This window comes from Hemitrygon akajei, chromosome 7, assembly GCF_048418815.1.
Source record: "Hemitrygon akajei chromosome 7, sHemAka1.3, whole genome shotgun sequence".
NCBI classification, from domain to species: domain Eukaryota; kingdom Metazoa; phylum Chordata; class Chondrichthyes; order Myliobatiformes; family Dasyatidae; genus Hemitrygon; species Hemitrygon akajei.
Window position 1 is genome coordinate 17,861,165 of NC_133130.1, and position 72,089 is coordinate 17,933,253.

Genomic DNA, 72,089 nt, shown 5'->3' on the forward strand with positions numbered 1-72,089 from the left:
AAAGCGCTGAAGAAATGCACATACTAGATGAAGTAAAATCTACTTCAAAAAGGACCAGATTGGAACACACTAGCAAATACATTCGATCTCAAATGGACCTGAAGGTTCGTTCTTCCTCTCCATACTTATTTGCTAACATTCCATTTCATGAGGAGTCAAAGAGAAGCCCAATTGCATTGCATCCATCTGAGGAAGATAATTCATGCTTGCAACTTTGCGATGAAATCGAGAACGAAAGGGCTGACGACAAATACTTCTCAACGCCAAACTTACCAAATTTGGTGAGAGAAGAGGCAAAGGCTGAATTCAGAACAGCAAAGTTTGACTTGTTCAACATAGAGAGTAATCAGTTCCCATACTACTTTAGAACTTGCTTAGGCAGCGTAGAAATGTAAGGCAGGAAGGCAGTAGGCTTCCACCTCGAGTCGCTGGATGGTAAAGTTGTCGTCTGCCTCCCTCCACTCTTGGAGTGCAATGAAATTTTGAATAACCGCACCGAGATCCCGATGCCAAGCGCAGAGCTACACCAGCCGCATCTCCACCACATTGCCAAGCACATCCCAGAACTGGATCCAAAAGCCGAAATACCCCTGCTACTCGGAAGAGACGTTCTCAGGATGCACAAGGTCAGGCAGCAGGTCAATGGACCACACGACACCCCCTTTGCCCAACGCCTGGATCTGGGCTGGGTGGTGATAGGAGAGGTGTGTCTTGGCAATGTACACAAACCGACAGTTAACACACTCAAGACCAACGTGCTAGAGAGTGGGCGTCATTCAATTTTTCAACCCTGCACAAGCTTCATGTGTATCAAGGAAACACAACAAGGCTTTAACAAGAGTAGTAAAGTAACCGAGAAGACACTGGGACAGTCAGTCTTCGCTCAAACTGAGCATGATAATAAACTTGCTCCACCAGCAGAAAAAACTCAAACGAGCGAGATATTTGAGCTGATCGAACCTGAAAGAGACTTGGAAATTTGGCCGCAAATACAAACAGGAGTCACCTACCTGGAAGAAACAATACGTACCACCGAACGCTTTCAGCGGTTCTCCACTTTGAATTCCTTAGCGAGAGGATTTGCGTTCCTCATTCACATGGCCAGATCCCACAAACACTCAACTCGAAATAGTAAATGCAAGGGATGGCACAAATGTGATTTACCTCACACTGCGGACGAATTGGCCCAGGCAAAGGACGTCATCCTTAAAGCAACTCAAAGAGCAGCTTTTGCAAGGGAATTTTCAGCTCTCCAAGCTAATAAACCAATACTAAAAGACAGCCCTTTGAGGAAACTCAACCTGAAGAACGATTTCATTTGCATTGGAGGCCGGTTAATACACTCTTACCTTTCAGCTGCAGAAAAGAGCCCAGTAATCCTGCCCAAAGACAGCCATGTGTCCTTACTGCTTACTCGCCATCACCATGAACAGGTAAGGCATCAGGGCCGTCACCTGACGGAAGGAGCAATCAGGGCAGCGGGACTGTGGATCTTGGGAGGCAAAACACTGATCAATGCAGTATTCCACAGATGTGTAACCTGCAGGAAACTGTGAGGGAAGCTGGAAGTTCAACGTATGGCGGACCTCCCACCAGAACGCCTCAATGCCTGCCCTCCTTTTACATATGTGGGGCTCAATGTATTTGGTCCTTGGACTATCATCACTAGACATAGCAGAGGAGGACAAGCAGAGAGCAAACAGTGGGCCATCATGTTCAGCTGCATGAGTTCAAGAGCGGTGTACATTGAGGTAATCGAACCTTTGGATACATCCAGCAGCATTAACGCTCTCAGGCGCTTCTTTGCACTAAGAGGCCCTGCAAAACAGTTAAAGTCAGATTGCGGCACGAACTTTGTTGGAGCATCCAAGGAGCTTGGGATGGACAAGATACCTCAGTGAGCAGGGATGCAACTGGGAATTCAACACACCACACACCTCTCACATGGGAGGCTCATGGGAGCGGATGATTGGTATCGCCAGAAGAATTCTTGATTCAATGTTTCTGCAGCAACGCACCCGACTGACCCACGAAGTACTGTGCACACTAATGGCAGAGGTCACAGCCATTATAAATGCACGACCACTCCTACCTGTGTCTTCTGACCCGGAAAACCCCTTCATACTCTTGCCATCAATGCTCCTTACGCAGAAGGCAGGAGCTCCCCCTCTACCAGGGGACTTCTCAGACAAGGACTTGTACACAAAGCAATGGAGACAGGTTCAGGCTCTGGCAAATCAGTTCTGGTCCCGTTGGAGACATGAATATCTACCTTTGTTGCAACACAGACAAAAGTGAACAGAACCTTGCAAGAATCTTCAAGTTGGAGATTTAGTCCTGCTCAGGAACAAGCAGATCGCCTGCAACTGCTGGCCAATGGCCAGAATCACTGCCACATTCTCTGGGAGGGATGGACATGTCAGGAAGGTTGAGTTGAAAACTTCTGACCAAGGCGATGTGAAAACTTACCAAAGGCCAGTTGCAGAAGTCATTCTACTTCTACATAAAGACTGATCTAGAGACTGAAGTTTTGTATTATGTTCATAGTGACCTTACAAAGGTCAGGTGGGGAGTGTGTTGCCCTCAAGGCATTTGTTTAGCTTTATTACATTTTCGCTTTAGTAATTCATTTGTAATTATTTTCTAGTTAAAGTTAAGGTTGTTGAAAGTAAATCCATTGTCTCTGATGTATCGCAGCATGCGATGACGTCACACCCGGTTTCGCCGCGTCTTGTGGGAAAATACTGGTTTGGAGAAACGGGAAGGAGGGGGCTTGTGTAGGCAGGATCAGCGCAAGAAAAGTTTTCATTCTACGCACTAAGAAACATCATAGAAGCAACGCCGTAAGTTCATAAGGTAATCGATATGTTGAAGTAAAAATATTAATGCTGATTCGGTTAAAAGTAATGATGGTTGATAAAGTTTATTTTCTTGTGCTATTGAAAGAGTTGCTGGATAGTTTGTGTTGAAGTGTATTTAAAGCCAGTTGATGGCGTAGATAGATTCTGACTGTATGTTGTACGTTAATGTAATATAGTTTGTTGTAGTTTTACTTTTACAAGTATTTATGATGTAAATGTGATGCTAAGAAGGAAACAAATACAGTGTATATTTGGTATTGTTTTATCAACAGTTTTCACCATACGTTATTGTGGAAGAGTGAACAGTAAACGGTTAATCTTACTGCAATCGTCCCTCATTGACTACAGTTTACCTTGGTGTTTAATTCAGAGTTCCTACACCTGAATGAGAACACTACAACCGGTAAAACCGGTAAAAACTGGTATAAACTGGTAAAAACAAACTGCATCCTATCAGAGTGACTATAACTTTGTCTATTTGCCCCAGTTTCTTTAGGCTCTCAAATATGATGTTGCTTTGGATGTTTTGCTCATTAAAGATGACATATACATTCAAGTTACTATTTTGAACAAAAAAAAGCAACTTACCTGATATGCAAGTTACTTGAGCAAGTTATTTGAAATAAAATAGTCATAAATGACAGCAAACAATATTTGTGGCCAACCTGTGAATATGCAGCTCTATTAACATCTCTTCTAATAGGATTACCCTTCACTTCAGCACATAATCTTTTCTTCTTGGGGCTTGGAACAGGTGAATCTGTTAAAGTATCTTTATGAAGGCCTATTTTTCCTTCATTTATTTTTATATGTTCACATAGTTGGTCTCTTTCTTCTGTCTGTTTTATCTTACAAATGTCTGCAAAGAAACAAAGACACCATTTCTTTAGTACGCTGTTTATTCATAACTTCACTGTACTTCAGTCACCCAATTCAAATGCTGAAAAAAGTGAGCTGCATTAATCCTGTTGGCATTATGTATTTTATCTGATTTAAAAATGCAAGCAAAATACATAATCTGGTCAATACATCACTACTGCTTATGGGATCTTGTGGCAAATTTGCCGTTAGGTTTACTACACCAGATTTCAAAAATACACCACCAGCCATGTGATTTCTGAGATTGTGAAATGCAACATTTTAAAAAAGTCTCCATTCTTTATTGTGGTAGATCATTATTTATTATTATTATTATTTATTGACGTACATTGCAGAGTACACCCACCTGGCCCTTTGAGCCACTGCACAACAGTCCCCCAATTTAATCCTAGCTTAATCACAGGACAATTTACATTGACCAATTAACCTACCAATCAGTACGTCTTTGGAATGTGGGAGGAAACTGGGGCACCTGGAGGAAACCTTTACAGTCATGGGGACTCCTTTACAGTCATAAACTCCTTGCAGGCAGCAACGGGAATTGAACCCGGGTTGCTGGTACTGTGAAGTGTTGTGCTATCCATTAAGCTGCTGTGCCACCCCATCCTGCAGCTGGAGCCAGACTAGAATCATGACTACAAGGTTTAATGACTATAAACTATAAACTTAAGACATTGATAACAACCAACTTACTGAAAGTGGAGATTTAAAACAAAGTGTTGAATGGCATAAAGGTTTTGCAAATTATTGGTGACCAAAACTGTATACAGTAGTCCAAATGCGGCCTCACCAATGACTTTTATGACAAGATAAGGTTCTAACTTGCTATCCCATCTATTGACGGCCAGTGTTCCAAATGCTCTTTTCACTACACTATCCATGTGTATGTAGCATCGCTTTCAACAAACAATGCTCTTGTAACATTACTAATGCCTCCACAATCTCTACCCCTATCTCTTTCAGAACCCTAGGGTGCAGTTCATCTGGTCTCGGTGACTCATGCACCGTTAGGTCTTTCAATTTTTTGAGCACCTTCTCCCTTGTATTAGTAACTGCACTCACTTCTCTTCCCTCAAACCAAAACCTGGCACATTGCTAGTGTCTTCCACAGTGAAGATTGATGCAAAATACTCACTTAATTCATCTGCCATCTCCTTGTCCCCCATTATTATTTCTTTGGCCTCATTTTCTAGTGGCCCTGTATCCATTCTGATCTCCCTTACATTTTTTACATGCTTGAGAAAGCTTTTTCGTTGCACCTTGATATTGTTTGCTAGCTTGCTCTCATATTTCATCTTCTCCCTCCTAATGATTCTTTCTGTTGCTTTCTGTAAGTTTTTAAAAGCTTCCCAATCCTGCTAGTTTTTGCTTTGTTGTATGCCCTCTCTCTTTTGCTTTTAGCTTTATCAACCACAGTTATACTATTTTGCCATTTGAGTATTTCTTTGTTTTTGGAATACATCTATCCTGCACCTTCCTCATTTTCCCAGAAACTCAAGTCATTGCTACTCTGCTGCCATCCCTGCCAGCATCTCCATCCAATTTCTCCTTCCCAATCAAATTTCAACTTGAACTCAGTCATATTGTGATCACTGTCTCCTAAGGTTTCCTTTACCTTAAGCTCCCTAACTGCCTTCGGTTCATTACATAACACCCAATCCAGTATAGCTGATTCCTTAGTAGGCTTAACTATAAGCTGCTCTAAAAAGTCATCTTGTAGGCATTCAACAAATATTTTGTCCAACTCTTCCAGTCAATCATGGATTTAGCACTAAAATCTCCTGAAATTGTTTTAAATGATTGATATAATGGCACCAGTAACCAACGTGTCCAGTGGCAACATCCTGAAGGCAGCTCACAAAACTATTTCTATGTCTTCTTTTACCTGAACTGTGATCAAACACAACCTCCAATTTCCATTTTTATGATGCAGTCCTTGGAGAGGGATCAGGAGTGGAAAGGGTGAGCAATTTCAAGTTCCTGAGTGTCAACATCTCTTAATATCTATCCTGGACCCACCATATTGATGCAGTTACAAAGAAGGCAAGACAATGGCTCTATTTCATTAGGAGTTGATATGTCACCAAAAACACTTGTAAATTTCTACAGATGTACTGTGAAGATAATTCAAACTGACTGCATCAACATCTGGTATGGGGAGGGCGGCACTGCACAGGATTGAAATAAACTTCAGAAAGTGTATCCTCAGTCAGTTCAACATGGGCATCAGCTTCCCCAACATTCAGCACATCTTCAATGAGCGATGCCTCAAATTCCAAGATTTAAAAAGCAGAGCTTTGAACCAGTTTATACTGGTAAAAACTGGATTATATTGCGTAAAATCACTTTATACTGGTTAAAACCAGTTGAAACTGGTAAAAACCAGTTTAAACAGGTTTATACTGGTAAAAACTGGTTAAAGCTGGTTTAAACCAGTGTAAACTGGTTTATACTGGTTAAAACCGGTTTATACTGGTAGAAACTGGTTAAAACCAGTTTAAACCGGTTTATGCCGATAAAAACTGGTTAAAACAGATTTAAACCACTTTATACTGGTAATAACCGGTTTATACTGGTTAAAACCGGTTTATACTGATAAAAACTGTTTAAAACCAGTTTAAGCAGATTTATACTGGTAAAAACTGGTTTATACTGGTAAAACAAGTGAAAACAGGTATAAACTGGTTTACACTGGTTAAAACCATTTCAGTTTATAGTGGTAAAAAACCCGTTTTTACCGGTTAAAACTGTTTTAAACCGGTTTATACTGGTTAAAACTGGTTAAACCGGCTATACTGGTAAAAACCGGTTTATGCTGGTTAAAACCGGTTTATACTGGTAAACTGGTTTAAACTGGTTTAAACCATTTTATACATTAAAACCTGTTAAAACTAGTTTATACTGGTAAAAACTGGTTAAAACCGGTTTAAACCAGTTTATACTGTTAAAATCCAGTTAATATAGGTTTAAACTGGTTTATACTGGTACTGGTTAGAACCGGTTTATACTGGTAAAACTGGTTTATCCTAGTCAAAAACTGTTTAATACAGTTTTAACCGGTTTATACTGGTTAAAACCTGTTTATACCGGTAAAAACTGGTTAAACCCAGTTGAAACCAGTTTATACTGGTTAAAACAGGTTTGTACTGGTGAAAAGTCATTAAGACTGGTTTATACTGGTAAAACCGGTTAAAACTGGTTTATACTAGTAAAAACTGGTTAAAACTGGTTTATACAGATTTATACTGGTAAAAACTGGTAAGGAACTGGTTAAAGTTGGTTTGTACTGTTTAAAACTGGTTTGTACTGGTTAAAACGTTAAAACCGGTTTATACTGGTAAAAGCTGGTTTAAACCAGTTTTTGTCAGTTTTAACTGGTATAAACCAGTTTTAAACATTTTAAATCATTTTAACCAGTATAAACAAGGATAAATCAGTTTTAACCATTATAAACCAGTATAAACCATTTTTAACCATTTTTAACCAGTATAAGCCAGTATAAACCAGTTTCTACCAGCGTAAACCAGTTTTAACAAGTTTAAACCAGTTATAACCAGTATAAACCAGTTTTAATCAGAATAAACCAGTTTAAAACATTTTAATCATTATAAACCAGTTTTAACCGGATTAATCCAGTTTTAACCAGTATAAACCAGTTTTAACCATTTTAAACCATTTTCAAGCAGTATAAACCATTATAAACCAGTTTTAACCAGTATAAACCAGTTTTAACCAGTTTTGACCAGTATACACCAATATAAACCAGTTTTAACTATTTTTATCCATTCTAAACCATTTTAACCAGTTTTAACCGGTATAAACCAGTTTTGAGCAGTATAAACCAGTATAAACCTGTTTTAACCAGTTAAAACATCAAGTATTTCTGAGAGCGCGAAGCGCAGAAACAAATATTTCTGTGATGATTGTACGCTCTGGTATCAATTGTTTGGTGACAATAAAGTATATGGTATGGTATCTCTGTCCCCTTCCGGAAGGAAAAAAGAAATGTACTGAGATTCTTTTTTACTTGAACGTCTCTCTCTTTCTCTCTCCTTCCAAAGAACAGATAGGCAGTCATCGCAGGTTTATTCTAATACTTAATCATAGCCATTGTGGTTTTGTAACTCCAAAACATGCAGTAAAACTAATGGAAAGAAAAGCACAGAGCTGGATATAACTCATGTCCTCTTCATTTGTACTTGTAGTGAGGTACACAAATATGATGTTGTGATGTAATGACATATGCCATTCATGTATCATGTATTCATGTATGCCGAAGCCCAGTTGTGTACGTCCTATCTCTATTACTGGGCTTCGACCCTCTCTTCCCCCCCATTCCTGATGAAGGGTCTTGGCCCGAAACGTTGGCTACTCTTTTCTCACGGATGCTGCCTGACCTGCTGAGTTCTTCCAGCGTTGTGTACGTATTCTTTGATCCACAGCATCTGCAGTTGTATTTTTGTGTCTTAATCAAATAGTATGTTTACAAAAGTACTGAAATATTACTGAAATAATGCTCAACAACTCTGATTATGATTGTTGAGTAGATTGACTTTAATATCAATATATTTACCACTAATAAATTCATTAAACATAGGCATCATCAAATGCTATGGTTAATACCTTGTCTGTTATCTTTAATGACATCAAAGGGAAGAGGGTTGGTCAGGGGGTAACGGTAGTTGAGCACACAGACGATGCTCAAACTGCCGAGTTCCTCCTCCAGATCTTTTTATTGGTCATGAAGGAACTAAATTATTGGAGAAAACATCTAACTAGAATGAGTCAAAAACAGTGGAAGTCGACAAACCAAATGTCTTTGCTCATCACGTGCGGTGAAAGCAATAGGGGCCACCATTTTGTGACACTGTTTGAAAGTACAGAAGGGACAAGCGGGGTCAGTGATGGGAGTAGACCAGTGGTGAGGGTAGGAGTGTCAGGTTTGGCTCAAAGGAGGCTTCGGCTCGAAGGAGGTGTTGGCTCTGGGTAAGTTTCTGTTATTAAAGTGTTTTTTTTTCTCTTATTCTACCTATTGTAGTAAATGGCTGTTGTGTGTTCTTCATGCTGGATATTGGAGTCCTAGGTGACCCAGAGTCTCCCAGGGAACTACATCTGCATGAACTGCATCCAGCTGCAGCTCCTTGAAGACCATGTTAGGGATCTGGAGCAGCAGCTGGATGACCTTTGGCTTATATGGGAGAGTGAGGAGATAATCAATCAGAGTAACAGGGGAGTAGTCACCCTTAAGTTGTAGGAGGCGAGTAGCTGGATGACTGTCAGGAGAAATGGAAATGTGAATAAGCAGTTAGTGCAGACCACCCCTGTGGCCATTCCCCGCAATAATAAGTAGGCCAGTTTGGATACTGTTGTGGGGGATGACCTCCCAGGGGAATGCCACAGAGACAGGGTTACTGGCACTAAGCATGGGTCCATGGTAGAGAAGGGAGAGAGGGAGAAGAGGGAGTGGTAGTGATAAGGGACTCAATAGTCAGCGGAACAGATAGGAGATTCTGTGGATGTGAACAGGACACCCAAGTAGTATAAAAACACAAAATGCTGGTAGAACTCAGCAGGCCAGACAGCATCTATGGGAGGAGGTAGTGACGACGTTTCGCCCCAAAACGTTGTCACTACCTCCTCCCATAGATGCTGTCCGGCCTGCTGAGTTCTGCCAGCATTTTGTGTTTTTATTTATTTCCAGCATCTTCAGATGCACTTGTGTTCACCTGAATGGTATGTTGCCTCCCAGGTGCCAGGGTCAGGGATATCGTGGATTGAGTCTACAGCGTTTTAGATGGGGAGAGAGAGCAGTCAGATCTCTTGGGACATATGGTACCAATGACATAGGAAGGAAAAGCAAAGAGGTCCAGAAAAGAGAATTTCGAGAGCTCGGCAGAAACCTGAGAAGCAGGCCTTCCTTCCCGGGCAGTAACTTCTGGATTGCTACCTGTGCCACACACCAGTGGGGGGTAGAAACAAGATGATCTGGCAGATTAATGTCTGACTGAAAAGCTGATGTGGGGGAAGGCCTTCAGGTCTTCGATCTTTGGGATCTTTTCTGGAGAAGGTATGACCTGTTCAAAAGTGACGGGCTGCACCTAAACCCAAGGGGACCAATATTCTCATTGATAGGTTTGTTAGAGCTGTTGGGTGGGGTTTAAACCAGTTTGGCAGATGGGTGGCAACTGGAGTGAAGGGACTCAGGATTCGAAGGATGGCAAAAACACAAAGATCGCATGCAGTCAGACTGTCAGGAAGGGCAGGCAGATGATAGGACATAACTGCAGCTAGCAGGGTGAGTACCAGTGCATTAGGAATGCAGAATCAAAAAGAGGAGCAAATACAAATACAGTACTCGAAGTGTTATATCTCAATGCACAGAGTTTAAGAAATAAAACTGATAATCTTGTTGCACTAGTGCAGATTGCTAAGTATGATGTTGTGGCCATCACTGAATCGTGACTGAAGGATGGTTGTAGTTGGGAGCTGAATGTCTAAGGTTATACATTATAACATTATAATCAAGGCGGCTGGACCAGATGGAGTTTCCCCACGATTACTGAGGGCCTGTGCGACTGAGCTGGGAGAACCACTACAGCGCATCTTCAACATGAGCCTGGAGCAGAGAAGAGTACCCAGACAGTGGAAAACATCCTGTATTGTCCCGGTACCGAAGAAACCACAACCAAAGGAGTTGAATGACTTCAGGCCTGTTGCCTTGACGTCGCACGTGATGAAGACCATGGAGCGGCTGATAATACAGAATCTGAGGCCACAAACCAGGCTCGCCCAGGATCCTCTTCAGTTTGCGTATAAGGAGAAGGTGGGAGTGGAGGATGCTATCACGTATTTGCTGCACAAATCACTCTCTCACCTAGATGGGGTCAGTTGTGCTGTGAGGATTACATTCCTTGACTTCTCTAGTGCCTTTAACACCATCCAGCCCAAGATCTTAAGGCACAAACTAACGGAGATGGGAGTAGACTCTCACATGGTGGATTGGATAGTGGACTACTTGACAGATAGACCTCAGTATGTGCGGTTGGGAGACTGTAGGTCTGACACAGTGGTCAGCAGTACAGGAGCGCCGCAGGGAACCGTACTCTCTCCGGTCCTGTTCACCCTGTACACATCAGACTTCCAATATAACTCGGAGTCCTGCCATGTGCAGAAGTTCGCTGATGACACGGCCATAGTGGGGTGTGTCAGGAATGGACAGGAGGAGGAGTATAGGAAACTGATACAGGACTTTGTGATATGGTGCAACTCAAACTACCTGCGTCTCAATATCACCAAGACCAAGGAGATGGTGGTGGACTTTAGGAGATCTAGGCCTCATATGGAGCCAGTGATCATTAATGGAGAATGTGTGGAGCAGGTTAAGACCTACAAGTATCTGGGAGTACATTTAGACGAGAAGCTAGACTGGACTGCCAACACAGATGCCTTGTGCAGGAAGGCACAGAGTCGACTGTACTTCCTTAGAAGGTTGGCGTCATTCAATGTCTGTAGTGAGATGCTGAAGATGTTCTATAGGTCAGTTGTGGAGAGCGCCCTCTTCTTTGTGGTGGCGTGTTGGGGAGGAAGCATTAAGAAGAGGGATGCCTCACGTCTTAATAAGCTGGTAAGGAAGGCGGGCTCTGTAGTGGGCAAAGTACTGGAGAGTTTAACATCGGTAGCTGAGCGAAGGGCGCTGAGTAGGCTACAGTCAATTATGGAAAACTCTGAACATCCTCTACATAGCACCATCCAGAGACAGAGAAGCAGTTTCAGCGACAGGTTACTATCGATGCAATGCTCCTCAGACAGGATGAAGAGGTCAATACTCCCCAATGCCATTAGGCTTTACAATTCAACTGCCAGGACTTAAGAACTTTTTAAAAGCTATTATTAATGCTTTTTTGAGATAGTGATTTAGATGCATATCATATTTTTTACTGAGTTAAGTATTGTATGTAATTAGTTTTGCTACAACAAGTGTATGGGACATTGGAAAAAAAGTTGAATTTCCCCATGGGGATGAATAAAGTATCTATCTATCTATCTATCTATCTATCTATTGGAGGAATAGGAAGGTGGGCAGAGGAGATGGCATGGTTCTGCTGATAAAGAATGACATCAGATCTGTAGAAAGATATGAGATAGGATTGGAGGATGTTGAATCTTTTTGGGTTAAGTTAAGAAACTGCAAGGGTAAAAAAACCCTGATGGCAGTTATATATAGGCCATGCAACAGTAGCTGGGATGTGGACCACAGATTACAACAGGATATAGAAAAGAGGAGTCAAAAGGGTCATGTTATAATAGTCATGGGATATTTCAACATACAAGTCAATTGGGAAAATCAGGTCAGTAATGGATCTCAAGAGAGTGAGTTTGTTGAATGCCGAAGAGATGGCTTTTTAGGGCAGTTTGTCGTTGAGCCTACTAGGGGATCAGCTATACCAGATTGGATGTTATGTAATGAACCAGAGGCGATTAGGGCGTTTAAGGTAAAAGAACCATTATGAGGCAGTGTTGGTGGTGAGGAAGGCAAATGCAATGTTATCATTCATTTCAAGTGTTCTAGAATACAATACAGTGATGTGATGCTGAGGCTTTATAAGGCACTGGTGAGGCCTCACCTTTGAGTATTGTGAACAGTTTTGCACTCCTTATCTAAGAAAAGATGTGCTGACATTGGAGAGGGTTCAGAGGAGGTTCACAAGGATGATTCCAGGAATGAAAGGTTTATCTTAAAAGGAACATTTGATAGCTCCGGGTCTGTACTCACTAGATTTTAGAAGGATGAGGGGGGATCTTATGGAAACCTTTCAAATGTTGTCAGAGTAAATGTGTAAAGGATGTTTCCCTTGGTAGGGGAGTCTAGGACAAGAGGGCACAACCTCAGGATAGAGGGGCATCCTTTTAAAACAGAGATGGTGAACTTGTGGAATTTGTTACTACAGGCAGCTGTAGAGGCCGGGTCATGCTGTATTTAAGGTTCTTGATTGGACACAGCATTAATGATCATAGAGAGAAGGCCAGGGAATTGTGATGAAGAGGGGAAAAAAGGATCAGCCATGATTGAATGATGGAGCAGACTCGATGGACTAAATGGCCTATTTCTGCTCCCATAGTCTAATGGTCTTATGGTCTATTCCACATTTTGTGAACCATCTCTGAACTGATTTTGGTGAATCAAAGCATTTAGTCCCCTACTGATGTTCTGCTGAACTAAAAACAATTTCCAAATGAGAAGTTGTGTGATGCTCTTTGGTTAAGATATGCATATTTATGAATAGGGCAGTCAGGGCAGTAAGTTGATGATGCCTTGGACTAGAGCTAATGAAAAGCTGACACACGTTAGCCAGATCGACCAGAGCCAACAAGATCAGAAAATAACATTTTGAGCTGATGAGGATTGAAGGGCTTCAGATGCAAAGCAGTAAGAACTCTAGACGCTAACTATTGCAAGGAAGGTCTCCATGACAGGGCAGGGCTGGAAGAAGGAGGATCAATCGTTTTGCCAATGGGAGATCCGTTATTTCAATGGTAGAAGTTGGAGTGGTTTGAGTGAGAAGATCATAAGATGTACATAGGAGCAGAATTAAGCCATTCAGACCCATTGTGTCTGCTCAACTATTCCATCTAGACAGATTTATTATCCCTCTCAACCCCGTACTGGTGCCTTCTCCCTGTAACCTTTGATGCCTTTCCTCATCAACAGTCTATCAACCTCTGCTTTAAATATACCCAATGACACACAGCCATCTGTGGGAACAAATTTCACAGATTCAGCAGTCTCTGGCTGAAGAAATTCCTCTGTTCTAAAGGGTCGTCCTATTCTGAGGTTATCCCCTCTGGTCCTAGAATCTCCCACTATTAGAAACATCATCTCCACGTCTACTCTGTCTATGTTTTTCAATATTCAATAGGTTTCAGTGAGATCCACCTTATTCTTCTGAACTCTAACAAGTACAGGCTCAGCAGCATCAAACACTCCTCATATATTAACCCTTTTATTCCTAGGATCATTCTCCAGACCCTCTCTATGACAATTCTCTGGACCCTCTCCAATGCCAGCATATCCTTTCTTAAATAAGGGGCCCAACACTGCTCACAATACTCCAAGTGCGTTCTGACCAATGTCTTATAAAGCCTCAGCATTACATCCTTGCTTTTTTATATTCTAGTCCTCTCAAAATGAATGCAATGTATTGTTAGAAAGAAAACAATAGAATTCATAATTAGGCTGTAGGCCTGAGGCAACAGTTACATTGATATTTATGTAGAAACTACAAAGTATAAGGTTGGAATTAATTAAGCATGGCATAGTGAATTGCCTAAACTAGATCCTTTTGTGATAGATCAACAGTCTGTTGCTCCAGATTCCAGCAGCTTTTGTCTCCATGTTATTACTATGCCCTGTTAATGAGTCATCACTGAGGTTATTTTTAATTATTGAAGAACCTTGAATAAGATCTCACTCATCTTTATGTTACCATTTCATGAAATTCTGCTTGGGCCAACTTTAGCATATTGCATTCAGCTCTGTTTTACTCATTACAGGAGAAGTTTGCAACACCGTCTGGTATAGAAACACCAATGTCCAAGAATGGAAAAGCCTGAAAAAAGGGTTGATTCAGCCCAGACCATCACAGGAAAAGCCCTCCTCACATTGACCACATCTACAAGGAGTGCTGCTACAAGAAAGCAGCATCCGTTATCAAGAACCATGCTTTCTTCTCATTGCTGCCATCGGGAAGAAGGTACAAGAGCCTGAGATCCCACGCCACCATGTTCAGGAACAGATATTAACTCTCAGGGCTGGGAGAAGGAGGATCAATTCTTTTGCCAGTGGGAGATCTGTTAGTTCAATGTTAGAAGTTGGAGTGGCGGTTTGAGTGAGTAGACCATAAGACATACATAGGAGCAGAATTAAGCTATTATCCCATTGTCCCATTGTGTCTGAATTGGATAACTTCACTCACCTCAACATTGAACTGATTCCACAATCTATTGACTCACTTTTCAAGGACTCAACAACTCGTGTTCTTACTGTTTATTTATTTATTTTTGTATGTGCACAGTTTGTATTCTTTTGCACATTGGTTGTTTGTCCGTCTTTGTGTAGAGTTTTTCATTGATTCTATTGTATTTCCCTGTTCTACTGTGAATGCCTGCAAGAAAACGGATCTCAAGGTTGTATATAGTGACATATATATATATTTTAATAAAAAATTTACTTTGAACTTTGAGATTTCTTAGGATGAAGACAAAGGGAAGTTCAAAGAAGATTATGCTTTCTCTGGAGTGAGGGAGGCTACAGTAGATGTGCTTTAAGTTTAAGGAAAACTGTAACAACTCCTTTAGTGCAACCAAACACAGAGCATAGAGTGTGTTAAAAACTTATTGTCATTACATCATCACGTCAGACCCACCTCTTAAATTGAATCCTAACTCAATGTTGGTGTTTGTGAATTACACATGTTTCCACCCGTTACATTACCCTACACTACAAGAGATTAACATGAAACTTTTAAAATTATGTGAGGACACTACCTTTTTCCTAGAATATGTCTCGTACATGAGGGCATGTATTCAAGGTGAGAGGGGGAAATACAAAGGGTAAGTGTGAGGCGATTTTTTTTATACAAAATGGGGTTGGAGTCTGGAATGCACTGCCAACTGGTAGGGTTGGAAGCAGGTAGCACCGGAACATTTTAAGATATTCTTGGGCAGGCACTTCATGTTGCCTGGGATGAAACATTCACTTCTGAGGAGGGACTGGACAGATTGGGATTGAGGAGGCTGAGAGAGTACCTGATGTGGGGGCTGTCCATCATGTCTGACGCTGACAGGAATCCTGTGTGGGAGAGTTTTTAAAGTGAAAAAGCCGTTTCACTGGAGCAGTTCCGCCCTCTCGATCTCAGAAGTCCAAGTCTAGTTGTAGCAGCAAGTGTCACAAACTGGGGTCGTCCTTGGCTGCAGTGGATGACCGTTAAGATGTCTGTGCCTTGCCATGCACTTTGCTCACCACGGAGCGTTGCAGTACCACCTTCCTGGCCATTGGATCTCACTGTAGACTACTGGAGCTGACTTCACATGCTGGGAAACGAATGCCTCTGGGGTATGAGGCTATCAGAAACCCACACCTGGCTTAGCCCGCCTGGCGAAGTGGTGTACCAGGGTGTGGCTGCTGTTGCATGCAAACAGCTACTTGAAGCCACAGGTGAGAGCTGAGTGCCCGGCGGGCCCAAAGGTAAGTGAGCTGCCCCAGGATGGACGCAAGTCCCTTCTCCAGAGGTGCTACCCTTTGCTGGGCACCTCATACATCCCAATAGTACCTGATAGAGGTGTACAAAATTATAAAGGCCATACATAATGTGAATAGTGAGAAACATCCCCATATGGAAACATCTAAGGAACAAGTTTAAGATAAGAAGTATGAGAGTTCTTGGACAAGGAGATGTCATTACATGTCAAGATGGAGTTTTAAGTACAAATCTTTTCAGCCAGAGTGCTGGTGAATCGTCTTTTAATCCTTTCTAGTTCATTAATATGTTCCCTATATAGTGGTGACTAGAAGTAAACAACAGGTGAAGTTCATTAAAGGATAGTTCAATAGTAGGGGCATCTAGGACCAGAGGGCACAGCCTCAGATTAGAAAGATTGCCCTTTAGAACTGAGATGAGGAGGAATTTCTTTAGCCTGAGGGTGGTAAGTCTGTGGAATTCATTACCACAGGCAGCTGAGGAGGCCAAGTCATTGGTTATATTTAAAGTGGAGGTTGATAGGTTCTTGATTAGTAAGGGTGTCAAAGGTTATGGGGAGAAAGCAGGAGAATAGGGTTCAGAGGGATAATAAATCAGCCAGGTGGAATGAGAGAGCAGATTTTAATGGCTGCATGGCCTAATTCTGCTCCTATGTTTTTTTTTGGTCTTTTGGTCAATCAAAGGTTTACAAATTTGCCCTTATCTTATAATTTATGTTTAAATATAATGGCCATTCGACTCAGCACATAATGATGATGATGCTGAATGTAGTTCTGCATCTCAGATCCCTTCTTCGCTGCCTTAACGAAATATGGTATCTTGTTATGCCTGCACTCAGGTCCAAGTTCAAGCTTAATTGTCATTCAACAATTGTCATTGAGACAATTAGGCCAAGGTCCAAAACACAGTACCGACAATCATACACAGCACAAGGAACATGCAGCTCCTAATAGGCTCTTCTGGTCCAGTGAGCTGCACTGCTCAAACATCCACATGATCAATTAACCTACCATCCTGTACTATTTGGAATGTGTGAGGAAAGTGGTGGAAGTCCATATGGTCATGGGGAGAATGTACCAGTTAATTCTATCTTTGCTGAGAAAGTACGTATTCAATGTCCAATGTTCAGTACTCAATGTCCAATGTTCAGTACACAATGTCCAATCACCAGTTTCTTGTGATTAGGATGTCTACAAATTCCTCTCTGTTATTTGATATTAGCCCATTTGTGAGCACTACAGCACAGAAACAGGCCCTTTGCCCCATCTAATCCTTCTGAAATTGAATATGTCTGTTACAAAAAAAATTGATTTAATGCATCTGCCAATTCTTTTATGAATTCACTAGCCTCGTTCTCTATAAATATCATACTTGCCTTATCCACTTCCTTCCTACTCACTTATCCATAGAAATTCAAGTATTTGTTTGATATTACTCACACGTTTTTTCTCAGAATCAATTTTCTCCATGGTTATGAGTTTTATTTTTTATTCATTGACTGCTAAATTCTATAAACTTCCCACTCCTTTGACCTACCACTAGACCTCGTCACATTGCTTATTTTTCAATTTAACAGTATCCTCGACCTCTTTGGTTTACCATAGATTGCTCGTCTTCTTCAAGCAATCTCTGCCTCTAATCAGCATAAATTCCCTTCGAATGCTGAGGTGCAGATAAGAGTCTGTAGTATCACAAGTCTGACATCAGCAGAGTGAGCATAGAGAGCTCGAGTTCCAAATATGGATTTCAGCCATCTCCCTCCCTTCTCACTGACACAAATGGGCGGGGGATGCAGAGGTCTTGGGTCCATGCTGCTAGGTTCTGGAGCAGTTATTGCCCGGCAGTCGTCGGGCTCTTGGACTGGCTACACCCGCCTCAGTACTGAGCTGATTCTGCAGCTGTGGCCTGCAGTCGACTGGGCTCCTGGACTGGCTACAGCACTGAGTAGTCTCCATGGCCGTAGGCTCACCTTTGGCGACCCTGCGGCTCATGTTCTGTATATTATAACCATATAACAATTACAGCATGGAAACAAGCCATCTCGGCCCTTCTAGTCCGTGCCGAACGCTTACTCTCACAGGTGGCACAGTGCTTTACAGTACCAGCAACCCAGGTTCAATTCCCACCGCTGTCTGAAAGGAGTTTGTACGTTCTCCCCGCGGCCATGTGGGCTTTGTCCAAGCACTCTGCTTTCCTCCCAGACTATAGACGTACCGGTTGGTAGGTCAACTGGTCGTTGTAAATTGTCCCGTGATTAGACAAGGGTTAAATCAGGGTTGCTGGGCAGCACAGCTTGAAGGACTGGAAGGGCCTATTCTGAGCTGTATCTCAACAAGTACAGTAAATAAATATTACATAAGAACATAAGAGATAGGAGCAGGAGTAGGCCAATCGGCCCCTCAAGCCTGCTCCGCCATTCAACAAGATCATGGCTGATCCAATCTTAACTGGTTTTCACCAAATCCCACAAGGCAACAGTGCCAACCAACAGGGCACCATGCCGCCCATTTTATTTTATTATTCATCCCGCCCAAACCCATGTGATCACCCGGGGAAAAAAAAACGAGTTGCCAATTGAGGAGAAAAAATCTGGAAAATTCCTCTCCGACCCATCCAGGCTATCGAAAACTGGTCCAGGAGATCACATGGCTGATCTAAACCTAGCCTCATGTCCACTTACCTGCTCGCTCACCGTATCCCCTAATGCCATTTTTATCCAGGAAAATGTCTATCTCCATTTTGAATTTATTGAGTGTAGTAGCTTCCACAGCTCTCTGGGGCAGTAAATTCCACAGCCCCACTACCCTCTGAGTGAAGAAATTTCTCCGCATCTCAGTCCTGGAACGGCATCCCCTTATTTTAAGATTATGCCCCCTAGTCCTAGTTTCACCCATCATTGGGAACATTCTTCCTGCATCCACCCGATCAAGCCCCTTCACAATCTTATATGTTTCAATAAGATCGCCTCTCATTCTTCGGAACTCCAATGAGTAGAGTCCCAATCTACTCAACCTCTCATCATACATCAACCCACCCATCCCCGGAATTAACCTAGTGAACCTTCTCTGCACTGCCTCGAGAGCCAGTATGTCCTTTCTTAAATATGGACACCAGAACTGCACACATACTCCAGGTGTGGTCTCACCAATACCCGGTACAACTGCAGATTGTTTGTTTACTTCTTTTATTTTTGCTCTTTTATCGCACATTGGATGTTTGACAGCATTTATTGTCTGGGGTTTTTCATGGATTCCATTATGTTGCTTTGTTTTGTGGCTGCCTGCAAGAAGATGGGTCTCAGGGTTCATATGGTACATATGTCTTATTGATAAATTTACTTTGAACTTCGAAACTTTGAAATACTCGGCCACTTCAGATCAGAGGCAGAGCAAGAAAGGACAGTTTCAAGAATGATTTTGACTTCTTGAAATCTGAAGCTTTATAAATCGAAGTTCAAAGTAAATTTATTACCAAATTACTTACACGTCACAGCATACAACCCTGATTCATTTTCTTGTAAACATGCTCAATAAATCCATAATGACTCATCAGGCTTAGATGAGTTCAGGTTTGGGAGAGGTACGTTATCTTGTAAGTTACTCTCTCTCTCTGTCCTTATTTGTTCATGTCTCATCAGTTAGGGCAGAGTAGATCAGTGAGAATGGCTCCAGGGCCAGTGTTTTGTACTCTGTGTGGGATGTGGGAAGCCTCGGAGACCTCCAGACTCCCAGATAAACACATCTGCACCACGTGCACTGAGTTGCAATTCCTGAGAAAACGTACTTAGGAACTGGAGCTGTAGCTCGATGACCTCCGACTCAAACAGGAGAACAAAGAAATGAGAGATGGGAGCTACAGCGAGGTAGCCATCCCTAGGTTGCAGGAGGCAGGTAATTGTCAGGAGAAGGAGGGGAAATGCACAAACAGTGCAGAGTACACCTATGACCATTTCCCTCGATAATAAGAACACAACTTTCAATGCTATTGAGAGAGTCAACCTCCGAAGGTGGAGCCACAGGGACTGAATCTCTGACACTGAATCCGGTGCTGTAGCTCAGAAGAGGCAAGGAGGACTGCAGTATTGATCGGAGATTCCTTAGTCAGAGGAACAGAGATGAGGTTCCGTGGGATCGATAGAGATACCCGGATGGTATGTTCCCTCCCTGGTGCCAAGATAAGGGATATCTCGGATTGTGTCCATGACATTTATAAGGGTGAGAGTGAGCATCCAGCAGCCTTGGTGCATATTGGGACCAATGACATAGGTAGACAAGGTGAGGAAGTCCTGAAGAGAGATTTTAGGGAGTTAGGTAGAAAGATGAGAAACAGGGTAGTAATCTCCAGATTGTTGCCTGTGCCACATGCCAGTGAGGGTAAGAATAGGTTTCACTGGTGAATGCGGGGCTGAGGAACTGGCGCAGGGGCAGTGGTTCCGAGTTATGGATCACTGGGATCTCTTCTAGGGAATGTATGGCCTGTACAAAAGGGACGAGTTACACCTGAACACAACCCGGTTCTATATCCTTATGGGCAGGTTGGCTAGAGTTGCTCAGGTGTATTTAAACTTATTAGCCAGGGGGATGGGAACTGGAGTGATCATGCTGAAGATGAGGTAGCTGGGTTACAAACAGAGCCAATGTGCAGTGAGACTCCTGGCAAGGACAGGCTAATGATAGAGCAATATTGCAGTCAACACTGGAAGGTTCAATCGTTAGGTATTAATGCTGAAGTAGTAAAATGGATTCAACAGTGGCTGGACGGGAGATGCCGGAGAGTAGTGGTGGATAACTGTTTGTCAGGTTGGAGGCCGGTGACTAGTGGTGTGCCTTAGGGATCTGTGCTGGGTCCAATGTTGTTTGTCATATACATCGATGATCTGGATGATGGGGTGGTAAATTGGATTAGTAAGTATGCAGATGATACTAAGGTAGGTGGCGTTGTGGATAATGAAGTAGGTTTTCAAAGCTTGCAGAGAGATTTAGGCCAGTTAGAAGAGTAGGCTGAAAGATGGCAGATAGAGTTTAATGCTGATAAGTGTGAGGTGCTACATTTTGGTAGGAATAATCCAAATAGGACATACATGGTAAATGGTAGGGCATTGAAAAATGCAGTAGAACAGAGTGATCTAGGAATAATGGTGCATAGTTCCCTGAAGGTGGAATCTTATGTGGATAGGGTGGTGAAGAAAGCTTTTGGTATGCTGGGCTTTATAAATCAGAGCATTGAGTATAGGAGTTGGGATGTAATGTTAAAATTATACAAGGCATTGGTAAGGCTGAATTTGGAGTATTGTGTGCAGTTCTGGTCACCGAATTATAGGAAAGATGTCAACAAAATAGAGAGAGTACAGAGGAGATTTACTAGAATGTTACCTGGGTTTCAGCACCTAAGTTACAGGGAAAGGTTGAACAAGTTAGGTCTTTATTCTTTGGAGCGTAGAAGGTTGAGGGGGGACTTGCTAGAGGTATTTAAAATTATGAGGGGGATAGATAGAGTTGAAGTGCATAGGCTTTTTCCATTGAGAGTAGGGGAGATTCAAACAAGAGGACATGAGTTGAGAGTTAGGGGGCAAAAGTTTAAGGGTAACACAAGGGGGAATGTCTTTACTCAGAGAGTGGTAGCTGTATGGAACGAGCTTCCAGTAGAAGTGGTAGAGGAAGATTCGATATTGCAATTTAAAGTAAAATTGGATAGGTATATGGACAGGAAAGGAATGGAGGGTTATGGGCTGAGTGCGGGTAGGTGGGACTAGGTGAGAGTAAGCATTCGGCGTGGACTAGAAGGGCCGAGATGGCATGTTTCTGTGCTGTAATTGTTATATGGTTATATGATAACACGATGAGTTGCAATGTAAAAGGCGGACAAAATCAAAAGGGGTGAGTACAGGACTGAAGGTTTTATATTTCAATATGTGCAGTATATGGAATAAGGTAGATGAACTGGTACCACTGATAGAGATTGGCATATATGATGTTGTAGGCGTAACTGAATCATGGCTGAAAGAGGAGTTTAATGTCCAAGGATACAAATTTCGTTGAAAGGACAGGCAAGAAGGCCAAGAGATTGGCAAGGTTCAGTTGGTAATGAAACCTCTTTTTACTGGGCATCTCCGAGATGTGGTTCGATAGCCCCCCGCTAACAGCCACCAGACTCAGCGATGAGAAAACAACCTTTCTCAAACTCCGTATAACTAGGGTCGATAGGACTCGGGTCCCGCCAAACCCATGAGGTAGGGACGTCTCACCCACCTGAACCCCGATTTGTGTGAATTCGGTGTAGCTTACTGCTTCCATGCAATCGCCCAGCGGCAAGAAATAACAGACCGTACACTGCATATAAATATAAGGAAAGTATATTAATGAATGTTAACAAACAGTTACTAAAGAAAAGAAAAAAAAAACAAAAAGGCCCATCATAATTAAACAGTGAAGTGTGCTCATAATTTGGAGCTCATCTTGAAGTAGTATTTAACTCACATGCTGGACAGTCAGACTGCGTGAAAGCACACACCACTTTCCAAATGTCGCTCGAAATCCATCTCAAACGAATGGGCTCCTCCACAGGCAGATTGGACTTCCCTTCTAGAAGTTACTTGTCTGCACAGAGCACCTTGTACAGCCGGGACGGCATCCTCTACTTTCTTCCCTCCTGTCTCCTCCCAGCTCCCGCCAAAAAGATCTCGATCCACACCAGTGTCGATCACAAAAACCTCTCCCCCTCAGCGTTCTCTAGAACCTTCTCCCAATTCCACTATCCTGATTGGCTGGCACAACATTCTGAAGTTGAACAACAGGGCCGCTTATCTCAGCTCAAACCCAAAGAGGCTGAAAGCAGAACAGACAGCTCTTACAGAACTGCTAAAATGAAACACCTACAGCCTAGCAGTAAAAAATCTTAACCAGGTACAACAGTGAAAAATGAAATCAAATCATTAAAAACAGGTGACATAGGGTCGGAAGGTGTTATAGATAGATCTAAGGAACGGCAAGGGTAAAAAGACCCTGATGGGACATACATACAAACCCCCAAACAGTAGTAAGGATGTGGTCTTCAAATTACAATGGGAGTTAGAAAATGGCAATGTTACAATACTCAAAGGGGGACTTCAATATGCAGGTAGACTCGGCGATCAGCTATTCTGGATTGAGTGTTGTACAATTGATCTGGAATTGATTACAGAGCTGAAGGTAAAAGAACCCTTTGAGGCAAGTGATATGAATTTTGAGATGGAGAACCTAAAGTCCGATGTATCAGTATTACAGTGGAGTAAAGGAAATTACAGGGGCATGTGAGAGGAGTTGTCCAGAATTGATTACAAAAGAACACTGGCATGGATGATGGCTGAGCAGCAATGGCTGAAATTTCTGGAAGCAATTCAGAAGACACAGGATATATACATCCCAAAGAGGACGAGGAAGACATAACCATAGAGAAGTCAAGGTCAAAATAAAAGTAAAAAAGAGGGCATATAAAGTCCAAAAATTAGTGGGAAGCTAGAGGATTGTAAAGCTTCCAAATTCAACAGAAGGCAACTAAAAGAAGTTATTAAGAAGGTAAAGATGAAATATGAATGTATGCTAGCCAACAAAATTAAAGAGGATACCAAAAGATTTTTCATGTACACAAAGTTTAAAGGTGAGGTGAGAGTGGATATCAGACTGCTGGAAAATTATGCTGGAGAGGTAGTAATGGGGACAAGGAAATGTGGAAGACACTAGCAGTGTGGTTTCGGGGGGGTATGAAGTGCATGAAGTTACCATTACTAGGGAGAATGTTCTTGGAAAACTTAAAGATCGGAAGGTAAATAAGTCACTTGAACCAGATGGTCTACACCCCAGGGTTCTGAAGGAGATGGCTGAAGAGATTGTGAAGGCATTAGTAATGATCTTTCAAGAATCCCCAGATTCTGGAATGGTCTAGAAGACTGGAAAATTGCAAATGTCACTTCACTCTTCAAGAAGGGAGAGAGGCAGTAGAAAGGAAACTATAAGCCAGTTAGTCTGACCTCAGTAGTTGGGGAGATATTGGTGTTGATTGCTAAGGATGTGGTTTCAGGGTACTTGAAGGCACATGATAAAATAGGCTGTAGTCAGCATGGTTTCCTCAAGGGAAAATCTTGCCTGACAAATCTGTCAAAATTCTTTGAAGAAATAACAAGCAGGATAGACAAAGGAGAATTGGTTGATGTTGTGTACTTGGATTTTCAGAAGGCCTTTGACAAGTGGCTTGTCACACATGTGGCTGCTTTTCAAGCTACAGGACCACGGTATAACAGGAAAGATTCTAGCATGGATAAAGCAGTGACTGATTGGCAGGAGGCAAAGAGTGAGAATAAAAGGGTTGGTTGTGGTGACTAGTGATGTTGCCTGGAGGTCTCTGCTGGGAATGATTCTTTTTACATTTGAGGAAGTAGAAAAGCTACAAAGGATTTACACAGAATGGGCAAAGAAATGGCAGGTGCAATACGGAATTGGGAAGTGTATGATCAGGCATTTTGGTAGAAGAAACGAATGGGTTGACTATTTCCTAAATGGAGAAAAAGTACAAAAATAAAAGACTGAGCTGCAAAGGACCCTGGGAGTCCTTGTGCAGGATTTCCTTAAAGTTAATTTGCAGGTTGAGTCTTTGGTGAGGAAGGCAAGTGCAGTGTTAGCACTGACTTCAAGAGGACTAGAATGTAAAAGCATCGAGGCAGAGTGGATGCAGAGAGGATGTTTTCGATGGTGGGAGAGTCCAGAGGACACAGCCTCAGAATAGAGGGTGCCATTTTAGAATGGGGATGAGGACGAATTTCTTTAGTCAGAGAGTAGTGTATCTGTACCATTCCACAGGCAGCTGTGGAGGCCGAGTGTTTACTATATTTAAGGTAGATGTTGATAGATTTTTGTTTGGTCAGGGCATGAAGGGGTAAGGGCGAAGGCGAAGGCAGGAGATTGGGGCTGAGAGAAAAATTGGATCAGCCATGATGAAATAGCGGAGAAGATTCGACAGGCCAAATGGCCTAATTCTGCTCCTATGTCCTATGGTCATATGGCCTTTTATGCATGGACACCAAAGTTCTGGAACAAACTGATGGGAATGTGCTTTGTGGTAGGGAAAACAATTGTGTGGGCTAATAACTAGTAAATAGTGATGCAGATTGTATTAATGTGCTAACAGGGAACCACAGACAAAGCCCAGAATTAGAAATGGAATGCAACAGCACCAACACCCAAGTTTCAGAAATTTCATGAATTATGTTATAGCATGCACTCATTGTTGTAAAAGAAAAATGGATTTGCTGTTAGACTGTCACATATACAACACTGAGGTTCATTTTCTTGCGGGCATTCTCAATAAATCCATAATAGAATAATCCAGCTTATCCAAACTTCTCTGAAACGTTGCAATCGAACCTGCGTCCTCCACTTCTGGTGGCAGCTCGTTCCACTTCGTACCACCCTCTGAAAGAAGAAGTTCTTCCCTCAGGTACCCTTAAATATTTCATCTTTCCCTTTTAACCTAGTTCTAGTCTCACCTAACCAAAATGGAAAAATCCTACTTGCCTTTACCCTATCTGTACCCCTTATAATTTTGTACATTTCTGTTAAATCTTCCATCATTATCCTAGCTTCAGGAAATAAAGTCTTAACCTATTCAGCTTTTCCTGATAACTCAGTTCCTGAAGTGCCCTCACAATCTTTGTAAATTTTCTCTGAACTCTGTCGATCTTACTGATATCTTTCCTGTAGGTAGGTGATCAGAACTGCACACAATACTTCAAATTTGGCCTCAACGTCTTATGGATTTTCAACATAGCATCCCTACTCCTGTACCCCGTGCTCTGACACATGAAAGCTGATGTGGCAAAAGCTCTTTTTATGACCCTATCTACCTGTGATGCCACTCCCAAGGTATTATGGATCTGTACTTACAGATTCCTTGTTCCACCGCACTCCTCGGTGCCCTACTGTTCATTTTGTCCTCCCAAAATGCAACATTTCACACTTGTCTCATTAAATTCCATCTGTCATTTTTTTTCTTAATAATATGCAGTATGCCTCCTTCTTGAGGAAGTGATCCCTGTGGAGAAAACGACTGCATTTACCCTATCTCTACCCCTCATAACTTTGTATACCTCGATCTGTCTCAATACCTTTCCGAATAAATACAGATACAAAAACAAGAGCCAGTCAGGGGGTGGTGGTGTGTCGGGGGGAGCGACTATAAAATCTTCCAAGAATTGCTCATCTTTCAAGTGGTAATAACTCTGACTGCGGAAGGACTGAGTCATTCACTGCTGCCTAAACTGAAGATGATCAATTATGGGGATGAATAGAGAGCAGATCAAAATGATAGTAAACACACCTGGGTCCGGCTCTGAACAATATTCAGGAATCTTAAGTTTGTGAAAAAGCCCTAACGAGCATTGATGACCTTTATCTTTCAGAACGGTTTCTCCACAAAAGAGAGATTTAATATCCTGATGAACGTGGGCTGTTCAGAAACCAAAGACAAAAAGATGTTTGATTCAAAATCAAGCTAAAACCCCGTTGGTTCAGAATATGTTCTCTCTCACCAACCCCCCACGCCCCCACCCAGGCAGGCGAGGAGGAGGTAAGAGGCAAGAGGGCTCAATGCAAGCTTGAGGAAAAATATCTCATAGAACATTCGAGCACAGGTCAGACAATTCGGCCCATGATGTTGTGCTGATCTATTAACCTACTCCATAATCAATCTAACCTTTCTGTTCAATGCAGCCCTCCATTTTTCTTTTATCCATGTGGCATCTATGAAATGCCCCAAATGTATCTGCCTCTACCACCACCCATGGCTGAGTGTTCCACACACCCACCACTCTCTACGTAAAGAACCTGGCTCTGACATTCCACCTCCGCTTTCCTTCAGTGACATATTAAAAGTACTTCCCCTCCTGTAAGCCATTTCCACCCTGGTGAAAAAGTCTCTGTACACTTGAAGTATGCCTTTTATCCTGTCAGGCTGGAGCTCCCAGGACTGGACACCGTCCATTCCAGCAGATTCAGGAGGAAAGCAATCAGCATAACCAGAGACACCACGCACCCCCGCCACTCTCTGTTTGACCCACTGCCATCCAGCAAAAGGTTCAGGACTCTAAAAGCCAGAACAAATAGACTGAGGAACAGCTTCCACCTCAGCTGTGACCTCAATCACACCACTCCCACAGAACAATGACTGAAACTGTGAGCACACACAAGGACTCAAATACTTGCACTAACGGTACTTTGTGCATTACTGTGATATTCTGGTGCTGCTGTAACTTATTTTCTGCTACTTATCTATTTAATACTGTTTTTCTATTGCTGTCTTGTTTTTATCTACTGCTTTGTTTGATTGCCTGAGAGGAAGCCAAACAGAGTTTCATTGTATCTATGTATAATGACAATAAAGGTCATTCATTATTTCATTCATCTCATACACGTCTATCATGTCACTTCTCATCCTCCTTCAATCCAATGAGAAAAGCCCTAGCTCGCTCAACCTTTCCTCACAAGGAATGCTTTCTAATCCAGTCAGCATCCTGGCAAATCTCTGAAGCTTCGACATCCTTCCTCGCTTACTATTCTTCCATCCATGGGTGTTGTAGCTTTCTGGACCTAGTCATGAACTTTGCAATGTTGAGAATTGAGAATTCTGTACCTTGTGGATGTGAGATGACATGGCCCTGAAGGTGATGATTTCAGATGATCACTTTGTTCACCTATATACTTCCTCAGATGTCGAAAAGGAAGTTTCCACATCCTCTTTGACTTTCACCAATTTTTATTGATGTACCACAGAAAGCATCCAACCTGGATACCTGAGAATCAGGTTTAATATCACCAGCATATGTTGTAAAATTTGTTGTCCTTGTGGCTTGACATGGCATCTGCTCAGCCTATGACCACAAGAAAATGCAAAGTGGACTCTGTCCCTTCTTGCTTCCCCAGCAAATCAGCCAACCTAATGTTGTCTCCTGGGTGCCAGGGTCCAGGATATCTTTGTTGAGTCCTCAGCATTCGTAAGTGAGAGGATGAACAGCTAGAAGTTGTGGTCTATGTAGGCACCAGTGACATGGGTAGGATGAGTGACGAGTTTCTGCAGAGGGAGTTCAGGGAGTCAGGTGTACAAGAGGTTAAAGGACGGGATCTCCAGGGTTGTGATCCAGGAGTGCTACTTGAGCCATGTGCTGGTGAGGCCAGAACTAGGAAGATTATACAGTTTAATTTGTAACTAAGGAGTTGGTATAGGAGACAGGACATAAGATTTTTGGATCTTCACTTCTAGGGAAGGTGGGACCTGTACAAAAGGGATGGTTTACACCTGAACTGAAAGGGGACTAATATCCTCACTGGTTTGTTAACACTGCATGGTGGGGTTTAAATTAGAGTTACAGGGGGATAGAACCAGATTGCCAGAACAGTTAGTGGAGAGGTTGGGGAGGCAGATGCTGGAAACACCTCAGACTCATGTCCTGAGCTGCCTATATTTCAATGCAAGAAGTTTGATAGGAAAGGCGAATAATGGTGCTGAAGATGAGGTAGCTGATTTACAAACAGAGGCAATGTGTAATGAGGAGAGGCTTTTGATCTGGCAAAATTGCAGTCAATTTTGGAGGATGAGTTGCAAAATAAAAGATGGACAAAATTGAAAAGGGTGAAGCTAAAGATGTTGTATCTGAATGTGTGCAGTATATGGAATAAGATAGATGAACTTGCAGCACAGTTGCAGATTGGCCGGTATGATGTTGTAGGCATCACTGAATCATGGCTGAAAGATCATATCTGGGAGCTTAATGTTCAATGATACACGTTGTATTGAAGGATAAGCAGGAAGGCTGAGGGGGCAAATCAAATCATTAGAAAGGGATGACAGAGGGTTGGAAGGTGTTGAATTGCAATCAATAGAGCTAAGGAACTGCAAGGGTAAAAAATCCTTGATGGGAGGGCCAGTAACCAAACAGCAGTAAGGATGTGGCCTACAAATTAAAACAGAAGATGGAAAATGCATGCCAAAAGGGCAATGTTACAATAGTCATGGGGGACTTCAAGATGCAGATAGATAGGGAAAATCAAATTGGTGCTGGATCCCAGGAGGGTGATTTCTAGTGTGCCAAAGAGATGGATTTTTAGAGCGGCTTGTGGTTGAGAAAGCTACAAGATTAGCTGTTCTAAATTGGGTGTTGTGCAATGATCCAGAATTAATTAGAGAGCTTAAGATATAAGAACCCAAAGGGGAGGTGATCATTATGTGATTGAGTTCACCCTGAAATTTGAGGAGAAGCTAAAGTCAGATGTATCAGTATTGCAGTGGAGTAAAGGGAATTATAAAGGCCTGAGAGAGGAGTTGGCCGCTATTGATTGGAAAAGAAAACTGGCAGGGATGACGGCAGATCAGCAATGGCTTGAACTTCTGGAAAGAATTCAGACAGAGAAAGTATATATACTAAAGAGGAAGAAGTATTCTAAAGGAAAGATGATATAATTGAGGCTAAAAAGAGAAGTTAAAGCCAACATAAAAGCCTAGAGACAATATATAAGAGTAAAAATTAGTGGTAATTTAGAGGATTGGGAAGCTTGTAAACACCAACAGAAGGCAAATAAAAAAGTCATTAAGAAGGTAAAGATGGAATGGTAAAGTAAGCTAGCCAACAATATTAAAGAGGATACCAACAGTTTGTTCAAATGCATAAAGTGTAAAAGAGAAGTGAGAGTGAATGCTGGACCACTGGAAATGATGCTGGAGAGGTAGTAACGGGGACAAGGAAATGGCAGACAAACAGAATAAGTATTTTGCATCCATCCTCACTGTGGAGGACACTAGCAGTGTGGTGTCAGGAGCCATAAAGTGTGTGAAGTTACCATTACTAGGGAGAATGTTCTTGGGAAACAAAAAGATCGGAATGTAGGTAAGTCACTTGGACCAGATGGTCTACACCTCAGGGTTCTGAAAGAGATGGCTGAAGAAATTGTGAAGGTGTAAATAATGATCTTACAAGAATCACTGGATTCTGGAATGGTTCTGGTAGAGGCAGGTTCAGTATTGTTATTTAAAGTAAAATTGGATAGGTATATGGACAGAAAAGGAATGGAGGGTTATGTGCTGAGTGTGGGTCAGTGGGGCTAGGTGAGAGTAAGCATTCAGCATGGACTAGAAGGGCTGAAATGACCTGTTTCCATGCTGTAATTGTTATATGGTTATATAATTACAGCACAGAAACAGGTCCCTCAGCCCATCTAGTCCATACCAAACTATTTAAACTGCCACAAAACAACAAATTTCACAACATATGTCAGTGATAACAAACCTGATTCTGATTCTGATAATGTGTTTAACTGGACACTTAAGTCACTTCCACATAGGTGGCCAAGTGCTGGAAGATGGGAATACTTGTTGGAAGATGGAGGATAGGGAAGGGTTAGATGGGAAAAAACCACCAAACACTGAGAGGCCTGGATATTGCAAAAAGTGAAGTGATGTTTGTGGGTTCATTGTCTGTTCATAAACCTGATGGAGGAGGGGGAAAAGCTGTACCTAAAACATTGAATGTGTGAGTGGTGGCTGATACGTTCATGAATAGTCAGGGAGTCAGAAGTTATGGGAGAGAAGGCAGGAGAATGGAGTTGAACGGGAAAATAAATCAGTCATAATGGGATGGTAGAGCTAACTCAATGGGCCAAATAGCTAAATTCTGCCCTTATGTCTTATGGTCTTAATTCATATGGGTGCCCACTGGATCAGAAGTATATGTTGGGCTGAATGGTCTTTTTCCCTACTGTATGACTCAATGACCATAAGACATAGGAGCATAATTGGGTCATTCAGCCCATCGAGTTTTCGCTGCTATTCCAATTTGGCTGATTTATTATCCCTCTCTTCGCTATAACTTTTAATGCCCTGACTATCAATCTCCACTTTAAGTCCATCTAATTACATGGTGCAGCCATTTGTGGCAAGTTGAAAGGAGCTGTGACTCCAAGGGTCTCCTTTGTACCACACACAAAATGCTGCATGAACTCAGCAGGCCAGGCAGCATCCCTGGAAAAAAGCACAGTCGACGTTTCGGCCCGAAACCCTTCGACAGGACTTTTCAGCCTGAAACATAGACTGTACTTTTTTCCATAGATGCAGCCTGACCTGCTGAGTTCCTCCAGCATTTTGTGTGTGCTGCTCGGATTTCCAGCATCTGCAGATTTTCTCTTGTCTCCTTTGTTTCAGACTGTCCTGCTGACGACAAAAAGTCTTTGTGTCTGCCTGCTTGCGTCAGTCTATTCCCACACTCCCATCCCATAAATGACAGGAGAGATTTTTGTTAGCAATTCAATTGAAAATATTTCCCCTTTAATATTTAACAAACAATAGTGAAGGAATCTAATTAAATCCTCCCAGGGTATAATCATGATGGTAGATATCTTTATGCATAATTGTAAAATAAAACATCACTAATTTATATGCTGTATATAAAATCTGTGCACTATTGAGCACATTTAATTAAAAACAGAACCTTGAGATACACTGATATATTTTATTATATTACTCCTAAATGAAACCTGACCATTGTTGCTTAGCAACCACTTCTACGGCAGCACAATATACGTCCATGGCACTGGTCTTGGGTGAAATCAAGAAACAAGGTAGCAGGGTACAAACAAATGCCAGGAGACTGGTTATATGCATTTATGTATCACCTTACATAACCCTAGGACATCATCCCCCACCCGACTGTTGTCACTGTGATAGCGCTTTTGAACTATAAAAGAGAGCAGAAAGATTTACCAGCATGTTGCCTGGACTTGGGGGCCCCCGAGTTTCAAGAAGATGCTGCATTGATGAAAATTTTTATTTTCCCTGGAACACAAGATATTGAAGAATTACCTGATAGAGGTATATAAGATCATGAGGGGCATTTACAGGATGACCACGACACCATAAGACATGGAAGTATAATTATACCATTCAGCCCATCAAGTCTTCTCCAACATTTGATTGTTGCTAGTTTATTATCTATCTGAACCCCATTCTCCTGCCTTCTCCCTTGACATCCTGAATAATTAAGAACTAATCTATCTCCACTTTAAATATTCTGAATGACTTGGCCTCCACAGCTGTCTGTGGCAATGAATTCCACCAATTCTGCACCCTCCAGTTAAGAAATCCCTCCTCATCTCTGTTTTTAAGGAACGTCCTTGTATTCTGAGGCTGTGCTTACTCACTTACTCACTATTGGAAACATGCTTTCAACATCCACTCTATCTAGGCCTTTTAATATTAATATTTAATATTGAATATTTAATATTCAATGAGCGTCCCCCTCATTCTTCTAAACTGCAGTGAGTGCAGGCCCAGAGATATCAAACACTCCTCATATGTTAACCAGAGAGGAAAACCGATCATTGCCAGAGAAGTGAGGAGATGCCAGATTAACCTCGCCTCTCTGTTTGAAACCATCTGGCAGATAATGGGCAACTGAGGGAGGAGAAGGGTGGTCCTGTTCTTCTGGAAAGGGAAGGCGGTTAATGAGCCCAAGATCCATGGTTTGCAATGAATAACCAGCTTGTCAGTCAACTCTCTGAACTTCTTGTGGGTATCTGTGAGGCATTCATGATGACCCATTTGGTGCTTGCCTACAACCAAATGGCAACCATCATGAGTGTTTATGCACCAACTCTGGGCTCAAATAAGTATGAGAAAAGGCCTTCTATGCTTGCCTAGATGCAACACTTTTGAGCATCTCTAAGGAGGATAAGATAATTCTCTCAGAGGACTTCAATGCCAGGGTTAGTTGGGACTTCAAGTTTTGGAAGAATACCATAGGAATGGAAAGCATTGGCAACATCAACTCAAAAGGAGTATACTATCTTTCACCATATGAGTTAAGCACAATTTTATCATCACAAACACTCTCTTCCACCAGATAACAAATTTAAGGTATTTTGAACGCTTCTCAAATCTAAACAGTTGCAGCTTATTGACGGTGTCATTGTCCAAGCTAGGGATCACCATGATGTAAATATTATAAGGACCATGATCGGCACAGATGCCTGATGGACAGGTCATCACTTGATCCACTCCACGATGTCCATCAGACTGATGAAAAAGAGGAAGGTTCATAGGAAGCAGACCAGGCCAAGACTAAAACCCGAGAGCCTGCTTGACGTTGCCACCCACCAGCATCTTCAGGCCTCATTTGGAGAAAACCTCCAATAGGAATATCTGAAGGATAGCAAGGATCACTGGGGTCTGCTTAAATCCACCATCCTCGATACCTTTAAAAACAAATCCAAAAAGAAAAGGATTGCTTTAATGATACAACATGGAGATAGAACCATGTAAGATGGCAGTATGCTCAAAAGCAGTGGCCTCTCTGAGGCCAACAAAAAGGTGTTTTTCTCTTTTTTTTTAAATGTATTGCCTTACAATTGGAAGAGAATGCAGGACAATAAGAACTTCAAGTACTGCAGGACTACTCCATCAATGAATTGCTCGTTATCAGAGGTGCTGGTGCAGACTGTATTGCTGCATGCTACAGAAAGGCGTCAGAGTCAACGTGCAAAGGCTGCGTGCAGTCTAACGGCGAGGGATTGTCTCGGATGTTTTTCTTGTGACTGTAAGTCTCCGTTGGACATTGGTAATGTAAAATGCTGCCAGTCCGGTTCACTGGTTTATTGGCGAATCTGACAGCAGGGGGAGATGCGTGGCCTCGGTTGTATCAAGGACTAGGCCTCAGGCTGCAGACTTGCCTGTTGCAGCTGTACAGAAGGGGAGATGCTGGAGGTGGTGAGGTGCGGCATTCATGCTGGATTAGGGGCTGGCCCCTCCCATTGGTAATTATCATTCAATTATACATGAATAGCCATCAAAACAGCCAAATGAAATAGTGTTCCTCTGATGCCAAGGTACAAAACACAGTACCAACAGGCATACACAGCACAATTCACATATAGCACATATGTGACTGTATGTTTCCTGCTAGCTTATATGTGCTGTAGGTGTCTTGTGCTGTGTATGACTTGTTGGTACTGTGTTTTGTACCTTAGCCCTGGAGAAACACTGTTTCATTTGGCTGTTTTGATGGATATTCGTGTATGGTTGAATGATAATTAAACTCGAGCTTGAACAGCTTATCTCCAAGAAAAGAAAGGCTTTGTGCCTGGCAGAATGACATTGGCAGTAATATCAAAAGTGAAGCTAGATCCAGAGTCAAGGCAAATTTCCAGTGCAGGGGGAGAGAAGTAAAGCATTTTTGATGGATTGAGAAAGCCCTGGAATTCTGGAGACTGGCAGACTCTGGTGACACGTGAGGCTTCTTCAGTGCCGCCAAAGCAGTCTATGGTCTAACACTGATGAGATATTTGCATTACTGAGCAGGTGTACAGGTGTACCTAATAAAATGGCCACTGAGTGTGTACGTTAGGCTGGATCACCAGATTCACAACCTTCATGGAGAGCAAACCTGACATTTATTTATGACAATCTAGTGGCCTCAAGGTCGATACGACTGGTTTATTTAACAACTTGTAACAACATTCAATAACTGTTTTCAGATTTAGACTCATCATTACTGATCTTGCATCTGGGGCTCTGGATAACTACCACACTGACAGAGCCAGCACCTTACATGTATATATATTGTGTGTAGAAAGGATTTGTTCCTATAGTAGTAGGGCACTGCAGAACAGAAATAGCCCATTTGTCCCATCCAGCTCATGCTGATTCTGCCTAGTCTTATTGACCTGCTCCTGGACGAAAGCCCTACATACCCTGCTCATCCATCTACTTTTCCAAATTTCTCTTAAATGTTGAAATTGAACCTGTATCCACCACTTCTAACTTCCACCCTTAAACTATAGTTCTAGTCTCACACAACCTCAGTGGAAAAAGCCTGCTTGCATTTACCCTATCCATGAGAATGTAAAAGTATAACTTACAAAATTACGAGGAGACAATACCCCTCATAATTTTGTATACTTCTACATTCTCAAACACCCTAGGGAATAAAGTCCTAACCTATTCAAACTGACCCTATAACTCAGGTTCTTAAGTCCCAGAAACATCCTTGTAAGCTTTAGAAACATAGAACATAGAAAACCTACAGCACAATACAGGGCCTTTAGCCCACAAAGCTGTGCTGAACATGTCCTTACCTTAGAACTACCTAGGGTCACCCATGGCCCTCTATTTTTCTAAGCTCCATGTACCCATCCAAGAGTCTCTTAAAAGACCCTATCGTTTCTGTCTCTACCACCTCCACTGGCAGCCCATTCCACGCACTCACCACTCTCTGCGTAAAAAACTTACCCCTGACATCTTCTCTATACCTACTTCCAAGCACCTTAAAACTGTGCCCTCTCATGCTAGCCATTTCAGCTCTGGGAAAAAGCCTCTGACTATCCACACAATCAATGCCTCTCATCATCTTGTACACCTCTATCAGGTCACCTCTTGTCCTCCGTCGCTCCAAAGAGAAAAGGCCAAGTTCACTCCCTATTCTAATAAGGCATGCTTCCTAATCCAGGAAACATCCTTGTCAATCTCCTCTGCACCCTCTTTTCTGTAAATTTTTCAATCTTTCCTGTGGGTCGGCGATCAGAACTTCTGGTTTAAGATGGCGCTGGTGAAGCCCAGTGACTATTTACTGGCAGTAAACAAAACAAATCATATGACTAAAGCTTTTATTAATAACACTTTTTCTTCTAAAATTTATGGTAAATGATCATATAAGCAATGCGGGCGAGTGAGCAGTGGCAAGGCTAAGTCGAGGGTTGGACTGTGCAGGTGTGAGGAGAAGTCGAAGCATATTCAGGCAAATTTGGAGTGAGTGGAAAGGAGCAAATTCAGAGCAGAGGAGAGGCAGATTGAAGGCCCGTCCACCTAAACTGGAAGCAAGGTCTGATCGATCTAAGTGCCAGGCTGATTTGGAAAGGTCAGATACAGGCTGAAAGGTGGCAGTGGGGTCCAGGCCAGAGCATATTGATGCAACAGGGCCCGCGTCCTAGAGCTAGGGACGACACGATGCTTGAATGATTTAAATGCCAAGCCAGCTGGATTGAAAGGGCAAGGGGTCGGGACAAGATGTGAGGACCAGGCTGGTTCCGCTCGCTGCTCTGCGATGTTTACTGGGCTCTGCGCTGAATTGAGACTGAAACTGTGGCCTGCTCCAGTCTCTGAGTCTGAAGGCCCTGTTACGTTACTCAGCTCTGCACTGAATTGAGGCTGGGACAGTGGCCCGCTATGGCTGCTCCAGGCTTCGTGTCTATGGACCTACTTTGGTTCTGAATGCTAATTGCTTACTTTTACTGTTTGCACGATTTGTTTTAGTTTCCTCTCCACACACTGAGTGTTTGACGGTCTTTTTTTATGGGGTGTTTAGGAGTTATTTGTTTATGGCTGCACGTAAGGAGAAGAATCTCAAGGTTGTATAATGTATACAAATCTGATAGTAAATATACTTTGGGGTTTGAACTTAAGGCTGTAAGCCAAGTAACAGAGCTCATATATTACAGATGTACAAAAGATTGGCTGGAAACTGGGGCAATCACGAACTGCTGGATGAACTCAGCACGTCAAGCAGCATCTGTGGGAGGAAAGAAATTAAAACACTCCTCAGTCCACCTTTCACCTCACACGCAAAGCCCTCGCACGATTGACCATTGTAGACACTTACAAGGAATGCTGCCATAGGAAAGATGCATCCATAATCAAGGACACCCACCATCCTGGCTATGGTCTCTTCCCACTACTACCATCAGGAGCCTTAAGTCCCACAGCACCAGCTTCAGGCTCCTGAACCAATACGGATAATTTCAATCAACACAACTTTGTATTGATTCTACAGCCTGTGCAGACTCACTTTCAAGAACTCTTTACAATTCCTGTTCTCAGTGTTATTTTTTACTTGTACAATTTGTCTTCTTTTGTACATCGGTTGTTGACCAGAGGGCATAGTCTCAAAATACAGGACGTCCCTTTAGAAAAAAGGTGGGGAGAAATTTTTTAGCCAGAGGGAGGCAAATCTGTGGAATTCACTGCCACAGACAGCCGTGAAGGCTAAGTCTTTTTGCAAATTTATAGCTGATGCACCATCAATAACTCTCGGAGACACGAGGCGAGATATAGGCTTTTATTGGCTGGAAGAAAGGACAAGCAGCAATTGACCACCACACTGTATCCTGGAGACTGAGGCCGGGGCGGAGTCCCCAATCGCCTTTATACCGGGGTCCGTGGGAGGATCACGGTCAGTGGGAGGAGCCACAGGAGCAGTCAGCAGGGGGAAGCGTATCCAGACAGGTATATGTAGTTCACCACAATAGCAATGGTTGATAGGTTCTTGATTAGTAAGGGCATGAAATGACAAGGCAGGAGAATGGGGTTGAGGGAGGATAATAAATCAGCCATGATGGAATGGCAGAGCAGATTCAGTGGGCCAAATGTCCTAATTCTGCTCCTATATCTTATCTTTAATGGACCCCAAGATTTCCCCTTCCCCCTACACTGCTAAGAATTCTGCTATTAGCTTTGTATTCTGCCAATAAGTTTGACGCTCCAGTGTATCACTTCACACTTCTCTGGATTCACTTCACTTATGGCATCCTTGACTACATTCTAAATGTAAATTAGAATCCACATTCCCAATAGTAATAGTGATTCCACTTCAAAGGAACTCAGTCAGCATGAGAAGTTATGTATGCTGAGCCTTATGATCCAGGTTCAAGTTCAGTTTATTGTCACGCAACCATGCACACTTATACCACCAAATTAAACAACGTTTCTCCAGGCACATAACACCTGAAATAATATTGCCACAAACAAGTTAATCAATAATAATGTGTTAACTAATTATCAAATAAGAAAGGCAAGGAGGGTTTTTATTTTAGCCAGAGAGTAATGAATCTGTGGAATGCTTTGCCATAGACTGCGGTCGAGGCCAAGTCCGTGGGTATATTTAAGGTGGAGGTTGTTAGTTTCCTGATTGGTCAGGGCATCAAAGGATATGGCGAGAAGGCAGGTGTATGGGGTTGGGTGGGATCCGGGAACAGCCATGTTGGAATGGCCGAGCAGACCCGATGGGCTGAATGGCCTGATTCTCCTCCTCTGTCTTATGGTCTCGTGTGCATTTACGACTTGTTAAAATGTAAACAGTATAACGACACTGGTTTTTCATACATGATGAAATCTAGGTAGTGGCAGTGAGATCAGTCATCTTATGGCCTGGGGGAAGACACTGTTTCCCATCCTAACAGTTGATGTCCAAGTGCATGGTACCTCCTGCCTGATGGTAGGGGGTCAAAGAGATTGCTGGATGGATGGGAGGGATCATTCACAATGCTAGGGGCCCCGTGCATGCAGCGCTCCTGATGAATATCTCTAATGGATAGAAAAGAGACCCCAGTGACCTTCTCAGCAGTCCTCGCAATCCTTTGCAGGGTCTTGCAATTTCCATAGCAGACAGAGATGGAGGTGGTCAGAACATTCTCAATGATACTCCTGTAAAAAAGTAGTTCAAAGTTCAAAGTACATTTATTATCAATGTATACTGTATACAACCTTCTTGCAGGCAGCCACAAAACAAAGAAACACCATAGAACTCATTTAAGTAAAACCGCCCCCCCTCCCACAACAAGACTGTCAAACATACAAATAAAGAAAAAATCATGAACAAATGACACACGGAACATTAAACATTAAACTGCAGAAACCCCAAAAATGAGTCCTCGGCCACAAGCTGCCGTGACGAGAGGAAGCAGCCCAGGAGCCATGTCACTGTGTCGATGGCTACAGGCCTCAGCCACAGGTCCAGTTCACACTGAAGCAACTCCATCAAATTGTGCAAACGGTAAAGCATTAAACATCAAACCACAGCTGAAAGAGCATTTCAGAATTGTTTAGAGTGGGTGGGTAGCCTCGCACGCCTCAATCTCCGCAAGAAGTGGAGAAGCTGCTGGATTTTCTTGACCAGAAAGGTGATGCTGAGAGGCCAGGTGGGATTATTGTTCAATATTCCCTCCTCGGTAAACATCAGTCACAACAGATTAGCTACTGTTTGATGGGCTTAGGTTGTACGGAGTGATGACAGTAGCAGCACAAAGTAGTTCATCTCAAATGACGTGCAATAGATGTGCCAAATTACTCCTCTGATTCTTTTCATTATGCATTTGTATCAATGTTGTATGATTGGCTGTGAACAGATCAAAAAGTTGTTAATTTAATCAGTGCTGGGGAAGTGCTGTAGAATCAATGTGGACAGCTTTTCAATAAGAGAGCACGTCTTATGAGGATAGATTGAGTAGGATAAGACTTTTGGTTTTGGAGTGAAAGAGGATAGAGGTTTGATGGGGAGTCTAAAACTAGATGGAAAAGATGGGGAGGGGGGAATAGTTTTACACAGATGGTGGTGGGTATGTGGAAGGGGCTGCCAGGGGATGCTGCTGGGGAGGCACAGCTGCAAGGGTTAAAAGACATTTAGCCAGGTCCATGGTTAGAAATGGTATAGGGGAAAGTGCAGGCAAATGGGATTAGATTGGATAGACATCTCAGTCACAAGGTCATGTTGGGCCTCAGTCCATGCTGTATAACTCTATAATGATATGATTCTAAGTCACATGGCAGCTGTGCGATACTTCGGTTAGGCCACTCTGTAGTTCTGCTCACCACATTACAGGAAGTGTGTGGAAGCTTTAGAGAGGGAACTGAAGAGATTTACCAAAAGTTGATGTGGATTAGTTCCTTGCAGGCAGGTTTGTTAGAGCTGTTGGGGAGGGTTTAAATTAATTTGGCATGGGATGGGAACTGCAAGGAAGGGCCTCAGGATAGGACAGATGGTAAAAAAGTAAAGATAGCACCGTGCCTTAGCTGTTAAAGCACTGTTATTAAATACCATTGACTGGGTTTCAGTTACACCACTGTCTGTAAGGAGTCTGTACATTCTCCCGGTGACCACATAGCTGACCACTGACTGCTCCAGTGTCCTTTCATATTCCAAAAACAAAGATTTGCAGGTTAATTGCTCATATGGGTGTACCCAAGCAGTGCAGGCTGGAACAGTCTGTTACGGAGCTGTACCTCTAAATAAAAAATTAAAGATCTTTACAGCTGCTGCATGCTCCCAAACTTGAAGATAATGTGCCAAAACATGACAGAATGCAGATTCAGGAATCTGGAGCAACACAAAAAACACTGGAGGAATTCAGCGGCTCAAACAACAACAGCAGAGAGTAATGGACAGACAAAATTAAGGGTCTTGGTCCAAATCATCAACTGTCCATTTCCCTCCATAGATGCAGCCTGACATGCTGAGTTACTCCAGTGCTTTGCATGCTGAATAAGGTCATAGAATAGTAGAGCATCACAGCACAGGAACAGGCCCTTTGCCCCATCTAGTCCATGCTGAACAATCAATCTGCCTAGTCCTGCCAATCAGCACCTAGACCACAACTCCCCGTACCCCTCCCATCCATGTATCTATTCAAATTTTCCTTAAATGTTGAAATTGAACCTGCATCCACTATTTCTACTGACAGCTCATTCCACACTCTCACCACCCTCTGAGATTGAAGAAATTCCCCCTCATGTTCCTCTTAAATGTTTCGGCTTTCATTCTCAACCCATGACCTCTAGTTCTAATCTCAGCCAATCTCAAGGGAAAAGCCTATCTCTAACTTTCATAATTTAGTATACTTCTATCAAATCTCCCCTCATTCTTCTACATTCTAGGGAATAAAATTCTAACCTATTCAACTTTTTCCTATAACTCAGGTCCTCAAGTCCTGGCAACTTCTTTGTAAATTTTCTCTAATATCTTTCCTGTAAGCAGGTGACCAAAGCTCCACATAGGCTCACCAACATCTCATACAACTTCAACATAAAGATAATGTGTAACTGATTAATTTTATTGCTTTGCCTAGAACAACAATAGAAAACAACATGTTGAGCCATCTGGCTGTATGAAGTTAGATGCCTAAATGTTCAGCATATGGTAGCATGCACGTAAGGTTAAATGATATAAAAGCTCCATTATCTGGAAATGAGATGCAGTGAAATTGTTGAATGTGGAAATCCAGAGTTGAAGCCTGGAGGTTGGGTCCTGTCATCGGTGAGCCTTGGGCTCAATACCAAAGGTCAATTGGAATTCTGGAAGTCAAGGCACATGGGATCATCTGTGTGAGTGGCCGTCCGCATCAGCTGGGAGTACACCTGAATGTGTCCTCAGACCAAACTCAACAGGAGTCACCAACCCAACAGAGAAAAATGCGGATTGTCACCAATTACTTATAGATTCCCAGCCCAGTAACTGTGTGTGAGTTGGTGGGTGGGAGAGAGGAAAGAGATGTGTTTCTGTTGTTGTTGCTTGTGTTGTTCTGATGAATGTAAGGGGCATGCTATATTGGCACCAGACCCTGTGGTGATACGTGCAGGCTGCTCACAGCACATCCCTAGGTTGTGTTGGTTGTTAACACAAATGACGGATTTCACTGTATGTTTTGATGCACCTGTGATAAATAGATCTGAATCTGGGTTCCCTTGAAAGATGAGATACTAAAGTTACTGTTCAAAGTAAATTTATTATCAAAGTGCACATCTGTCACCATATACAGCCTTGAGATTCGTTTTCTTGCTGGTCTCTTCCCTTTTCTCCTCATCATGTGCCCATGACACCCCACCCCCAAAATGCCACTCCTCCACAAAACAAAGACTTACACAATTTGTCTTAGTATAGCCTCCAGTTCAAACATTATGTCATCAATTATATTCTTCATCAACACTTAAACTGAACTAAAAATATTTTATAAGAATTTCAGTTTATTTACCACATGAATATTTATTTTAGAATCATTAATTTTATGACATCCAGGGACAAATAATGTAATCATCAGCATCATTTTTATCTGCCATGAAATATGATGTAGGCAATCATGGTCTCCAGGACTATGATTGTTCTTGGCAAATTTTTCCATAGAAATGGTTTGCCATTGACTTCTTCTTGGCAATGTCTTTACAATTCAGATGACTTTATCCTGGCATCAGTGATCGCATAACCAGGATATCATGATCATCACATCCAAATGATGGACATGAACTTCCCCTGGGTAGATGTAAGCTGCAGGAAGTATAAACAGAATTCCTTCTGTCCTGCCCAAACATAAACCAATCATAGAACATAAAACATGTGTAACCCGCTGGGTCGCCTCAGGCTCGCTCAGCTCGTTCTCGTGTAGGGGGAGCAGCCTTCGGCCCCGCCAAACTGGGTAATCAGCTGGTGTGGATGCTGTGTGATGTCCCCGCCTTGCCCAAAAACAGACAGTACACCATGTGCGATTAAATGAGTACAATTTATAAAGGTTACTATAACTAAGTGATTAATAACGATACAGAATATATAAAAAAAAGAAAAGACGCCAAACTTATCAAAGTCCAAACCACTTCGTGCACAACCGTTGGAGCTCAATTACTGAAGTCTTCTGGCCACCATTCGATCCCCTCCGAACTCCTCGACTCGCAGCTCAGGACCATCTGAAGTGGTCAACCAAGCACATCTAGCTTCATCTCCTCTCCTTGGGGTACCTCCTGGCCTTGGACCCCCGCTTGGGGTCCGTTCCTCGCCCAGCTTACAGCATCGCGTCCTCTCTCTCTCACCCCCTCGCGCCGATCTCCCCAAAAGCCCGCCAACAATAGCTTACAGACTCAGAAGAAAGAACAACATTAATCCCAATTGGTTTACAAAGGAATACAATTCTCGTTATCAGTAAATTTTAACCCAAACTAGCTTCCAGCATTCTCTCGCAACAAAGAAGCCATTTTGATTACATACACAGTAACAAAGAAAAAGAAGAAATCCCCTTACGCATGGAACACTCCAACATAGTACAGACCCTTCGGCCCACAATATGGTGCTGACCTTTTAATCCTCTGTAAAATCAATTTAAACCTTCTCTTCTGCACAGCCCTCCGTTTGTTTCTATGATAGATACATAGAACGTATCTTCCCAGCAATGCAGCAACCGAGAGAGATATAGAATGCCCTGCTTAGCAATGGTGGCACATGCAAATGGTCCGAACAATTCCAAGAGGCTTCCAACCTTCTCATGACATGTTTCAGTCCAGACACTTCACTCTCCTTACTATGCTCAAGCTACTGTTGTCCGCCTTCAGGTCTTAGAAAGGCACCCAAGTGTATACAGCCAACCATCTATAAAGGTGAGCAATGATGTTATTAGCCTATGATTTTGAAATCAACCCATGAAGACCCAGTCATGGCTCTGGTTTCAATTGATGGTGAAGTTTACCAGGTTGTATCGGATATTGTCAAAGGTCTTCCGGTCACGGTCGACAAGATTAGAGCAGAAACGGCTGCAGATCCCCTTCTTCAGAGTATCTCCAGATTAATTGATAGCTAGTCAAGGCTGAGGAAGATGTCGTACCCTTCTACTGATGTCATACATTGCTCTCAACTGTGGACTGACTCCTGCCTAATGTTTGAAGTCTGAATAGTGACTCCTCAAACCATTAGAACTAAAGTAATGAAACAATTCCACCATGGTCACCAGGGTGTCAATAAAATGAAAGACCTGGTAAGAAGCTTTGTATACTGGCCAGGCATAGACAGAAATATCACATCTGTATGCAAGCAGCATACTCAGTGCTCCATGGCTGCAAAGAATCCAAGTAGAACCGATCGACAACCATGGCTACAGGCTACCAGACATTGGAGTTGAGTACCTATAGACTTTGCTGTCCCAGTCAATAGGTGTACCTAGCTTGTCCTGGTTGACGCCTATTGCAAATGGTGAGGAGTTATACCTGTAAAGTCAATAATGACAGAGTCTGTCATTCAACAGATGTTGCAGGTCTTCAGCCACTTTACAATGCCAGAAGTGTCTGTTTCTGACAACAGCCCCCAGCTGAGTGAAGAGAAGTTTGCTGCGATCTGCCAGAATAGTGAAATTATCCACATCCACTCACCCTGTATCAAACCCAGTCCAACAGCTGAGCAGAGAGGCGTGTGGATAAATCTGAACGGTCACTCAGAAATCAAGAGGAAGGAGCATCAGCTGAGGCTCCCAGCACATTTCTACTGACATATCAAATTACACCACATCCAGGCCTCGAGGAGCAGTTTCCAGCTGAAGTGCTTTTGGGGAGGAAATGCATTTTGGATGCAATGCTGCCACAGTGCCCAATATCTCGAGACAGCAGATGGTCAAGTGTACAAACACAGCCACACAGACCTTGGTTGTCGGGTGAAGTCATTCAAGCCTGGAGCTGCAGTGTGGGTCAGACAGTATTGCAATGGGCATGACCCCTAGGTACCAGATCAGATTGACAAAGACACGGGGAAAGCACTCTACGAAGTTATCATAGACGGACATCCCTAGCGGCACCACATCAACCATTTGTGACCCCATGCTCCCAAAGGCACAGCAGGCTCATCGGGCAGATTGTCAAATACAGAGTTGGACCTTCATCTCCGCCTGGAAGGTCTCAACTTATCCCGACCATACCAACCACCAGCGCCAGCGCAGTTGCAGGCAACATTGCAATGACATCGTGACAGCCTGCAACCACGAGGATGGACTGATTGCCATCGCAAGCCGAGTATTCCAACCCAAACCAAATCTCACCTCAAATCCTACAGGTGATCATCTGCAAGAGGGAGGTGTTACAGTGAGATGAAACAACCAACGCCTATTGGTCAGCTGTCATCCAATCCCAAGCTGGCTTTCTCTGATTGAGTATTGTTCCTGACAATATCTCAAATGTTCTTCAAGCCTTTAAAATAATTGTGCTGGTTGCACTGCTGGCATTTTGGCTGCATGACTTGCTGAAATAAGTTTTATTTCCTGTTCCAGTTTTGTTCAATTTCCAGGCTCAGGTTCTCACCAGTAGTTACAGGCAAGTGAACACAATATTTTTAGCAGAAAGGTGAGGGAAAAGGTTATGACAAAGTCAGACCACTGTACTTTAAGTTAAAAACTAACTTAAGACAAGAAAATAGGTACAGGAGTAACTCCCTCAACCCCGTAAGCAGCCCCGCAATTCAATATGGTCATTGACGATCGACCCCAGGCCTCAACTCTTCTGTGCCAGATCCACACTAAACCCTCAATTCCCTTTGCTTTCAAAAATAATTGCACCTCTCCATAACACATTTAATCACATAATATCTAGGACCTTTGCAGCATTTGGTTAATTCAGATGATATTTGCTCTTGTTCCTGATTTTCCTGTGGACTCTTATTTGGTATTTAGAACATTGTGCAGCCTAATGTCCCAATGTAGTGACATGATCTTTAAATATTGTTCTGTGGAGAAGCTACATCAAACGGAAGAAGCAGGAGATATAACTTCTAACTTGATATTAAATCCAAATATGTCATACACACAGTAGATCAGTTTGTGCTATAAAGCACAAACCCTGTGACAAATCATTAGTTTGAAAGGTTTTGAAAAACTCAAGGAACTCTTCTCACATAAATCCGATTATGCATCAAGATATTGTGAATTTGATAGGACCAGGTACCGAGTGGGGGGGGGGGGGGTGGTGGTGGTGGTGGTGGTGGTGTGTGTGTGTGTGTGTGTGTGTGTGTGTGTGTGTGTGTGTGTGTGTGTGTGTGTGTGTGTGTGTGTGTGTGTGTGTGTGTGTGTGTGTGTGTGTGTGTGTGAGTCATGCTGTGAAATTTGTTGTTCTGCCGCAGCAACACAGTGCAGAGCAATACACAAAAAGTACACCAAGCTACAATAAGAAATATATTAAAAAATTACTGTAAAAAGAGAGCAAAATATCAAGTTCACGAGTTGTGCATGAGTTCATGAGCAGTTCAGAAATCTGATGGCAGAGTTGAAGACGGCATTCCTGAAATGTCAAATATAGGTCTTCAGGCTCCTGAATCTCCACCCTGATGGTAGTGATGAGAAAAGGACATGCCCTGGGTGGTGAGGATCCTTACTGATTTACTGTAAAGATCCTTACATCTTTTTATCATTGTTGTTGTTGTTCAAGGTTCAAGATTCAAGTTTGTGGGCATTGAAACATACAGTGAAATTCATTGTTTACATTAACAACCAACACACCCAAGGATTTTTATTTATTGAGATACAGCACGTAAAAGACCTTCTGGTCCTTCAAGCCACTCCACCAAGCATTTCCATGACTTAACCCTAGAAACTGCATGGGACAATTTACAATGCCCAATTAACCTGTACATCTGTGGATTGTGGGAGGGAACAGAGCACCCAGAGGAAACCCACGTGGTCATGGGGAGAACATACAAACTTCTCACAGGCAGTGGTGGGAATTGAACCCGAGTCACCTGTACTGTGCCACCCCACACATTGCAGCGCCAGCATAACATGCATAAAATGCTCAGCAGAGCAACAAAACAACAACACAACAAATCGAGCCCCGCTCTTCTCTTTCCTCAGGAGCCATATTCTTTCATCCAGATTACAAGGCTTCAGGCAGTTGCTAACTGTTTGGTAAAGAATGCAATAAGAATCATTACCTACCTTTCTACAGTCAAATAATTACAGTAATGTGCAAAAGTCTTAGGCACCCTAGCTAAGACCTTTGCACAGTACTGCAGCCATTTTATGTATTGCACAGTTCATATTTTAGACATGGATTCAGATTTATTTATCCCATAAGATTATAAGACCATAAGATATAGGAACAGAATTAGGCCATTTGGACCATTGAATCTACTCCATCATGGCGGACCCATTTTTCCTCTCATCCCCAAACTCCTACCTTCTCCCCATATTCATTCATTCCTGACCAGTCAAGAATCAATCAACCTCTGCCTTAAATATACATAAAGACTTCACCTCCACAGCTGCCTGTGGCAAAGAATTCCACAGATTCACCACTCTCTAGCTAAAGAAATTCCTCCTCATCTCTTTTAAAAAAAGGTCGCCCCTCTATTCTGAGCCTGTGTCCTCTGGTCTTAGACTCTCCCACCATGGGAAACATCCTCTCCACATCCACTCTATCAAAGCCTTTCACCATTCGATAGGTATCAATTTGGTTACCTCTCATTCTTCGTAATCCCGGTGAATACAGGCCCAGAGCCATCAAATGTTCTTCATATGACAAGCCGTTTAATCCTGGAACCATTTTCATAAACCTCTTTTGAACTCTCTCTATTTCAGCACATCTTTTCTAAGGCTACATCCACACTACACCGGATAAATCCGTAACCAAAGCTTTTTGTCTTCGTTTTTACCCTTCGCCCACACTAAAACAGTGTTTTCGTCTCCCGAAACTGGAGCTTTTCAGAAACGCTGTCCAAGATGTGTATTTTTGAAAATGCTGCTTGGGCAGATCAGTGTGCATGGGGTAGCCAGAGAAATCTGAAAATGTTGTCAGACAGCAGTGTGCTAATTCATTGTTTTCCTGAATGCAACCTAACAATTTCAGAACAGACAGCAATGAGACTGAAGCCAGAAGAGTTAGAAATGTACTCACCAAATACTTTGACCCATAACTTACTGAATAAATAAGTATACTCACTTGGCCCTGTTTTCTGTCCTTGCTTGTATGAAGGTGGGTTACCTATTTATGCAAGTACTTCTCTGACAATAGATGTGTAACAGCCTAATGTAACGTTGTATGGAAATACAAGGTAATACTGATGCAGACATGTTTTACACATTTAACAAGGAGCTTTATTAATGCAACAGAGTTAGTCAGTTTTTCAATGTTCGTCGTCAGCCAGGTCAATCTGTCCGTGAACTCCCTGTCGGTTGCCTCCATACACTCCAGTATTTGGGTTTTTTTTACCTTTAAGTCCTCCTGCGTGAGGGCCAACAGCTGCCCGTCGTTTAAGTTTTTCTAGTCTGTAACTACACAAACACATTCACAGCGAGATTCAACACCAAACATGTCGCTTGCTTTCGGTAGACATGTCCTGCGCATGTGCAGTAGGAGGAGATTCACCAAAATCTCTGCTTCAATGTGGACAGAAATATTTTTAAAAACACATAGTGTGGATGCCTATTGTTTTTACATGAAACCGGCATTTTCAAAATTATCCGGTGTAGTGTGGATGTAGCCTAAGAGGCCCAAAACACAATACTCCAGGGGAAACCTCACCAGTGCTTTATAAAGTCTCAAAATTACATCCTTGCTTTTATATTTTGGACCTCTTGAAGTGAATGCTATCATCACATTTGCCTTCGTCACCACAGACTCAACCTGCAAATTAACTTTTAGGGAACAAGGAATCCCAAATCCCTTTTCATCTCAGACTTCTGTATTTTCTCTCCATTTAGATAATAGTAAACCCCTTAATTTCTTCTACTTAAGTGCAGGACCATACACTTCTCGATACTGTATTCCATCTGCCACTTCTTAACCCATTCCCCTCATCTGACGAAGACCTTCCGTTCTGAAGCCTCTCTATTTTTTCAAAACTACCTGCCCTCCCATCTATCTTCACATTGTCTACAAACTTTGCAACAAAGCCATCAATTCGATCATCCAAATCATTGGCATATTACATAAGACAAATCCATCCCAACACAGACCACTGGTCACCGGTAGCCAACCAAAAAAGGCTTTCTTTATTCCCACTCTTTGCATCCTGCCAATCATCCACTGTTTTATCCATGCTAAAATCTTTCATGTGACACCACAGGCTCATAGCTTGTTAAGCAGCCTCGCATGTGGCACCTTGTCAAAGACCTTCTGAAAATCCAAGTACACATCAACTGATTCTCCTTTGCCGATCCTACTTGTTGTTTCTTCAAAGAATTCCAGCAGATTTGTCAGGCAAGATTTTTGCTTGAGGAAACCATGCTGACTACGGCCTATTTTATCATGTGCCTCCAAGTACCCTGAGATCTCAACCTTAACAATCAATTCCAACATATTCCCAACCTCTGAGGTCAGAGTAACTGGCCTATAATTTCCTTTCTTCTGCTTTCCTCACTTCTTGAAGAGTGGAGTGACATTTTCAATTTTCCAGTCTTCTGGAACCATTCTAGATTCAAGTGAATCTGGAAAGAGCATTTATAATGCCTCCACAATCACTTCAGCCACCACTTTCAGAGCCCTGGAGTGTATACCATCAGGTCCAGGTGACTTATCTATCTTCAGACTTTTCAGTTTCCCAAGAACCTTCTCCCTAGTAATGGTAACTTCACACACTTCATGAACCCTGACACATGGAACTTCCACCATACAGCTAGTGTCTTCCACAGTGAAGACTGTTGCAAAATACTTATTCAGTTCAATCGCCATTTCCTTGTCCCCCATTACTACCTCTCCAGCATCAGTATCCAACAGTGCAATATCCACTCCCGTCTCTCTTTTACACTTTATGTATCTGAAGAAACCCTTTGGTATCCTCTTTATTGATGACTTTTCTAATTGCCTTCTGTCGGTATTTAAAAGCTTCCCAGTCCTCTAACTTCCCACTAATTTTTGCTCTAATATATGCACTCTCTTTGGACTTTATGTTGGTTTTGACTTCTCTTGTTAGCCATGGTTGTGTCATCTTTCCTTTAGGGAACACCTTCTTCTTTGTGATGTATATATCGAGTGCCTTCTGAACTGTTGACTCTCCAATCCATCTGGGCAAGCTCCTGTCTCATTCCTCTGTAATTCCCTTTACTCCACTGTAACATCTCTCTTTGGATTCTCCTTCTCAAATTTCTGGGTGAATTCAATCATATTATGATCGCTTACCCTTTAGAATTATTTTACCTTAACCTCTCGAATCAATTCTGGTTCATTGCACAACACTCAATACAGAGTAGCTGATTCCCCTCATGGGCTCAAGCACGAGACGCTCTAAAAAACTATCTTGTAGGCAATTGAGAAACCCCCCCCCCCCTTGGAATCCAGCACAAACCTAATTTTCCAAATCTACCTGCATATTGAAGACCACCCCCCTCACCCCCGAGTATTGTAACATTACCCTTTTGGTATGCATTTTCTATCTCCCATTGTAACATGTAGACCACAACCTTCCCACTATTTGGGGGAGGTCTACATATAACTCCATCAGGATATTTTTACCCTTGCAGTTCCTTAGCTCCATAACAATTCAACACCTTCCGACCCCATGTCACATCTCTCTAATAATTTAATTTCATTTTTACCAACATGTATATGGAAGCATACACTGAACTTCATTGTTTGCATTAATAACCAACTAAGGATGTATTGGAGGAAGCCCATAAGTGTCATCCATTCTGATGCCAATATACTGCCTTAGGTACATACTATATATATATTATATATATATATATACACACACACACACGTATATATATATGGGTGTCAAAGACTTGTGCACAGTACTGAAGTAATTTTATGCATTGCACTGTACTCCTGCTGCTGCAAAAAAGATAAATTTGATGACATATGTGAGTGATGATAAATCTGATTCTGATACGGGTCTTTATTGTGGACTGAGAGTGAGAAGGGGGCAGAGAGTAGGGTTCATAGTTGGGAAGTGGGGAAAGGATAGTGGAGGGAGCGGAAAGCATTGGAGAGACATTCTGTAATGATTAATAAACCAATTGTTTGAAATCAAATGACCCTGCATGGTGTCTCAGGGCTGAGTGTATCTGCACCAACACCACTTCCGGCCGGGCACTCCAACTCTTGTGACACGTCCCACACCCTACCCATGCCACTCCACCCTCACCATTCCCAACATCCTTTGCTCCCTCTAGATTTACGAACTTGCTCACCGATCCACGTTGACAAGTATAGCACTGTGCAAAAGTTTTTGGCACACTAGCTATATATACAGATATGTGTCTAACACTTTTGCATTGTACTGTACATACCCTTCCCTTTAAAGAACCAATGTTTTCTGTAACATCTCTTCACAGAGATAAAGCATTTCATGGTCTGATGACATATGGTACAGAATTTTCCATCAATCTCCAAATCAGAAATAGAATCAGAGTCAGGTTTAAAACCACTGGTGTATGTCATGAGACTCGTCTACTTTATTATTGTTAGTTTGAAACTGATGGCCATTGGACACTAATTCCCCCAACCTAGCAAGCAATGTTTTCGTATCCAGATTATTTGTATCATTAAAAACTAATACACTTTCTGTTTCTTCTCTGCCATTGGAATTAGTTTGATTCATTCATTCTCCGCATTCAATAGTTTTAATAATGCATTTTTTCAGACTATATGTGGTTTTTCAGGCTCTGCGCAGAACATGAGACATTATTGTAAACAGCTTCTTGGCGAATTTCTTACAAAGTCATAAATAACAAGTGTACAAACTTCCTGAAATTTCACTCATGGAGCACAACATTAGGGAATTCATGTTTAATTCAGATATAAAATTGCCCAGCTGAGACCTGAGACCATGTTAAGCACGTACTGTGATTTGAGGCAGAGATGAAAGCAGGTGATGATGACGATAATTGGTTTGCAAGACGTGGTCGAGCTTCCTGCTGCTCTCGGTTCTTGGAAGTGCAATGAGGTCACAGGAGGTTAGCCTAAAAAGAAGGAAACAGAGTATCATGTATAAAACCCCGGAGGAACTCAGCAGGTCAGGCAGCATCTATGAAAATTAATAAACAGCTAACTTTTTAGCCCGAGACCCTTCATCAGTACTGAAAGGGAAGGAGGAAGAAACCGAAATAAGAAGGGATGGGAAGGAAAGGATAAGGATGTGGCCTACAAATTACAAACATTCTACAACGGGAGGTGGAAAATGCATGCCAAAAGGGCAATGTTGCAATATTAATGAAGAACAATATGCAGATAGATTTAGGAAGTCAGGTTGGTGCTGGATTCCAAGACGGAGTAGTTATAGAGTGCCTATGAGACACATTGTTAGAGCAGTTCATGGATAAACCCTCGAGGGAATCAGCTACAAGCCCATGGTATTACTGGAAGGATTCTAACATAAATAAAGCAGTGGCTGATTGGCAGGAGACAAAGGAATCTTTTATGGTTGGCTGCTGGTGACTAATGGCTCTCCACAGGGATCTGTGCTGGGACCAATTCTTTTTACGTTATATGTCAATGATGTGGATGATTGAATTGATGGCTTTGTTGCAAAGTTTGCAAACAATATGAAGATAGGTGAAGGGGCAAGTAGTTCTGAAGAAGTGAAGAAGCTACAGAAGAACTTAGACACATTAGGGGAACGGGCAAAGAAATCGCAGATGGAATGTAGTGTCAGGAAAAGTGTGGTCATACACTTCGGTAGAAGAAATGAAAAGGTTGACAATTTTCTAGGTGGAGAGAAAATACAAACAATGGAGGTGCAAAGAGACTCGGGAGTCCTTGTGCAGGATTCTCTAAAGGTTAATTTGCAGGTTGAGACTGTGGTGAAGAAGCCAAAGGCAATGTCAGCACTCATTTCAAGAGGACTAAATATATAGCAAGATGTAATGATGAAATTTATACAGCACTGGTGAAGCCTTACTTGAAGTATTGTGAGCAGTTTTGGACCCCTTATCTTTGAAAGGATGTGCTGAAACTGGAGAGGGTACAAAGGAGGTTCATGAAAATGATTCCAAGATTGAATGGCTCATCTTATGAAGAGGATTTGATGGTTCTGGTCCTGTATTCACTAGAATTCAGAAGAATGAAGGGTGACCTCATTGAAATTGACTGAATGTTAAGAAGTCTTGATAGAGTGGATGTGGAGAGGATATTTCCCATGGTGGGGGAGTCTAAGACCAGAGGACTCAGCCTCAGAATAGAGCGGTGTCCTTTTAGAATGGAATGAGCAGGAACTTCTTTAGCCAGAGAGTGGTGAATCTGTGGAAATCTTTGCCACAGACAGCCGTGGAAGCCAAGTCTTTATGTATATTTAAGGCAAATGTTGACAGATTCTTGATTAGTCAGGGCATGAAGGGATATGGGGAGAAGGCAGGAGATTGGGGTTGAGAGGAAAATTAGATCAGCCGTGGTGAAATGGTGGAGCACAAAATGGGCAAAATGGCATAATTCTGCTCCTATATCTTATGGTCTTATGGTCTAAGGTCATAGGTGAAGCCGTGGAAATGATGTGAGAAGTTGAGAGATAAGAGGAGGAAAAGGTAAAGGGCTGGAGAAGAAGGAATCTGATAGGTGAGGAAAGTGGACCATGGGAGAAAGGGAAGGGAGAGGGACACCAGGGGAGGTGATGGATGGGTGAGGCAAAGAGAAGAGTTAAGAGGGGAGAGCTGCAATCATTGTGAGCAGTCACCTATTTGGCTGAGAAGTCATGAGTTTTAAGAGGAGTTCGCAGCCTTTTGGAATTTTCAGAAGGCAGCAATCATAACCATCTATTAGGCACTCAGCAGAGGCCAATAAAATGAAGTTAGGTGCAAGCAGCCATTCTAGGAGCAGCCATTTTTGGAGTGGACAATGTTAGAGCGGTTAGGCTTGGGCAAGAAAGGCGGGAGCTCAAAGTAAGTTTCTGGTATGTGTTTTTATCTTTCTTTCCCTATTAGCTCATAGTTACTGTGAGAATGAGTCAGGGTTAGTAGTATTTACTTTGTGTGAGATATGGGAACTCTGGGAGACCCCCGTCTCCCTGATAACTACATCTGCACAAAGTGTGTCAAGTTTCAGCTCCTTAGAGACCATGTTAAGGAACTTGAGCTGCAGCTCAATGGCATTCAGCTTGCACAGGAGAATGAGGATTTGATAGAGAGGAAGCTGAATGATCTGAAGATGGATAGATCATCTGGACCTGATCGACTACTGTCCAGCATTCTGAAAGAGGTGGTTGAAGAGATTGTGGAGACATTAGTAATGATCTTTCAAGGATCACTAGATTCTGGAATGATTCCAGAAGACTGGAAATTTACAAATGTCATTCCACTGTTTAAGGAGGGAGAGAGGCGGGAGAAAGGAAATTATAGGCCAGTTAGCCTGACTTCAGTGGTTGGGAAAATGTTGGAGTCTATAGTTAAGGATGCAGCTTTGGGGTACTTGGAAGCACACAATGAAAGAGGCCAAAGCCAGCATAGTTTCCTTAAGGGAAAATCTTGCCTGACAAAAGGAAATAACAGTCAGGATCGACAAAGAAGAGTCAGTGGATTCTGTTTCCTTGGATTTTCAGAAGGCCTTTGACAAGGTGCCATGCATGACGCTGCTTTGGCAAAGTGGTAGAAGGAATACTGTGAGGGAAGTGTATGGTCATGCACTTTGGTAGAAGGAATAAAAGCATAGACTATTTTCTAAATGGGGAGAAAATTCAAAATCATATTTGCAAAGGTACTTGGGAGACTTTGTGCAGGATTTTCCAAAGGTTAGCTTGTAGGTTGAGCTAGTGGTTAGGAAGGCAAATGCAATGTTAGCATTCATTTCGAGAGGACTAGAATATGAAGGCAAGGATGTAACGCTGAGGCTTTGTAAGGCACTGGGCTGACCACACTTGGAGTACTGTGAGCAGTTTTGGGCTCCTTATCTAAGAAAATATGTGCTAACAGAGGAGGTTCACAAGAATGTTTCCAGGAATGAAAGAGTTAACATGTGAAGAGCGTTTGATTGCTCTGGGCCTGCACTCACTGGAGTTTAGAAGTTTGAAGAGGGATCTCATTGAAACCTATCAAATATTGAAAGATCGAGATAAAGTGGACATGGAGAGAATATTTCCAGTAATGGTGGAGTATAGGACTACAGGGTAGAGCCTCAGAATACAAGGATGTCCCTTTAAAACAGAGATGAGGAGGAATTTCTTGAGCAAAGGGTGGTGAATCTATAGAATTAATTGCCACAGACACAATGGAGGCCAGATCATTTAAAGTGGAGTTTGATAGGTTCTTGATTTGCAAGGGCATGAAAGGTTACAAGAAAAAGGCAGGAAAATGGGGTTGAGTGGGAAAATAATACAGCTGTGTTGGAATGGCAGAGAAAACATGATGGGCTGATAGGCCTAATTCTGTTCCTTTGTGTTATGGTCTTATGGTTTGGTTGGAGGGCCCAAAGCACAGATAGATTTCTTCACAGGTTACATCTCAGGTTTTCCCTCAGTCGAATTTATTGTCATCCATGCAAGTACACTGAGGTACAGGAGCTACAAGAAAAGCTTGCTTACTGCAGCGTCACAGGCACCTAGGAACAGACTACACACAGAAAATAAAAACTGCACATTAGTAATGTGTTTGGGGTGACTCAGGTCCCCATGATCCTTCAGGCCCTTTTTACACACTTGTCCTTGTAAGTGCCCTGAATAGTGGGAAGTTCACATCTACAGATGCACTGGGCTGTCCACACCACTCTCTGCGGAGTCCTACCATTGAGGGAAGTACAGTTCTCATACCAGGCAGTGATGCAGCCAGTCAAGATGTTCTCAACTGTATCCCTATAGAAAGTCCTTAGGATCTGGGGACTCATACCAAACTTCTTCAACCGTCTGAGGTGAAAGATGCACTGTCGTGTCCTTTTCACTACACAGCCAGTATGTATCGACCACATGAAATCCTCGGTGGTGTTTATGCCAAGGAACTTAAAGCTGTTCACCCTCTGAATCCCAGATCCACTGATGTCAATAGGGGTTAGACTGTCTCCGTTCCTCCTGTAGTCCACAATCAGCTCCTTTGTATTTGTGATACTGAGGGCGAGGTTGTTTTCATGACACCACTGTGTCAGGGTGATGACTTCTTTTCTGGAGACTGCCTTGTCAATATTTGAGATTAGGCCAATCAATGTAGTATCATCTGCAAATTTCATTAGCAGATTGGAGCTGTGGGTGCTGACAGTCATAAGTGTACAGAGGGTAAAGAAAGGGGCTTAGGATACAGCCCTGAGGGGCACCTGTGTAGAGGGTCATAGGGGCAGAGGTGAGTGATCCCATTCTTACTACCTGCCAGCTATCTGACAGGAAGTCCAGGATTCAGCTGCACCAGGCAGGGTGAAGGCCAAGGTCGCTGAGCTTCTTGTCAAGCCTGGAGGGAATTATGGCGTTGAATGCTGAACTGTAGTCCAAGAACAGCATTCTCACATAAGCACCCCTCTTCTCCAGATGTGCAAGGACGGTGTGTAGAACTGTGGCTATTGCATTATCTGTCGATCGGTTATGTTGATCGGCTGCTACCATCCAGGAAAGGGTACCACAGCATTAAAAGCAGGACCAACAGGTTCTGGACAGCTTCTTCCACCAGGCCATCAGACTGATTAATTCATGCTGGCGCAATTGTATTTCTGTGTTATATTGACTGGCCTGTTGTAAATAACCTTTATTACTAATTACTATAGATTGCACCTTGCACATTCTGACAGAGGTGTAACATAAAACTCCTCACGTTTGTGGATGGTGTAAGAAATAAAGTCGATTCAATTAAATTCAGACAGTAATGAGAGAGAGAAAAATGACTGTGAAAAACAAGACATGAGTACAAAATAAAAAAAAGATGGAGGGACTCAGCAGGTCAGGCAGCATCAAAATGAACTGTCCACAATTCAATATGCTCCCCCAACACCCTTTTATTCTGGTTTCTGTACTCTTTATTTCTGGTCTGAATAAAGGATCTCAACCAAAATCGTTGACTGTTTATTCCCCTCCGTAGATGACGCCCAAACAGCTGGGTTCCTCCAGCACTTATTGTGTGTTGCTCCAGGTTTCCAGTATCTGCAGAAACTCTTGTGTCTCCACCTTCCTGCAAAAAAAAGGAGAGACAAGTCCATGACAGTACAAGAAGTGGTCCATAGTTTTCCATTGCTGAGGTGATGTTTATGGTCGTCCAGGTTGGTTCCAGAACCAAATGGTTGATGGGAAGTAACTGTTCTTGTGGGCCTTCACACTTCAGTACCTCCTGCCTGATATAGCAGCTAGAAGGCTGCATGATGTGGATGTGGGGATCATTGATAATCAGTGCCACCTTCTTTAGGCAAATGGACCAGGTTATGATGACTTGCTTGTCTCTCAAACACAGCATAGTTAAATGGAGCCTGAAGACTCACTCCGCAAGGTTCAGCAACAGCTTCTTCCTTGGGCTAGTTGTCACTCTCAGCTGGTGTCATGATGTCTATTTCATTGTATAAGTTATGTATAATTATGTTAATTTAAGTATGTTAACTTGCAATTCACAATCTACTGCGTTGTTGCTGCAAAATCCTGTTTGGCATGCCATTTATGTATGTCAAAGTTGAGTTTATTGTCATATGCACAAGTACGTGTATGCACATGTCACAATGGTCGCTGGCAGGTCTGGACCCAGGTGTGGAGGAATGTCAGGCCTAGTCAAGATGAGCGAAAGCAACGGCTTAACCCAAAAGTGGAGGAATAGCACATTCCCCATGAAGCGAGGGGAACAAGAGATTAGACATCGGAATACCGACAGAGCATCGGAGACACAACCAAGCGACACCACGAGATAAATCACTCTCAATGCAAACGCACAAGAACCCAGCTCAAGTTCTCAACATGGGTTCCCTTTAAATAATCATAGAATGTGGGAAACCGTGCCAATCACAATTAACTTGATAAGATTAAACCAAAAGCACAAGGGCGTGATAGCTCAAGTTAAAATAAGAATTAGAAAATACAGATGCTTGAGAAACCTTGAAGCTTAACGCTCTGCAGCATGCCACAGAGGCCCACAGGGCTCAGTACAGCACAGGTGTAAAGAAAAATCCTACTTGCAACAGTATCACAGGCGCATGCATCAAAGAAGCTGCATTCGCAAGCAAAGCATAAATTATACACAATCAAAGGTTCATTTCCTGTCAAAGCAGGTGTCTGTATACAACTCTTGAGATTTGCCTTCTCCAGAGATTCACAGAACAAAGAAAGAACACAAAAATCATTCAGAGAGAAACATTAAACCCACCACCCCCGCTGAAAAAGAATAGTATCCCAATCATCAACCCCCAATCCCTCTCCTCCCACACAAAACCGGAAGAACATTGACCTTCCTCCCAAGTCCGCCCAGAAGAAAATGGAACATGAACGTTGACCATCGAACCATCCCCGCACAAAAAACTAACAGGATGTAACAAGAACATCATCCCCCGAACCCCTCCCTTTGCACGGCAAAACAGAAAGGAACAGGTGAAAAACACAGAAAAATAAAGACCATAATTCTGAAAAAATCCACAGTCCATGAATGTAACAGTCCAATGCATATCTTTACAAGAAAGAGAACACAGTTAGACCAGAAGAAAGAGTCCATTGTAGTGCAGAGTGATCAGTCAGTTGCAATACTGAGGTAGTGATTGGGGTAGTGCAGGTTGGTTCAGGACCCAAGTAGTTAGACCATAAGACATAGGAGCAGAAGTAGGTCATTTGGCCCATCGAGTCTGCTCCACCACTCAATCATGGGCTGATCCAATTCTTCCAGTCATCCCCACTCCCCTGCCTTCACCCCATACCCTTTGATGCCCTGGCTAATCAAGAAGCTATCTATCTCTGCCTTAAATGCACTCAATGACTTGGCCTCCACAGCTGCTCATAACAACAAGTTGCACCAACCTCTGACTAAAGTAAGTTCTCTGCATCTCTGTTCTAAATGGACGTCCTTCAATCCTGAAGTCATGCCCTCTTGTGTTAGACTCCCATACCATGGGAAATAACTTTGCCATATTAAGGTTGAAAGGAAGTAGCTCTTTTTGACCCTGGTGGTTTGAGACTTCAGGCTTCTGTACCTCCTGCCTAATGGTAACTGCATGAAGTTGGCATGGACTGAATGGTGGAGAACAGTGATGATGAATATTGCCTTCCTGAGGCAGCATCTCCTGTAGATATGAGCAAAGGTGGGAAGGGATGTGCCCGTGATGTTTTGGGCAGAGTCAACTACTCTGCAGCTTCTTACATTCCTGCCCACTAAGACTGCAATCCCAAACCATGATGTCACCAGTCAGCATTACTCCATCTGTAGAGGTTTGTGTTCTATGACATGCTCGACTTCCTTAACTTTGTCTATGCATGTCTATGATAATAGAATGTTTTGGATTGAAGCATTCTTCCTGAAACTGACAGGAGTCAATGTGAACACTGCATGTGAAAATAATGATATTCTTGGGACAGTGAGTGAAAGCTCCTTGTCATATGGGGACAGGGTGGCAGGGTGGAGATATGTCTCTACCACAGGAGGTGTAAGGCTCTCCTTCCCTCTGCTAGCCTGCAGGTCACCCTTGGGCAAGGTGGAGCACCTGCTTAGCACCCCGATCAGGGTCATGTGAGCCAGGGGAGCAGGTGGAGGATGGTCGTATGAGCAGCTGGTGCTTATCAAAAGACTTGGTTGTGCGACCACTGAACTGACACCGGGGAGACAAACGCTAAAGAGTATTGATAATGGCTGAGGTCACCCATCTTATAAAGACACTGCCCAGAAGAAAGCAATGACAAACCACTTCTGTCGAAAAATTTGTCAAGAACAATCACGATCATGGAAAAAGAGAAAAATCAGATTAAAGACAGATGGAAGACTATGATTGCCCACGTCATTCAGGGATAAAGGCAGAGCAGAGATGGCTGAAGTTTCCAGGAGTAGTTCACAAGACACAGGATAGATATGTTCCACAGAAGTTTTTAAATGGCAGGGCTGGGCAACTGTGGTTGACAAGGAAAATTAAGGAACTGCATAAAAGCCAGAGAAATGTCATATAAGGTAACTAAAGTGAGTGGAAACGTGGATGACTAGGAAGCTTTTAAAATCCAACAAAAAGCAATTTAACAAGCAATCAGAAGGGAAAAGATGAAATATGAGGGCAAACTAGCCAATAATATAAAGCAGAATACTAAAAGGATTTCAGTTATATAAAGAGTAAAATGGAGGAGAAAGCTGATGTTGGGACAGCTGGAAAATTATGTTAGTGTGGTAGTAATGGGGGGAGAAAGAAATGGCAGATGAAATTAATGGGCACTTTGCATCAGTCTTCACTGTGGAAGGACTAGCAGTGTGCCAGAAGTCGGTGAGTGTCAGGGAGCTGGAGTGAGTGCCGTTGCTATTACAAAGGAAAAAGTGCTAGGCAAACTCAAAGGTGTTAAAGTGAATAAGTGACCTGGACCAGATGGATTACACCTCAGAGTCCTGAAACAAGGTGCTGAAGAAATAATAGATGCATTGATAGATAGATAGATAGATAGATAGATAGATAGATAGATAGATAGATAGATAGATAGATAGATAGATAGATAGATAGATACTTTATTCATCCCCATGGGGAAATTCAACTTTTTTCCAATGTCCCATACACTTGTTGTAGCAAAACTAATTATATACAATACTTAACTCAGTAAAAAAAATATGATATGCATCTAAATCACCGTCTCAAAAAGCATTAATAATAGCTTTTAAAAAGTTCTTAAGTCCTGGCGGTAGAATTGTACAGCCTAATGGCATTGGGGAGTATTGACCTCTTCATCCTGTCTGAGGAGCATTGCATCGATAGTAACCTGTCACTGAAACTGCTTCTCTGTCTCTGGATGGTGCTATGTAGAGGATGTTCAGAGTTATCCATAATTGACCGTAGCCTACTCAGCGCCCTTCACTCAGCTACCGATGTTAAACTCTCCAGTACTTTGCCCACGACAGAGCCCGCCTTCCTTACCAGCTTATTAAGACGTGAGGCGTCCCTCTTCTTAATGCTTCCTCCCCAACACGCCACCACAAAGAAGAGGGCGCTCTCCACAACTGACCTATAGAACATCTTCAGCATCTCACTACAGACATTGAATGACGCCAACCTTCTTAGGAAGTACATTCGACTCTGTACCTTCCTGCACAAGGCATCTGTGTTGGCAGTCCAGTCAAGCTTCTCGTCTAACTGTACTCCCAGATACTTGTAGGTCTTAACCTGCTCCACACGTTCTCCATTAATGATCACTGGCTCCATATGGGGCCTAGATCTCCTAAAGTCCACCACCATCTCCTTGGTCTTGGTGATATTGAGACGCAGGTAGTTTGAGTTGGTCAAGAATCACTTGATTCTGGCATGGCCCTAGGGGACCGGAAGATTGCAAATGTCACTCCACTCTTTAAGAAGGGTGGAAGGCAAAAGAGATTATAGGCCAGTTAGCCTAACCTCAGTGGTCAGGAAAGTGTTGGTGTCTATAATTAAGGATGAGGTTTCAGGGTACGTGAAAGCTATGATAAAACAAGTTGGTTTAAATAAATATAAATAAATATAAATTAAATATTTATAATTATATTTAAATAAATCAGCATGGTTTTCTGTAAAGGGAAATCTTGCCTGACAAATCTGTTAGAGTTCTTCGAGTAAGTAACAAGCAGGGTGGACAAAGGAGAGGCAGTGGATGTTATTTACTTGGATTTTCAGAAGGCATTTGATAAGGTGCCACACATGAGGTTGCTTAACAAGATAAAATCCTATGATGTTACAGGAAAAATACTGGCATAGATAGCGGAATGGCGGGGGCCTTTTCTGGTTGGCTGCCAGTGACTAGTGGTGTTCCTCAGGGGTCAGACTTGGGACTGCTACTTTTCACATTGTTTGACAATGATTTGATTAATGAAGTTGATGGCTTTGTGACTGAGTTAACAGGTGATACGAATTTAGCTGGAGGGGTAGGTAGTGCTGAGGAAGCAATGTGATTGCAGCAAGACAGACAAATTGGAAGAATGGGTAATAAAGTGTCAGATGGAATGCAGTGTTGGGAAATGTATGGTAATGCATTTTGGTAAAAGAGGAGAATGTTCAAACATCAGAGGTGGAGAGGGACTTAGAAGTCCTCATGCAAGACTCCCAGAAGGTTAATTCACAGGTTGAGTCTGTGGTAAAAAAAAAGGCAAATGCAATGTTGGTATTTATTTCAAAGGAAATAAAATATAAAAGCAAGGAACATTTCATCGTGTTTGTGTATAAAAGCAAGGAGATAATGCTGAGCATTTATAAGACACTAGTCAGGCCACACTTGGAGTATTGTCGACAGTTTTGGGCCCCATATGTCAGAAAGGATGTATTGTCATTGGAGAGAGTCCAAACGAGGTTCACGAGGATGATTCTGGGAATGAAGGGATTATTGTATGAGGAGCGTTTGGCAGCTTTGGGCGTGTACTCACTGGAATTTAGAAGAATGCGGTGGGGTCTCATCAAAACCTACCAAGCGTTGAAAGGACTGAATAGGGTTGATGTGGAGAGAATGTTTCCCATGGAGGGTGTATACAGAACTAGAGGGCACAGCCTCAAAATTGAGGAAAGACCTTTTAGAACAGAGGTAAGGAGGAATTTTTTTAGCCAGAGAGTAGTGAACCTGTGGAACGCTATGCCACAAACGGTGTTGAAGGCCAAGTTCATGAGTATATTTAAAGTGGAAGTTGATCGTTTCCTGATTGGTCAGGGCATCAGAGGATATGGTGAGAAGACAGGTGTATGGGGATGAGTGGGATCAGCTATGGTGGAATGGCAGAGCAGATTAGATGGGCTGAATGGCTTAATTCTGCTCCTATGACTTATGGTCTTATGATATGACATGGCACATAATGATGATGACATAGGACCAAAGCTGTCCTAGCATGTGTAGTCAGCACGTGCTGGTCACATCAAGAACTACTTAAGTTTAGCTGTCATTATCATTAATGATGGACAACTGACCAACTATACATACAACTACGAGAGGTGGTAGATAATTTTGTGGCCTAAGGTAGAAGGAGACAATTTTAGAAAACCTAACACATTTATTTTTCAGCATAGGCCCCCCCTACATGTACACACTTAGTCCAGTGGTCATGGAGCGTACGGATCTTGGACCTCCAGAAAGTGTCCACAGCAGAGGTGATTGATAAGTTTGTGGCCTAAGGTAGAAGGAGGTGAGTTATACAGCTCTCATTACATGCACATGCAGTTCAACTCTTTGAGTGATTATGCAGAAAGTTTGAGGTTAATAACTCATCAGTTAATAACTCATCTGGGTGATTGATAGTTTGTGGCCTAGGGTAGAAGGAGATGAGTTATTAACTTCAAACATTCTGCATAATCACTCAAAGTTGACCTGCATGTGCATGTAATGAGAGCTGTATAACTCATCTCCTTCTACCTTAGGCCACGAATTTATTAATCACCCATCTGTGGACACTTTTTGGAGGTCCAAGATCCGTATGCTCAACGACCACTGGACTAAGTGTGTACATGTAGGAGGGGATTATGTTGAAAAATAAATTTGCTAGATTTTCTAAAATTGACTCCTTCTACCTTAGGTCACGAACTTATCAATCACCCCTCGTATATATTTTCTGAAGAAAATATATGTTTGAGAAAATAAAACTGTTTCTTTTTTTGCTACTGCGGGCTGCAAGCTGTGTTCTGAATCTGACACTCCATGGAGGGGATGTATGTCCACTGGCATTTGTTACTTCCTGTTCAGATCCTTTGCATAAACTTCAAACACCTGCCATTCCAATTGTAATTCCGCAGGTTTAGAGCAGAGACATTATAAACTGCTTTCAAGTCCTTTCAGTGGAACAGCAGGTGGTATAATTTTATGCGGTGAAAATAATGCTGGTCTCAGAGGGTGAGGACATTCACATTACTAGGCTCTGCTGGGGTGCAGTTCAATCAACATGAGAAGCTGTCTGTTCCTAACCAGGCCTTAAATAATAAAAACCTCCTGTAATTTGGTAAGCAATTTAGACAGATGTCACAATGATTTTACCAAAACCATTTAGTTGATGGGGAGCATGCTGAAATCGCATTAGGCTGCTAGCTGACCACAAGACCATAAACATAGGTGTAGAATTAGGCCATTCAGCCCATCGAGTCTGTTCCACCATTCAAATCATGTCTGATTTATTATCCCTCTCAACCCCATTCCCCTGCCTTCTCCCCATAAACTTTGACACCCTTACTAATCGGGGGGCATGCTATGTTGCCGCTGGAATGTGAGATGATGCTTGCAGTCTGCCCCCAGTACACCTTTGTTAAAGTGAACAATACATTTCACTGTACGTTCGATGTACACCTGATAAATAAACTGAAATCTTGAAACTATCAAACTCCACTTTAAATACACCCAATGCCTCGGCCTCCGCAGCCGTCCCTCATATAAATCAGTTCATAGTTTCACGGAGTTATACTGCACAGAAACCAGGGCCGTGACAGCATAAGATCAGAAGACAGAATCAGGCTATTCAGCCCATCGAGTGTGCTCTGCCATTCGATCATGTTGGATTTTTTAATCCCTCTTCACCCCATTCTCCTGCCTTCTGCCCGTAACCTCTGACACCCTTCTAATCAAGAACTTAACAACCTCTGCTTTAAATGTACACAATGACTTGGCCTCCAAACTGTCTGTGGCAGTGAATTTCACAGGTTTACCACTCTTTAGCTAAAGTATTCACCACACTACTACTGGCTACTTCTGCAGCTAATCATGACCTCGCCTTCAGGAAATGTAGGGATGGTTTCAGTCAAAGCCAGATAACCACTGGCATACAATGGGCCCCATTGACAGGCAACTTTGAACAACAATAGGACCATCTAGGACAGGGGCAGCAAATATTTTTTGAGAGCATGTGCCCGAATTGGCAATAATCTTCTAAAAGGATTTTTTTAATTTAGAGATAACCGTAACAGGTTACATCAAGAACTGCCAAAATTTAACAGTCATCATCAGATATGATGGACAACCAACCAACTTCATAAACTGTATACTTATGAAAATGAAAGTAACAAGCCCTTCCAGCCCATCAACCCTGTGCCAGCTAATGACACTCATGTGACCAGCTAACATGCTAACCTATATACGGTATCTTTGGACTGTGGAAGGAAACTGGAGCACCTGGAGGAAACACACACAGTTATAGGGAGAATTTATAAATTCTTTACAGACAGCAGCGGGAATTGAACCCAGGACGATGGCACTGCAATAGCCTTATGCTAACCATTATGCTGCTCTGCCATTCCATGTGCCATGATAAGCTTGGGCAAGAGATCTGAGATTATCACTGATTAATAAATTAGTAACAATAATTATGTGTTTTTTCAGGAAAGGGATGAATCTTCATGCTTATTTACATGAATTCTTTGTTTTACTATTAATATAGGAGAGACAGATTGAAATCAATGAGGCATTTAGAAAACCAGTTCAAAATGTATTAATATTTAAATAATCAAGGGGTGGCATTGCATGGCAATGCCAACAAGTATTTTTTGTATGTGCCATCATGGGCACATGTGCCAAAGGTTTAGATAGATAGATAGATAGATAGATAGATAGATAGATAGATAGATAGATACTTTATTCATCCCCATGGGGAAATTCAACTTTTTTCCAATGTCCCATACACTTGTTGTAGCAAAACTAATTACATACAATACTTAACTCAGTAAAAAATATGATATGCATCTAAATCACTATCTCAAAAAGCATTAATAATAGCTTTTAAAAAGTTCTTAAATCCTAGCGGTAGAATTGTAAAGCCTAATGGCTTTATTACTCCTGACATAATGTCTTAACATTTTAGGCACTTTGCTGGTTATCAATTGGTAGTTTGTTTATTACTGTTCAGTCACGTAAATCAAAACATCATAACATACAGTGAAATACATCATCTGCGTTAGTGACCATCATGATTCAAGAATTGTGTTGAGGACAGCCTGGAAGTTTCTCCGTGCTTCCAGTTCCAACACAGAATACCTTGAACTTAATAACCCTAAGCCGTACATCTTTGGAATGTGGGAGGAAACTGGAGCACTGGAACAAAATGCACGTGGTCACAGGGAAAACATACAAACCCCTTCCAGACAGTGGTAGGAATTGAACTCAATTATGATGGCTGGCGCTGTAAAGCATTACACTAACCACGCGCTGTTATCCTCACTTGCCCTGAAACGTAATGGAAAACTTAGTTTTTCATGCCATCCATACAGATTGTCTCATTTCACACATGCATTGAGGTAGTGCAGTTCTACGTCAATGTCTTAGGTACATATATATCCCAGGATGCCTAAAGCTTCTGCACAGAATTGTAAATGGGAATGAGGTTTGCCCCTGAGGACCTCAATGCCTTTTGTGCTTGTTGTTAGGAGGTATTCAGGAGTTATGTGAATATAGCAGATATGAATTCAAGCAAAGGACAGCCTTCAGTTCTTAAAGTAGATTATAAATTGCAAGCAGTAAAGTAGAGTTGCAAAATTGTGCAGAAATCTGAGGCACCCTGGTTAGATAGATGTGCCTAAAGTGGTAAATCCGGCTGAGTGCTGCCATAACAACAGCCTCTCACTCAATGTCAGCAAGACAAAGAAGATGATCATGGACTTCAGGGAAAGGAACTAGAGGACCATGAGCCAGTCCACATCGGAGGATCATACGTCGATAGGGTCAGCAACTTTAAATTCAAAGATGTTACCATTTTGGAGGACTTGTCTTGGACCCAGCACATAAGTGCAATTAGGAAGAAATCAGGGCAGTGCCTCTACTTCCTTAGGAGTTTGTGAAGATTCAGCATGACATCCAAAACTTTGACGAACTTCTATAGACGTGCAGTGGAGAGTATATTGATTGAATGCCTGGGATGGAAACACCAGTGTTCTTGAATGGAAATTTCTACACAAGGTAATGGATCTGGCCCAGTCCATCGTGGGTAAAGACCTTCCACCAGTGAGCACGCCTTCACAAAATGATGTTGCAGGAAAGCAGCATCCACCATTAGTGATCTCCACCACTCAGGACGCTTTCTTCTCGCTGCTGCCATCAGGAAGGAGGTACAGGAGCCTCAGGAGCCACACCACCAGGTTCAGGAATAATTATTACTCCTCAACCACCTGTCTCTCGAACCACAGGGGGTAACTTCACTCAACTTCACTTGCCCCATCAATGAAATGTTGCCACAACCTATGGAGTCACTTTCAAGGACTCTTCATCCCATGTTCTCGATATTTATTGTTTATTTATTTATTATTTTTTTCATTTTGTATTTTCACGGTTTATTGTCTTTTGCACACTGGTTGAGCATAGAAACAAAGAATCCTTGCAGAATGCCTTGGGGTTTTACTTAATCCTGCTTGCCAAGGCCTTCTCATGGCCCCTTCTGGCTCTCCTAATTTCATTCTTAAGCTCCTTCCTGCTAGCCTTATAATTTTCTAGATCTCTATCATTAGCTAGTTTTTTAACCTTCCATAAACTTTTCTTTTCTTCTTGAGTAAATTTACAACAGCCCTTGTACACCATGGCTCCTGTACCCTACTATCCTTACCCTGTCTCACAGGAACGTACCTATGCAGAATGCCATGCAAATATCCATTGAACATTTGCCACATTTCTGCTGTACATTTCCCTGAGAACATCTGCTCCCAATTTATGCTTCCAAGTTCCTGCCTGATAGCTTCATGTTTCCCCTTACTCCAATTAAACACTTTCCTAACTTGTCTGTTCCTATTCCTCTCCAATGCTATGGTAAAGGAGATAGATTTGTGATCACTATCTCCAAAATGTTCTCCCACTGAGAGATCTGACACCTGACCAGGTTCATTTCCCAATACCAGATTAAGTACAGCCTCTCCTCTTGTAGGCTTATCTACATATTGTGTTGGGAAACCTTCCTGAATGCACCTAACAAACTCCACCCCATCTAAACCCCTTGCTCTAGGGAGATGCCAATCAATATTGGGGAAATTAAAATTTCCCGTCACAACAACCATGTTATTATTCCACCGTTCCAGAATCTGTCTCCTTATCTACTCCTCGATGTCCCTGTTACTATTGGGTGGTCTGTGAAAAACACCCAGTAGAGTTATTGACCCCTTCCTGTTCCTAACTTCCACCCACAGAGAATCTGTAGACAATCCCTCCATGACTTCCTCCTTTTCTTCAGCTGTGACACTATCAGCAGTGTCATGCCCCCACCTCTTTTGCTGCCCTCCCTGTCCTTTCTGAAACATCTAAAGCCTGGCACTCTATGTAGCTAATCCTGCCCCTGAGCCATCCAAGTCTCTGTAATGGCCACAACATCATAGCTCCAAGTACTGATCCATGCTCTAAGCTCATCTGCTCATCCACTTTGTTCATAATACTCCTTGCGTTAGAATAGACATCAAACAATCAGTCTGAGCACATCCCTTCCCTATCACCTGCCTATCCTCCCTCTCACACTGCCTATAAGTTTCCACTATTTGTGATCCAACCGCCCCTTCCTCCATCTCTTCAGTTCGGTTCCCAGGCCCCAGCACTTCTAGTTTAAACTCTCTCCAATAGCCTTAGCAAACCTTCCTGTCAGGATATTGGTCCCCCTTGGATTCAAGTGCAACCCATCCTTATTGTACAGGTTACGCCTGCCCCAAAAGAAGTCCCAATGATTCAGAAATCAGAATCCCTGCCCTCTGCTCCAATCCCTCAGCCATGCCCAAGTTGGTGTGGTCTTTCGTTGATTCTGTTATCCTTACTATTCTATTTTGGATTTACTGTGTGTGTGTGGCCTCCGTCGGTCATGGTCGACATTGGGTACCGCGCCTCTGGTAGTCACTGGGAGGGCTTCTACAGGGCGCAAGTCAGGGCAGAGTTGATATGGAGATCCGTCTGTTGCCCATGCAGTGGGACCCCCCCTCTCCATGCTGATGACAGGTCCAAAGGAACGACGAAAGTCGATACAGTTTGGTGCCAGCAGCATCACAGGAGTTGCCATGCCGGAGCTGGGTACAACAGTTAGCTGCTTTTGGGACTCCGACTCCAGATTTTTCCTCGGGGTTTACTCCCAAAGCCTTTCCCGTGAGCGGGTATAGCCGCAAGGCTGCGGAGGTTTGAAATCGGAGATTTCCCTCTCCTAAATGATCTACCATCTGTGGTTAACGAGCCCCACCTGCCCGGAGCAACTGGTTTTAAGGCGCCAGTGGCCCGCCTTTGCCCCTTCTCCTGTCAGTGAGAACAGCTCCAACGGGTATAAGAACTATGCCACACGTGAAGGCCAGCAGTTGGACTTGGTTGTCAGAGGCTGTTTGAGACGCACGCCATGAAGAGCATTTGTTTAGCAGTGGGAGCTTGTCCCCACTACCACCCTTCAGCTACGACTACCCTTGGAGCCTTTATTGAGTATGCCTGCAGGAAATGAATCTCAGGGTTGTATATGGTGACATATATGTACTTTGATAATAAATATACTTTGAACTTGGATGTAGCCGATATTAACTCAGCAAGAACCAGTCTATAGTTCTTAATACAAACAGTAAATTGAAGTTTCAGTATTGTGCAAAGTTTACGTACTCTAAATATATATAGGTGGCTAAGACTTTTGCACAGTACTGTACAAGGGATAATAATAACTGAATGCATAATATAGCGTTAACAGTTACAGAGGAATCACAGGGGAGATAGACAATAATGCGTAAGCACCATGAGATTGGTCTGCGTTCTGAACCATGTCAAAAGGACTCGTGGCGGTCACCCATCACAAAGCCATCCAATTCAATCCACTTTCTCTCCAAGTCCACTTTTGACGTCAGCCTGCCATTAGTTTAATTGTCCTTCACATCCGAAACCTAATTGCACAACATAATAGCTTTCTTGAAGCATGCCTATCTTTGCTCAGTGGACATACACTTAGTTACACCAGGAAAATCCATTCAGCCCATTGCTTCAGTGATAGATTTTTACTGAAGTGACCCTTTTGTAAATGATAAAGATCTTTAAAAATTAGCTTTATGTGCTACATGCACAGCAAAACATACAGTGTACGTCACATGAGATATTGAAACATAGAGAGCGTGAAAAGAGCGTTGTTTGCATCAAAGACTAACACAGTACAAGGATGAGCAGGGGGCAGCTGAAATGCTTCCGACATCAACATAGCATGTCCACAGGTTAGTAACCCTAATCCATATATATCCTGTGAATATGGAAGGAAAGTGGACCAGCCAGAGGAAACCAACGCGGACACAAGGAGAGTGTGTGAAGTCCTTACATACAGTGATGAGTGTTGAACCCCGATCGTTGATTCCAGGCACTATACAATCCACTATGCTACCAGCACCAGCTCTCTATGAGCTTCTCCTTAGACACTGAGATATTTAGGAAAGGAATATTGCCTGAGCTGAAGAGCTTTATCATAGATAGTAGAACCTAGGAGTGTACAGGCCCTTCGGACCCCTAATTGGAGTCAAACACTGAACTGGAAATCTGCCTACAAGTAGTCCACTCCATAAGCCCATAAGATAGAGGAGCACAATTAGGCCATTTGGCCCATCGAATCTACTCCATCATTTCATCATGGCTGATCCAACATTCCTCTCAGCCCCAATCTCCTGCCTTCTTCCCGCGTCCCTTCATCCTTGTTCATGTGTCTGTCTAAATATTGTTTAAATTCCACCTTCTACCATCACCACCCCTTCTAGCTCATTCCAGGAACCTACCACATTTTGGGTAAGAACTTCTTTTACAAGCTTTCCCCCTCTTACCTTAAACCCATTCCCTCTACTATTTGGTACCTCCTCATTAGAATAAAGATTCTGACTGTCTATGTCTCATTGTACACTGTCAGAACCAAGTGGGGTGGAAAAACTGACTAAAATGTAGGAACGACAACCAGAGTTTATTCATAAAAATTCCAGCAGAAGATTGGTGGCTCTGCTGAGCCAAAACGAGGGCACTGCAATTTGCACTAATTGGGTGTCAGTTTAAAAAACCAGAATAACATGGAATCCCCAAACCTATCAAAATAAACTTAACAAACTTAAACAGAAAGCTCCAGGGGACTGTATAACAAAGAGTGAGTCACTTGAGAAAAAAATACATGGATCCCTACACGATTAACGACTCTCATTAAACAACAATTAACTAATCCAAGTGCTCTAAAAACCTCAGCGCCTAATGCTCTCTGATGCCCTCCGCAGGCCTGAAGGGCTCACTACAGCCTATCCTATCTATGCCTCTCATTATTTTATAAACTATGGCTGCTCCCAGGGACACACACAAAGACAAACATCAAGTGCTACTGGCAGATCACCAACTTGGTGAAATTCACCTTTTGGTCCACTTGAAACACGTTGGCCTGCCAGCTGGGTTGTTTAGAGGTTGTTTAGAGTGTCAGGGAGGGAGGTGCCACTGGTGTAGTCGATGCTGTTTTCCCTTGTGTAATCAGTAATGCCCTTGATGCCCAGCTACATATGCTAGGGATCGTTATCCGAGTTCCTGAATCTTTAAAACAGAGATGAGGTGGAATTTATTCAGCCAGAGGTTGTTGAATCTGTGCGATAATCTGTTGTTGCTCTGTTGGTGAGGAATGATATTCAGTCCCTTGCGAGGGGGGACATAGAATCAGGGGATGTAGAGTCAGTATGGATAGAACTGAGAAATTCTAAGGGTAGAAAGACCCTAATGGGAGTTATCTACAGTCCCCCAAACAGCAGTCTGGATGTAGGGTGTAAGTTGAATGAAGAGTTAAAATTGGCATGTCGCAAAGGTAATGATACAGTTATCATGGGGGATTTCAACATTCAGGTAGACTGGGAGAATCAGAATGGTACTGGACCCCAAGAAAGGGAGTTTGTGGAGTGCCTCCGAGATGGATTCTTAGAACAGCTGGTACTGGAGCCATTAGGAGGTAGTGACCATAATATGATATGTTTTAACCTACAATTTGAGAAGGAGAAGGGAAAATCAGATGTGTCAGTATTACAGTTGAACAAAGGGAACTATGGATCTATGAGGGAGGAGCTGGCCAAAGTTCAATGGAACAATACCCTAGCAGGGAAGACAGTGGAACAACAATGGCAGGTATTTCTGGGAATAATGCAGAAGGTGCAGGATCGGTTCATTCCAAAGAGGAAGAAAGATCCTAAGGGGAGTAAGGGGCGGCCGTGGCTGACGAGGGAAATAAAGGGCAGTATAAAAATAAAAGAGAAGTATAACATAGCAAAGATGAGCGGGAAACCGGAGGACTGGGAAGCTTTTAAAGAGCAACAGAAGATAACAAAAAAGGCAATACGCCAAGAAAAAATGAGGTACGAAGGTAAACTAGCCAAGAATATAAAGGAGGATAGTAAAAGCTTCTTTAGGTATGTGAATAGCAAAAAAATAGTTAAGACCAAAATTGGGCCATCGAAGACAGAAACGGGTGAATTTATTATGGGGAACAAGGAAATGGCAGACGAGTTGAACAGATACTTTGGATCTGTCTTCACTAAGGAAGACACAAACAATATCCCAGATGTAATAGTGGCCAAAGGAACTAGGGTAAAGGATGAACTGAAGGAAATTTATATTAGGCAAGAAACGGTGTTGGATAGACTGTTG

General features: G+C 42.6%; 1 long non-coding RNA gene across 2 annotated transcripts; it reads right to left on the reverse strand.

Moving 5' to 3' along the window:
• Positions 1 to 25,416: 25,416 nt before the first annotated feature.
• Positions 25,417 to 58,496, reverse strand: LOC140729965 (uncharacterized). Of its 2 annotated transcripts, XR_012099444.1 has the most exons (5): positions 58,380 to 58,496; positions 51,342 to 51,459; positions 38,389 to 38,479; positions 31,772 to 31,843; positions 25,417 to 25,440 (listed from the first exon to the last, which is right to left on the reverse strand). It is a non-coding gene; the product is annotated as an uncharacterized lncRNA (long non-coding RNA). The 2 variants fall into 2 exon arrangements; XR_012099443.1 differs by lacking the exons at positions 25,417 to 25,440; positions 31,772 to 31,843 and having other exon boundaries at positions 37,697 to 38,479.
• Positions 58,497 to 72,089: the final 13,593 nt, after the last annotated feature.